The sequence below is a fragment of the Antechinus flavipes genome, chromosome 2, assembly GCF_016432865.1.
Source record: "Antechinus flavipes isolate AdamAnt ecotype Samford, QLD, Australia chromosome 2, AdamAnt_v2, whole genome shotgun sequence".
Lineage (NCBI taxonomy): Eukaryota > Metazoa > Chordata > Mammalia > Dasyuromorphia > Dasyuridae > Antechinus > Antechinus flavipes.
This window is the reverse complement of record NC_067399.1, coordinates 3736792-3806003: the sequence shown is the minus strand read 5'-3', so window position 1 is coordinate 3806003 and position 69212 is coordinate 3736792. Positions and strand designations below refer to the sequence as shown.

Genomic DNA, 69212 nt, shown 5'->3' with positions numbered 1-69212 from the left:
TCTTCCCTCCTGTATTTCTCCAAGTCACAGTCCCTGTCCTTCCCCGACCTTCCTGGGGCACAATCAGCAGCCTGCCTGGACAAGCGTGACCTCCACGAAACTTGAGGAGCTGCTAGTCAGCCCTCTAAGCAGGGGCTCTGAAACTTTTGGTCTCAGGGCCCTTTAAAAAACGAGTGAAGGGCCCTTCTATTCTCTCAGAAAGCTCTTGTGGGTTCTTTCCAGAATGTTAGTGAATGTTTCACAAGCAGTTTTTAAAAACAACGTACTTTTAAGTATAATGTATATTCATTGTTGGTGGAATTGTGAACACATCCAGCCATTCTGGAGAGCAATTTGAAACTATGTTCAAAAAGTTATCAAACTGCATACCGTTTGATCCAGCAGTGTTTCTACTGGGCTTATATCCCAAAGAAATTTTAAAGAGGGGAAAGGGACCTGTATGTGCCAAAATGTTTGTGGCAGCCCTGTTTGTAGTGGCTAGAAGCTGCAAAATGAGTGGATGCCCATCAGTTGGAGAATGGTTGAGTAAATTGTGGTATATGAATGTTATGGAATATTATTGTTCTGTAAGAAATGACCAGCAGGATGAATACAGAGAGGATTGGAGAGACCTACATGGACTGATGCTGAGGGAAATGAGCAGAACCAGGAGATCATTATACACTTCGACAACGATATTGTATGAGGATGTATTCTGACGGAAGTGGATTTCTTTGACAAAGAGACCTAACTGAGTTTCAATGGATAAATGATGGACAGAAGCAGCTACACCCAAAGAAAGAACACTGGGAAACGAATATGAACTATCTGCATCTTTGTTTTTCTTCCCGGTTATTTTTACCTTCTGAATCCAATTCTCCCTGTGCAACAAGAGAACTGTTTGGTTCTGCACACGTATATTGTATCTAGGATATACTGTAACCTATTTAACATGTATAGGACTGCTTGCCATCTGGGGGAGGGGGTGGAGGCAGGGAGGGGAAAAAATTGGAACAGAAGTGAGTGCAAGGGATAATGCTGTAAAAAATTCCCTGGCATGGGTTCTGTCAATAAAAAGTTATTTAAAAAAGAAAAGTATAATGTATATTATGAACGTTTTTTTCTTTACTTTCTTAACTTTGTTGTTATTCATTTATGTCCCCATTTGGGGTTTCCTAGCCAACACATTAGTTATGATCTCTGTGTCCCCCCAACTTTTTAAAAATAATTTTTATTTAAAGTTTGGAGTTCCAAATTGTATCCATCCTCCTCCTCTTCTATCTCCCTTCCCTGAAACAGTAAGCAATCAGATATGGGTTTACATGTGCCATTATGTAAAACATTTCCAGCTTAGTCATTTTGCATAAAAAGACTTGAATAAGAGAAAAAAATGAAAGCATTAAAGTGAAAAATAGCATGTTTTAGTCTGCATTCAGACTCCCTCAATTCCTTCTCTGGAGGTGGAGCGTATACGTCATCATTGGTCCCTCGGATCATTGTGTGGCTGAGAATAGCTGAATGGTTCTCAAACCACTCAAACCTTGAAACAATATCGCTGTTACCGTACACAACATGCTCCTGGTTCTGTTCATGTCACTGCATCAGCTCAAAATCTTTCTAGGTTGTCCTGAAAGCATCCTGCTTGTCATTTCTTACAGCACAATAATATTCCATCACAATCAGATGCCATAGCTTGTTCAGCCATTCCCCGATTCATGGGCGACCCTCAACTTCCAATTCTTAGCCACCACAGAAAGAGTTGTTATAAATATTTTGTACAAACAGCTTTGTGTGTGTATGTGTGTGTTTGGGATATAGACCTAGCAGTGGTATTGCTGTATCAAAGTTTTCAAATCCTTTGGGCATAGTTCCAAATTGCTCTCCATAGAGAAGAACAGTTCACTTCTCCATCAACGATCTAGCTTTCCCTCCTTAAGTCTACACAAGTTGCCAGAAGTCCTGATGGGGAGGTACTGGCTGATTCTTTGGGTGTTAAAACTCGCCCTGAAAATTTAACAGTAGCTTTCTCCAGCCACTGTGAGCTGCCTCCAGCATGCCTCTGGTTATAGTGACCTGGTTAGAAATGGAACCTCCTAGGGTTTTTATGAAGAACGTCTGACCTCACAGACCCTCCTGAAAGGGTCTCCAGCATCCCCTGAGCACTGCTGCTCCAGCCAGAAGATAGGAACCAGCTGGCGGAAGGAGCAGTCATCTCCATCCAAAAGAAAAGCTAAAAGCTAAACATTTACTATAAAAAAGCTTCAGCCAAAGGCACAATGGCATGAGTTCCTTGACCCCATAAAGAGGGATGAGGCTCTGGGTCTTGGGAAATTCTCCCACCTCCATCCTACGGAGTCCCACTAGACTCCTTGTCCACTTACCTATTCAAGGTAAGATATTTCTCTCTGGGAGCCTGTTTCCCCTTTTGTAAGATGAGAACATTCGCTCAGAGCTAGGGCTGGGCCAGGCTGCTGAGGCCCAGGATGCTGCTGGTACAGAAACAACAGAGTTGAATCCCTAAAGAAAACTTCTGGGGGAGGGGAGGGGTTGGAGCAGCCTTCCTGCCCCTCCCAGCCTTGTCACCAACTTCCCCAGCCGGTGTCAGGCTGGCTTGTGCTTGCCCAGGTGCTTGGCCAAGCTTTGGTTCTTAAGGTGCTCCATACTGCTAAAGGGGTTTGGGGAAATGTTCTCTATAACTTCATCCCTCCAAGGGTGCATGATTGGTCCCCATCATTTTCCAATTAGGAAGCCATTCCGGGGAGCTGGCGAACCTCAGACTCATAGGACTTTTGCTCCCTGATTCTGGGAATCATTTTGATTCTGACAAGATGAATTGCCAGGTCAAGGGGGCCACCCAGACCGCTTCCTCCAGTTGTTCCTCACCTCCCCTGCTCTTTCCTGAGAGTCAGAGAGCCTCTATTCTGTTCTTGATTCAGCCACTGACTTTATGGGCACTTAGTACTAGGGACTTTCGTCTCACTGCCAAGGCAGCAGGGACTGGGCACTGATGGCTCAATAAAAAGGCACAGCCACTTTTCATTCAAGAAGACTGCCTAAAAATGGGGACAACTAAAAATGGGGGGCTAAAAGGGTTTCCCTCACGCTTGGGATAAAGCTCCTCCTCCAGGCTTCCTGAGGTTTGCTTGGAGAGCAGATGCCAGCTAATCCCCTCCTCCATGCTCTCCAAGTGGCCAGTGTCCACATGCCTCCTTCTCTCCTCCAGAGCTGATGAAGGGCTCGGCTCATCTGGACAATAACCTGCTGGGAGCTGGCTGGGCTCTGCCTGCCTTGGGTCTTCTCTGGCTCATTCAGGGGCCAAACTGATCTTCCCCAAGGGCAGGCCCCTCACCATTCCCCTGTGCCCCAATTCAGACACCTCCAGGCTGTCATTCAAAGCCCTCAGCACTGTGGCTCCTGCCTTTTCTGGCACCTCCCAGCTACTCTGTGATCCAGTCACAAAGGGCTCCTGGCTCCTTCCGGAGCTCACTCCTGGCATTTTCCCTGTCTGGAATCCTCTTGTTCCTCAGCTTTCTCCAAGCGCCACAATCCTGCCTCAGCCCCTTCCCAGGCTGCCTTCCTTCCCTCTTGGTTTCTCCAGTTTCTCCTCTATCCTGTGAGTATGTTGTCTCCCCCAGACTGACTGGTCCATCAGGAGTTCTGCGATTTCAAGAGGGTGGTCAGGGAGACTGGGCAAAGGCTCTCCAAGGCCCAGAGGGAAGAATGAATATTAATGAATTGAGGGTTAAGGCAAGACTGGGAACAGGGGAAGCTGCTGGCCTTTGCTGTCGGGAAGGCGGATTTGGTCTTCGGACCCTGCCCAGGCTGGACTCTGGGCCTGGCCCAGGCTCTGTGGTGGACACAAGCCCACCGGAGTCCTTGGGAGCTCTAGCTGTTAGGCTTAACTCTGAGCAGAGCCAGGATTTTAACTTCCCCTTTCCCCACTCCAGTTCCACTCTTGTTCTAGCTCCTTGAAAACTCGTGCTGGTCTGGTTACTTGGAGCTTGGGGGGGGGGGGAGGGATGGGCTGTAAGCACTGGGGAGAAAACCTTGGGCTGGACCACAGACCCCCCCTCCTGTCAAAGGGTCTCAGTCCTTAGAAACAAACTAGTCCAACCTTGCCCATCACTCCCAACTCTCATTTTTGACATATGGAGAAACTGAGGAACGGAGAAAGTCCCCTGGGTATTTAGCCTAGCAGATCTCATTTGGAACCCGGGCACTGAATCCAAAGTGGCTGCTGCCTGACCCCTGAGAAGAAGGGCAGGATGCCTTCCAGGAGCTGCTCCAGGCAGTCACTTAGGGTTCTCCAGGGCCGGGAAGGATAAGCACAGCTCCAGCAGCCCCAACAAAAGGAAACCTGGACCCTCGGGACCCACGGGGGGGAGGCCCGGCTCTCACAGCCTCCCTAGGGCGCCAGCCCTGAAGTCGGCGGCCATACCTGTGCCCCAGGAACAGTCCAGGGAAAGTCCCACCGCCTGGAAGCAGCAATCTGAGAGTTGGGCTGGTTGGGAGCCCCACACCAAACTTGGCGGGGGTGGGGGTGGAGTGGGGGATGAGGTGTCGGTGTTTGTGTGTGTGTTGGGGGAGGGGAGGTTCCCCCCACACTAACGTGGCCAGGGGTGGGGTGTTTGTGCTCGTGTGTGTTGGGGGAGGGGCGGTTGCTGCCGCACCCGGCCGGGGATGGATTCGTCCAGGCAATTACTTTCCGCCCAAGGTCTCCCCCCTTCGGCCCGAAGCAGAAGGAGACTCGGAGCCGAGAAGGGGGATGCTTGGAGATCCCCGAGGAGGGAGGAGGCGGAACCCCGGAGCGACTGGCCGAAGGCACAGAGCACGGTTCCCTCGGGGCGCCCCAGCGGAGGACAAGGCGGTGCCCACTCCCTCCCGGCCTTTCTCTCGCATTCGATGTTTGCGTGGACGTGGCTCCTTTCCGTAGACCAGCCCCCACCCTGCGGGAGGGAGGGGGGAGCGCGGACCCGGCGGGAAGTTGGTCTATGCCCCGCCTGTTCCCGGCCCTGAACTGCGCAGGGAGCTGAGGCAGGGCGCTCCACCGCGGCCAGGGCCCCGACGGCTCCCGGGCCCTTCCCTCCGCAGCCGCTCCCGGAGGCCCGGCAGGAGCTGTAGCCCGGGAGGCCCGAGATGCCGAGGCCGAGCTGACCGCAGGACGTGCCCACCGGAGCGCCCGCCGCCCAGCACCCACCCACGCACCCGCGAGCCTCGGCTGGCTCCGTAATCAGCTCGGGTAGAGTCGGACAGCGCGGAGGCACGCCTGCGGCCCTCGGGCCGAGGACCCCCACGCCTTCCAGCTGCCCCCTGCGGCCGGATCGGGTCCCCGCATCTTCGCGGCCCCACGCCCGGGATGCCGTTCTCCGAGGGGGCAAGGCAGTCCGAGTCCCAGACCCCGCGTTGGCTTCGGACTCATATCTGGCGCATCGGTTGGCCGGCTCAGCTGGCAGGCTCCGGAGGGAGGGGGAAGAGTCTAGTCCCCTTCCTCCCGGCCAACGCTTACAGGTGAGAAACGGGGCTGGAACGGACGAGGGAACGGTGACTCCCCCCAAAGAGGGCCGTCCGGGGGCGGCAGCACCGAAGCCAGGACGGCCCCAGCCGCGCCCCGTCATCCTCCACTGCCCCCCGCCGTCCCCGATCCTTCAGGATCTAGCCTTTTTCCACCCTCTCTTCTCTCTCCTGGCCTTGCTTCCTTTCTCTTTGCCCCGGACTCTCCTCGGTTCTGGGTGCGCCCTCTCTGTTCTGTCCCTGTGTGTCCCCAGTTCTCTCCCCCAGCTCCGTCTCCTCACTTATTTCTTCCGCCTTTGTCTGAAGTCGTCTGTCCCCGGCAGGACTTCCTCCCCCTACCCGAGGCTGCGGCCGAACCCGGGTTATGTCCCAGTCCCGGGGCCAGCACCGCTGGAGCCTCACAGACTCGTGCGTAAAAGTGCTTTGGGTTCGACCCAGTGGAGGAGACGAGAGGCGCGGAGGCAGGCGGGGCGCTCCCGGATCTGAGTTTAGGGAGGGGAGGACCGAGTTGGACCGATCCAAGGGTGGGGGTAGGAATGTGGGGACGGGGGTAGGTCCGCCTTTCCCTGGCCGAGGCGGGAGATGAGCAGAGGGCGCCGGGAGAGATGAGGAGGCCGGGGCTTCGATCGTGGCCCTTCCTGGCGACGGCTGCCGTGGCTGAGGCTTCTGTTACTGAGGAATGAGTAGCCCGAATAGGGTTTAGATAAAGGGGGGCTGTGGGGCTGCTGGTGGTGGTGGGGTGGGGGCTGCTGCACCAGGCGAGCTTCAGGCAGGGGGCGCTGTTCCGGGTGAAGAGGCGGGGATGGAGGTGGGGGGGAGGCGGGGGGGCAGCGGTCTCTCCGCAAACTTCCCCGATTATTAAACGCTATGTTCAAAAGGCGACAGGGGAGTTCCCGGAGCCACCAAATCCCCTCCGCCACCGCACGCGCACCGACTGCCTGCCGGGGCCGGGCTGAGCGCAGCGCAGCCGGGGAGGAGAGGAGCGTGAGGAGAAGAGGGCCCGAGGGGAGCGCCGAGGCCACCGGAGCGCAGCTCCTTCCCAGGGGGCGGAGAGGGGCGAGGAGCGCCCAGGGCAGCTGAGCGCAGCGGCGTCGGAGCAGCGCGCAGCCAACACAGGAGAAGCCCCCGATGGACCTGGGCGCTGCTGCGGCGCTCTGCCTCTGGCTCCTGAGCGCCTGCCGCCCCCGGGACGGGCTGGAAGCGGCCGCGGTCCTGAGGGCCCGGGGAGCCGGCCAGGGCGGGGACCCGGGCGGTGGCGGCGGCGGCGGCGCCAGACGGGGCCCAAGCGACTCGGCTAGCACTGCGGACAGCCCCCTTTCGCCTGCTGCCGTAGCCCGAGGGCCGCGTCTCGGCGCGGGCTGGACTGTCGGGAACGGCTCGTCTCCCGCCGTGGTGCCGCACCAGTTCATGCTGTCCCTTTACCGGAGCCTGTCCAAGAGGGCGCTCGCTCCTGGAGGTGCCCCAGCCCCTGCCGCCGCCGCCGCTGCGGGCGGCAACCGACGGGCTCTCGCGGACACCGTCACGGGCTTCGCTGACCAGGCGCCCCCAGGTACCTTCGCCGCCGGCGGCCGCCCCTCTCCCGGTGCTGCTCCTCCCCAGAAGCAGCTCAGTCCTGCCGCCCCGGGGGACTCTGGGCGCGCGCGCGGGTGTGTGTCGGCGTTACTTGTGCGGGTGCGGGGCAGCCTGAGATCAGCGGTGCCCAGGAGCCCCGAGGTCAGCCGGGCTTCGCGCTGCTCCGCTCGGAGGAGGGGGTGGATGAGTGTCCGTGTGCGGGCCCATGGAAGGGGATGGAGAGGAGGGTTCAGGCTTCTCGGGGTGGATGGGCAGTGGGAGATCTCAGGCAGCCCTTCTATTTTGTGTGTGTGTGTGTGTGTGTGTGTGTGTGTGTGTGTGTGTGTGTGTGTGTGTGTGTGTGTGATGGAGCGGGGAGATCGGAGGCAGAGAGGACGCGCTCTTAGCCAGTCTCGGATCCGGCAGCTGCCCTAAGGCGCTTCCTCTGGGCGGGCACCTCTATCCCATCCCATCCTGACACGGCCACCTGTGTGGTGCCGGGAAGCTGGAGATGGGGCTGTGCCGGCTGGCCTCCGTGTGTGTCTGTGAGCCCCTCTGCTTGGGAGTCTTTTTGGAGGGGAGGAGGTTGGAAAGTTTTTGTGTGGGAGGGTCTTCGCGGGGCCCTTCTGGACCTTGGGTCCAAGAGACAGCAGGCGGGAGGGCGGCCGGGGCTGAGCCGGATTGTTCCAGGTACCTGGGCAAGGAGAAACCCCCAGTGGATAGTCCCTGAGCCCCGGGCCAAAGGCTCTCGGCTCAGGACCCGAGGGGCGTGGGGGGGCTGGGGTCAGGCCAGGAGTCCCCCGATTCTCAGGGACGCTGTAGGGCTGTAAAAGCTCGTGGTTCTGTTCTCTATCCGCCTAGAGATTGTCCATATCGGCCCTTCTCTCATCGGCCAGGCCCGCCACTGCTCCACCCGACCTGCGTCCTGAGCCAGAGTCCGGTTGGGGCGAGGCCGCCGCTGGGGCTGTGTCGGGCCATGGGGAGAAGGGGAGAGAGCAGGATGCGTCTCATCTGGACTGTATTAATGTCTGCCGAAGTCATTAAGGCAGACAGATAGGAGCAATGGAACTGATTTCAGACAAACTCCGGTAACTTCGCTTTTAATTCCCTCCAGTCCCGAGCCCCGGGGCGTTGGCCTGGCTTCCCCGGCTGCAGAGCTGGAAATCGGGACTTGGGCTCGACTCCCCCATCGCGAAGGCCCGAGATGCTGCTTCTAGCGCCAGTACGCTGCTCCCGGGGGTTCTTCGAACCCCCTCCCGGGCTGAGCACTGCCAGGCAAGGCTGGTTCTTGACCTCCCTCCCCTGGCACGACGGCCCGAGAGGCCCTAGCCCCTTAGAGAAGGCTGCTAAGTTAAACTGGGCTCCTGGCCATCTAGAGTTGGGAGGGCAGGGAAGCCTGACTAGCAGGAGCCCCCTCGAGCTCTCCTGGGAAGGGGGAGTTATTCATGACCTCATAACTGCACTGCCCCCGATGCAAAGTGCCCCCAGGCAAAGGCGCAGGTGGAGAAACTCCCGCTGGGCCTGTTGGGGGGCCCCACTTTCTGTCTCAGGGTCTTCTCAACTCGGTCTTTGGGTCTCCGCGTCCTCTCCTGGGTCCGGGGGGAGAACGGCGGCTTCGAGGACCCTTCTAGAGCAGGGGTCTAAGCCCTTCCTCTGCCAAGCCCTCTTCTCGCTCCCCCTTTGCTTCCCAGCTCCTCTCGGTCTCCCCTTCCTTCTTCGGCTCTTGCTCTGGGAGCCGGGGTGCGGGAAGGGAGGAGGAGAGGCTGCAGCTTGGGCAGTTTCTCCCGTGATCTTCGCGGCCTCAGGGGCCAGGCCTCCCATAATGGGCTCCGGCTTGGTCCTCCCATCGGCGGTTCCGAAGAAGCCTCCTCCCGAGCCCTGGAACCGAGAGCTCGAGTGGCCGGAGTGGGGGTGCGGAGCCCCGACCGCCACGGTTCCAGGCAATCTTTCCGCACGGTCTCTCTGACTCTGGGGCAAAATGAAACCATATGACCTCTTCAAAGTGTTCCCCTTCGCTGGGCTCGGCGGAGCTTCCCCCGGCTCCTCCCGGGACTCGAGGAGGGAAAAACCATCCCCAACTCCGAATAGCCTCGGTTCCCCAGTCCCTGAAAGAGAAGCGGCCACCGAGGCTGTGGCGGGGGCCTGGCTTTCCCAAGGGCGGGCTGGGTGGGCACCGAGGTAGGGAAGGGGCCCGGCACACGCTCGTCGGCTCCATCCGTGGGCGGGCAGCCCCAGCGCCGCCGACGCCGGTATCTCGCTGCCCCGAGGGAGCAGAGCTCTGGCCTCGGGGTCCTGCCCTGTGGAGCAGGAGCATCGGCTGGGCTTGCGAGGGGAGTGACCGAAGCGCGGCCGACAGGAAGTCCCGGGGGTGTTGTCCCGGGGCTCGAGGCCTAACTGCGCCTCCTTTTCGCCCGAGCCGGGCTGCTGCGCGCCAGGAGCGGAGGCGGCTGAGGAAGGGTGTGGGGGCGGCGGCCCCGACTGGCTTTCGCTGTCCGAAACCGCCTGCACTCCGGAGGCTCTCACGGTTTAGATTCGGACCAGGCTGGAGAGAAGCAGTCTGCAAGCTCCCTTTTTTCCCCCGATGTAGTGAAGGTGCAGGCAACTGAGATGCGGTCAAGAGGCGTCTCAATTTCTTCACTTTCCCTAGCTAGCAAATTAGGGGAGGGGGCTTTTCCACTCTAAGGGAAAGTGGGGGGGGGGGCGACCTGCGCGCAATTCTCCACTAACACACACACACTCCTTTCTTTCTTCCCGCCTCTCTGTTTACCTCTGCCTGGGTCCGTCTCTCTCCGTTTGCCTCTGCGGGTCTGGGTCCATCTGGGGTGTCTCTCTCCGTCTGGGGCTGTCTCTCTCCACTTCCTCCGTCTGGGGCGGTCTCTCCCTCCGTCTGGGGCTGTCTCTCTCCCGCTTGCCACTACTTGGGTGCGTCTCCCATCGCTTGCCTCTGCCTGGGTCCGTCTCTCTCCGCTTGCCTCTGCCGGTCTGGGTCCGTCTGGGGTTGTCTCTCTCCGCTTCCTCCGTCTGGGTCCGTCCCACTTCGCTTGCCTCTCTCTCTTCGTCCCTCTCCCCGTCCCCGTCTCACCTCCCTCTCCCTTACAGATGACGTCTCCGCCGAGACAGGCCAGCGTTTCCTCTTCGACGTGTCCAGCTTGGCCGGCGCTGACGAGGTGGTGGCCGCGGAGCTGCGGGTCCTGCGCCGGGCGCAGGCAGCCCAGGAAGATCCGCGGGTCAAGCCGGAGGAGGCGGCCCCGGGGAAGGTCGACGAGGCCGCAGGAGCCCTGTTCCTGCTTTCCACTTGCCCGGGGGCCGCCCGTGGGCCTCGGCTGCTGACCTCCAGGCCCGCGCGCCCTCTGGATTCGGCGCGCTGGGAAGTTTTTGACCTGACGGACTCTGTGAAGCAGCACCGGCCCGAGCGGCCCCTTTGCCTGGCGCTGCGCGCTGTGAGCGGCTCCTCCGGGAGGCCTCTGGCCCCCCGCTTGCTGGGCTTGGGGTTGCCCGGGAGCCCGAGGCCGCCGCCCCACGAGAGTGCTCTGCTTGTGGTTTTCTCGCGAGCCCACAGGAAAGAGAACCTTTTCCAGGAGCTGCGCGCCAAGGGCCGGGCCCGGGGGCAGCCGGGGGCTGCGCCATCCGCGGGGCGCAGGAAGCGGCGGACTCCGGGGGCCGGGACCGGGGTCGGGGCCCGGGGGGCGGGAGCGGCTGGGAGCCCCGGCGGAGGCAGCGGGGGCCCGAGTCCGGGCCGGGCCCCGGGGCGCAAGGGCCGCAGCCGCTGCAGCCGCAAACCTCTGCACGTGGATTTCAAGGAGCTGGGCTGGGACGACTGGATCATCGCCCCCCTGGACTACGAGGCGTACCACTGCGAGGGCGTGTGCGACTTCCCGCTGCGCTCGCACCTGGAGCCCACGAACCACGCCATCATCCAGACGCTCATGAACTCCATGGCGCCCGAGGCCACGCCGCCCAGCTGCTGCGTGCCCGCCAAGCTCAGCCCCATCAGCATCCTGTACATAGACGCGGGCAACAACGTGGTCTACAAACAGTACGAGGACATGGTGGTGGAGACGTGCGGCTGCAGGTAGCGCGGGGCGCGGGGGAGCCCCTGAGCCCGGAGCCCGGCCGGCCTCCTGGGGTCCTGCGGGCGAGGCCGGCGGTCTGGGGCCCCGGACCTCGGGACAGTGCAGAGGAGGCGAGCCGGCCCCTTAGATCCCATCGGCCCGAAGCCCCCAGCCCCCGGGGGACGCGCCTGCGCGCGCGCGCGCGCGCACACACACACACACACACACACACACACACACACACTCCCTAGCTCACTCCCCGTCTGCCTGCTGGCTCTCAGACCCCCCACCACGGGGACAGCGTCCTGCATGCTACTGAATCTCACCCGCTTTTTGGAAGGGGAGCGGCCACCAGGAGTAGGGAAGATTGGGTGCGATTGGACAAAGCTCGCGTCTCTCCCGGAGGACATGCTGGCTGAGCCCGGCGCCCTCGGGCCGCCGCGGACCTCAGCACTGCAGCTCTGGACGGCGGCGCCCCCGAATGCCAAGGATAACTGGAGGAACCAGGGGCCCAGGTCTCGAGGCTCTAGAGCCGGCGGCGGAGGTTCTCCTCCCTGGGGGTCATTGCCCACAGACAAGCACAGGCTGAAGGCCCTAAGTGGGAGGAGCTGGGCCGAAGTCGGGGCTCATTCGTGAGAGGCCCCAGTCCCAGGCCGCCCTGCTTTTCAGGGGCTTTTGCCGTCGGGAAGTAACTCAGTCCCCAGGCTGCTTCCCTTTTCCTATTTTTGAGGCACTTGCCCCAAAGCAGAATCCCCTCCGGGGCTCCCAGAGCTCTGGCCATTTACTACTTTCTTCAGAGCTTCAGACTTTGGGGGACAGGGCAGTTTAAGGAGCCTCGTCCTTTCTTTCCATTTCCCTGGCCGAGGGGACACGGGTCCGGTTTTGAGGGGCTAAGCTTTTGTCTGACTCGCAGGGCTGGGAGCCGCCGGCCGGATGGAGCTTGGAGGCGGATTGGCCGGGTGGCTAGGGGTGGGGGCGGGGAGGAGGTATGGGCTCCAGTTTAGGAGTGGGAGTAGGAGGGAGGGCTCGGAGGAAGGGGGGCCTGGGCCTCGGCTTTTCGCCGCGCAGTCCTGCTGGCCCCGGGGAGGAGCTGGGCGCTGCTGGCCCAGACTGACGGAGCCACGGCCGGGGGAAAGACCAAGTCTGCTCTCGGGAAGGCCGAGACGGGGAAGCTGGGCAGGGCCGGCTGCGGGGACGCTTCCAGCCCCTTTCCGCGTCCAGCTCCTCCGTCTGCGTCCGGGCCTGGCGGTCCCGAGGTCCCGAAGGACCGGGGCTCGGGGTCGGGGCAACTTCAAGGATGAGGACAAGGGGAAAGAGAGTCAGCGGAGCGCCTCTGGCGTGGCTCCTCCCTTCCCCCCCCCCCCCCCCAGCCGAGCCCACGGAGCCTTCACCCTGGACGTGGCTTCTGCTTTTTCCTCCTCCTCAGCTCACTCGTTCCTCCAGCTTCCTCCTGCCCCCGCAACCCCCCTTTAAGGGCTCTGACTGAGCTTTAGTTAGGCTAGCTCCGAGGAGAACTGCAAAGGCACGAGAGAGGCTGAAATCCAATTTAAAATTGTGAAGAAGGAGGGGGGAGGGAGGGAGGAAGGAAGAGAAGGGAAGGGAAAAGGGAAGGGAAGCCGAACGTGCCCGCTCCAAACCCTAACGACTGAAGACTCATTCCTTTAATTGGGGTTTTGAACTCCAGGGCTCCCAGTCCCCTGGTGTGAGCGGAGAGCGGACTTGTGCTCACCGATGACACTGACCGTTTCTAAGCCCCCAGAGGCTTAGGGTGGGAGGGAGCGGGTGGGAGTGACGCCCACGGGAGGGAGCGGGTGGGAGCTGCCTGGGCGCCGAGCCGCGGGGTCCTACTGGGCCCCTCGCTCCCCCAGGCTAACTTAGTCCAGAGTCGAAGACGAATTCCATTCGCTCTAACGGTCGCATCCGAAGGCTTTAAAATGCCCGTGGGAATGGTTTTTAACAAGATTCGAGAGTGAGGGTGGGGGGTCGGGGCCTAAAAACTAGAGTGAAACTGTCTCTGGGAGTAGATTCCAAGAGTCCAGTTTGTTCACTAGCTAAGGAGCTTTGGGAGGCTTCCTAATGCCGGGGAAGGGGGTTTGTTTCCGGGGAAACCTCCCGATTTAACCCGAGGCTTTTTTTAATGCTAGAACTGGCCCCTGCGGGCTCCGTGGGTGTCTTGAAAGAACAGAAACAGGAGATTTGGAGGTGATACCTCCAAGGCTTCTTTCCTCTGGAGAGCCAGGGAGCCCATGACTGAGCCCACCCTGAGGCCCTCGCCCTCAGATTTTAAGATGAAGACCCCCACGCAGACCCCGCCCCCCTCAGTCCAGAGCCGGCTTCCTGGCTGAGCTGCTCAGAGGGGCAGAGGGGCTCTTCCTCACGTCTGGGCCCTAACCTGCTGCTGGACTTGGCATCCGGCCGGGCAGAGTCTTACCCACTTAACCGGGCTTAGTGCTTGAGGGAGGGGTCAGGGTTCTGGGCAGCCTGGCTATTAATCTTCCAGTTGGACATCAGCCTCTGCTTCTGGTGGGGAAGCCCCAGCTTGTTTGTCTGAGCAGGCGCTCTGTAGCACGATAGAGAGGGGAGGTCAGACAGAAAAGAAAGAAGGGGTGGGGGGAGCTCGAGGGCTCTGGGCTTGCTGGCCCGGTGGAATCCTTCTTCACACTGGGCTGGACAGAGTGGGGGATGGACAAAGAAAGGAAGGGGAGAGGTTGGAGGGGAGCAGGCCCCAACTCCCTTTGCTTCTCTATCCAAAGGGAGCATGTTCATCCTATTTGGGGATCACTCTATAAATTGGGGCTATCTGAGCGGCTGTTGCCCAAGCTCTGGGAGTGACTCCTCTCAGTGGCCTGGCTGAGGCAGGGGCCCTTGTTCAGTACCTGCTGTCCCTCCTCCCACCGCCATCCCTAAGTTTGCCAATCATCAGCCTGTCGTGGCCATTCAGCCTGCAGATAGCAGGCCCCAGCACCAGGCAGCCAGCCCTCCCTGGCCTGGACCTCAGGCCCGAAGGCTGATCCTGGGGGAGACCACCATTGCAGCATTGACTTCCTGCTTCCCTGGCTCAGGGACACCCGATTGCTCCAATTAAACTTGCTAAATTGCTTTCAATATCTCTTTTGTCTGGATCCGTGATTTCTTCTGTGTGGGCACTCGAGTACCAATGTCCTTCTACACTTGCTTGGCCAGAGACCCCAGTCTCATAAAAATGACTCTCCGGGGTCACACAGCCAGGATGAGCCTGAGGCAGGACTGGAGCTGGGGTCTCCAGAGCACATACCCAGTACTCCAAATGGGGGAGCACATACCCAGTGCTCCAAATGGAGGAGCACACAGAGAACAGAGGTGATCTTACTTTGATCCCTCGAATCTTGCCATTCGGGACACGAAGTCTCTTCAGGCTGGAGGCAGAGCTGAGTTCCTGAGGGCCTGGTATCACAGCTAGAGCTGGGGGTGGGGAGCCTCCAGTCCTACCACGAGGCTGAAGGACAGGGGACCAGCCAGGGTCCCCCGGATTCAGCTCCCACTCTTCTCGAGGCTCTCCCTGTCTCCAGAGCTGCCGTCGGTTTTGTTCCGACAGCTGTTCCCCCTCTGCATTGTGGAGTTCTGAGCTGGTCGGGCCCCATTACAAAGTATCCCCTGTTCAGTGAGGGTCTCCACCATGGATTCTAAACAGCTGATTCCCATCTTCTAAAATTCCTCTCTGAGAGCTCTAATTTCCACTCTTAATTTTTTTGAATTAAAAATTCATTTTCCTTGCCTCCCACCTCTGGGGAAAAAAGAAAAACAAAACCCTTATAAAACACATGCCAAACCAAGCAAAACACTTTCCTACACTGGCTGCCCCCCAAATGCATGTTCTTCTCATTCTGCTCTCCGGGTCTATCACCTCTCTGCTGGAAGGCAGGTAGCATATTTCATAATTAGTGCTCTGAAATCATGAGCTTCAGATGTTCAGTTCTCTTTTTGTTATCACTCTATAAATTGTTCTCCCAGTTCTGCTCACTTCTTTTTCTTTTTTCTTTACTTTTCTTCTTTTTTTTTCTTCTGAGGCAATTGGGATTAAGTGACTTGCCCAGGGTCACACAGCTAGGAAGTAGTAAGTGTCTGAGAGCAGATTTGAACTCAGGTCCTCCTGACTGCAGGGCTGGTGCTCTATCCACTGTGCCACCTAGTTGCCCCAGCAGATCTGGGTCTGCTCATTTCACATCATATAAGTCCCCCAGGTTTCTCTAAAATCATGCCCTTCGTCATTTCTAATGTTGCCATTTTTGGGCAAAGATACTGGAGTGCTTTACCATTTCCTTCTCTAGTCCTTTTACGATGAAAAAAACTGAGGCAAAGAGTAGTTTAACTTGACCAGAGTCACACAGCTAGCAAGTGTCACACAGATTGGAACTCATGAAGATGTCTTCCTGACTCTAGCCTCCTGACCTAGCCATTGTACCACCATAACTTAACTTGTTCAGCCATTTCCCAAGAGTGGGCACCCCTTTAGTTTCTATTCTTTGCTAGCACAAAAAGAGCTGCTAGAAATATATGTGTACACATAGGTCTCTTTCCTCTTTAATCTTTTTGAGTAATAGATCTATTATCAATAACACCGGGCCAAAAGCTATATATAGTTCCGTGCCTTTGAGGCAATGCAAATTGTGTGAATTGTTTTCACAGTTCCACCAACAGTGCATGAGTGTACCTGTTTTCCATTAGTCTATCTGTCCTTATCCTTTGGGATCAATTTTGTCGATCTAATGAGTATGAGGCAGACCTTTAGTGTTGTGTAACTGTGCATTGCTCCATTGAGTGATCTCCCACCTGATTCTGAAGGAATGAAGGAAGAGCACTTACTAAAGCACAGTGGAGTGTGTATGTGGATTTCACTTCACTTTTTAAATCATAATTTTAATTGTATTTGCAGCTCTATGTTTTTCCCCATAATTTTTATTCATTCTCTTGGTTTTTTTTTTTCCTTCTGAGTCTTTTTAAGTGATGATTTCGCTCTCCTTCCTTTTGGGTTGCATTATTCTTATTGATTGATTTTATTTCTTGTTATTTTGAAGTGAAAAAGGGATTCTTGGTTTTCTGCAACTTTTTGCTAAAAGCTTTCTTCCTCTCTTAGAACTTCCCAAGTGCTGATAACCATAATCATGGGAACATATGAGATAAAGGGAGAATATGTTGGAGGTAGCCTCATAGGGAAGGAAGGAATTTGGTGAGAGGGGTGGAGGGGAGAGATGGAAAAGGACAAATTTTACGAAAAATTTTTTTGTTTCCCTTCAATAGTAGTTTACTTTTCTTATTACATGTAATCATAGTTTTCAACATTCATTTCTGTAAGATTTTATGTTCCAATTTTTTTCTTAATCCCTCTCGTCCACCTCCCTCCCCAAGATAGCAAGCAATCCAACGTAGGTTAAACATGTGGAAGGAAGGGACAATTCTTACTTTTCAATGGATCCTGAACTCAGCATGGGGACTGACATTTGCTCACATTTACTAGATTCTTATTGACTATCTGAATATTTGTTAAGAAGAGTCTAAGTTGAGTGAACAGTGTACAATTTTAGGCCCAATTCATGGGCATCCACTCAACTTCCAATTCCTTGCCACTACAAAAAAAAGCTGCTATAAACATTTGTGTACATGTAGATCTTTCCCCTCTTTTATAATCTCTTTGGGGTATACACCTAGTAGTCATGCCACTGGATCAAAATATATGCACAGTTTTCAGCCCTTTGGCTATAGTTTCAAATTGCTCTCCAGAAGGGTTGAATCTGTTCACAACTCCACCCACCAAGCAATGTATTAGTGTCCAGTTTTCCCATATCCCTTTAAACATTTATCATCCTTTTTTTCCTGTCATCTTAGCCAATCTGACAGGTGTGAAGTGGTACTTCAGAGTCATTTTAATTTGTATTTCTCTAAGCAATAGTGATTTAGAACATTTTTTTCATATGACTCTAGATGACTTTAATTTCATCATCTGAAAATTGTTCATATCCTTTGACTATTTATCAACTGGGGAATGACTTGTATTCCTATAAATTTGACTCCATTTTCTATATATTTTAGAAATGAGACCTTTATCAGAAACACTGGTTGTAAAAATTGTTTCCCAGCTTTGTACTTCCCTTTTAACCTTGGTTGCATTGATTTTGTTTGTGCAAGACCTTTTTAATTTAATGTAATCAAAATGATCTATTTTGGATTTCATAATGCTCTCTAGTTCCTCTTTGTTCATAAATTCCTCCTTTCTCTAAAGATTTGACAGGCGAACTATCATTTGCTCTTCTAACTCGCTTATGGTATCACTCTTTATGTCTAAATCACGAACCTATTTCGATCTTATATTGGTTTAGGGTTGGTCTACACCCAGTTTCCACCATACTATTTTTCAGTTTTCCCAGCAGTTTTTGTCAAATAGTGAGTTCTTATCCCAGAAACTGGAGTCTTTGAGTTGATCAAACAGTAGATTACTATGGTCATTGACAATTGTATCTTGTAAGTCCAGTCTTAAAGGAAGCCCAGGAGTCCAGGATGAAGAAGCCCCAGGCCCAGGGGACCATCAGTGAAAAGACTTTCATCCAGGAGGCCAAGTGTTGGATTAGGAGCCAAAGAGAAGCAACACTGTTCTGGCTGGAGTGGGCATCTGATTCAGCCCCTCATTTGAAAGAAGAGGGTACTGAGGCTCAGGGACCTGCCCAGGGTTACTCAGGAAGGAAGTCTCAAAGATGGGGCTTGAACCCCAGGTCGGGGGCTCCCTCATCAGTGCCTGCTGTCACAGCCAGAGCGGTTAAACTTCATTTCTTTGCTATGGAAAAGAGGAGGAAGCACAGGTTCCAACCTCTCTTCCCTGCATCATCCCTGAGAATTATAGAGAGGGCCTCCCAGGAACCACAATCACATGAATAACAATAACTGGCATTTCCCGAAGGATCTGGGCTGGCTCCCCCAACTTGCTCTTCCACTGACCACCTGGGTCTCACTGAATGGCATCTCACTGCGACTCTTAGGTACCGAGAGCATAGTACTGCCACAAGCCCTCACCAGTGTGCTTCCCATTGACCAGCAGACAGACTTGATTAACTTAGATAAGGTATTTGTTAATCGTGAAGTAGCTTGGTATAGTAAATGTATAGACAGCTATCTAAGAGTAAACCCAGTTACTTCCCCGATCCCCACTGAGTGTTCTAGGAAACTGCAAGACTATCCATGGCAGAGGGAGTGTCCTTACTTCGGGTCCCATCACTGGGACAGTCTCTTTCTCTACTTATTTTGTTTGTTTTTTAAGTAAAGCATTTTTTTCCCAAAATATATACATGGATCATTTTCAACATTCACCCTTGCAAAAGCTTGTGTTCCAATTTCCCCTCCCTTCCTCTGACTCTCTCTCTTAGATGACAAGTGATCCAATATGTGTTAAACATGAGCAATTCTCCTACATATATTTCCACAATTATCAGGCTACACCAGAAAAATCAGATCAAACAGGGAAAAAGGAAACAGAAAACAAAAAGCAAGCAAGCAAACCACAACAACAAAGGTGGAAATGCTATGTTGTGATCCCCACTCAGTCCCCACAGTCTTCTCTCTGGGTGTAGATGGCTCGCTCCATCACAAGACCATTGGGACCAGCTTGAATCACCTCGCTTTTGAGAAAAGTCACGTCTGTCAGAATTGATCATCATATAATATTGCCATTGTTGTGTCCAATGATCTCCCGGTTCTGCTCATTTCACTCAGCATCAGTTCCTATAAGTCTCTCCAGGTCTCTCTGGTCGTTCCTTGCAGAACAATAATATTCCATAACATTCATATAACCGTAATTTACCCAGCCATTCTCCAACTTATGGGCATCCTCTCAGCTTCCAGTTCCTTGCCGTTACAAACAGGCCTGCCACGAACATTCTTGCACATACAGGTCCCTTTCCCTTCTTTAAGATCTCCTTGGGATACAAGCCCAGTAGAAACACTGCTGGGTCAAAGATACGCACAGTTTGATAACTTTTTGAGCATAGTTTCAAATTGCTCTCCAGAATGGTGGCATTAGTTCACTACTCCCACCAACAATGTATCAGTATCCCAATTTCCCCACATCTCCTCCAACAGTCATTATTATTTTTTCCTGTCATCTTAGCCAATCTGACAGGTGTGTAGTGGTATCTCAGAGTTGTCTGAATTTGCATTTCTCTGATTAATAGTGATTTGAAACACTCTTTCATATGACTAGAGATAGTTTCAATTTCTTCATCTGAAAATTGCCTCGTCATATCCTTTGACCATTTATCAGTTGGAGAATAGCTTGAATTCTTATTAATGTGAGTTCCATCCCGGCTTATTAAGCAGGTAAAGTAGCAATAAAAATCAGACTAATTTATTCAGAGATTTTCAGGCCTGTTCTTGCCAACTCTAAAAGGGGAGAGGGGAATCATGTAGAGGAAAACAAGACCTCACATCTCCTCAAAATTGGGACGACCAAGGGTTAGAAGGACATAGATGCATATTCATAGGATCAGGTAGCAGGCAGCTGACAGTGCAGATAGGATTTTTTTTTTTTTTGGGAGAGGAAAGAGGAAGAGAGTTTAATTAATATTTGTTAAATGAATGAATGACCAGCTGACTGTGGAAAGGAGGTCTCCAGCTCGCTTCCAGATTGGCTCCTTCTTCCTTGGATTTGGGAGGGATGCACTGGGGCACTTCATGGGGGAAAATCCTTCATACAGCAGAGGTCAGAGTTATTAAATGTATGTCAGGGCACCATCTGCAGCCCCAAATGAAGGTTATGGGGGCACACTTTCCAGAGTGGGACCTGGGGCAGGGGCAGGGGTTTGGTGGCTCTGTGGCCTCCCCCCCATCCCAGGATTCTGGGAGCATCTTTTGTGGTATCTGAAGATCTCCAGGAGGCTCAAAGCACTTGTTTAACAAGAACCTCCTAGACTTACAGGAGCTGATGCTGAGTGAAGGAGCAGAACCAGATCATTGTACACGGCAACATCAGTATTATACAATGATCTATTCTGACAGTCATGGCTCTCTTCAACAATGAGATGATTCAGGTAAGTTCCACTGATCTTGTGATGGAGAGAGCCATCTGCGCCCAGAGAGAGGTTGTGGGAACTGAGGGTGGATCACAACAGAGCATTCTCACTCTTTTTGTTGTTGTTGGCTTGCTTTTTGTTTTCCTTCTCAGATTTTTTCCCTGCTTGCTCTGATTTTTCTTGTGCAGCAAGAGAATTGTATCAATCTTTACATATATATTGGATTTAACATATATTTTACCATATTTAACATATATTGGATTGCTCGCCATCTAGGGGAGGGGGTGGAGAAAGGGGGGGGTGGATTGGAACACAAGGTTTTGCAAGGATTGATATTGAAAAATTATCCATGCACATGTTTTGAAAAATAAAGATCTTTAATAAAAAGTTTAAAACAAACAACAACAAATAATGACTTCCTGCAGGGCAGCCTTCCCAGTGATTTGGCATCCATGCTGGGGATGTGGGATGTGGCTGGGGTGGACAGATTTTGGGTCCTTGTACCTCCTGGAAATTAGGGAGTAGGGGAGGGGACAAAGAGGGTAGTTCAAGATCTGGGAGGGAAAAACTGGGAGTGAAGGTGTTGGAATGGGAGTTTGGGAAGCTGGGAGTGGGAGGATCTTGGGGTGGGGAAGCTGGGGGTGGTGATCTGGGAATGGGAGTAAGGGGAGCTAGGCATGGGGGGATCTTGGGGAGCTAGGGCTTAGGGAACTTGGGGCAAGAGATGCTGGGGATGGGGATGCTGGGAGCTCACGTGATTTTCTTGTGAGAGGATCAGTGGCCAGCGGATATGCTCCCCCACCCCCAGCCCAGGAGAGGTGGGCCTTCCTGGCAGCTGACCGTATCTGGTTTCAGCATCCACAGCCAAACAGCTGCCCGGGAAGGCTCCTCTCATTCAGCCGCAGCCCGGCTTCGGAAAGCATTCGGAGTTTGTATTAACCACATCCAGGAAAGGCGGGACAGGACCAGCTCCAGGGCACGAGAAAGGCTTTGGCTGCTTTTCAGCCTCTTGTTTTTGTGGAGGGCTGCAAGAGGGGCCCCCAAAGGCTTTCCACTCCTATGGAGGCCCTGGGATTGGAGATTTGTCCACGTCAAATGTCCTGGGTCATTTGAACCCGGGTCCTTGGATGTCGAAGGCAGCATGCACACAGCACTGTGTATGCCCCTCTGCCTTTTGTCTAGAGAAAACTCAGCTTTGCTTTTTTCCTGATTGGGATTTTCTCTGCATGGGAAACCTTAGGCAAACTCTTAATCAACCACAGCTCAGAAGAAGAGAGGAGAGAGATAGAGAGAGATGGGAGAAAGACAGAGACAGAGAAAGAGACAGACAAAGAAAGAGACAGAGACAGAAAGAGAGGAGAGAAGAGGAGAAAGTGAGAGAAAGAGAGCGAGAGAGACACAGAGAGAGACAGAGAGAGAGAGAGAAAGAGAGAGAGAGAGAGAGAGAGAGAGAGAGAGAGAGAAACAAAAAGTGAGAGAGACAGAGACAGAGAGAGAGAAAGTGAGAGACACACAGAGGGAGATGAAAGAGAGAGTCAGAGAGATGGGATAGAGAGATAGAGGGAGATGGAGGGAGAGAAACAGAGTCAGACAGAGACAGAGATAGATGAGAGGGAAAGAAAGACAGAAGGACAGAGGGGAAAGGATTCCTCTGGAAGGGGAGAGAACGCATTCCCATCACCATCAGCACTTAGAAAGCACCAGCTGTATACAAAGCCCTTGGCTCCAGTCTGGGGAAGAGACAAACTCTTGAAAATTCAGTCTCTGCCTTGGAGAAGCTTCAAATTTTCTGGGGCAGGGGTAGAGAGGGGGTGGAGAGTGAATACTGAAAAGATAAGGAGACCCAATAACATGGGATTGATCAATCAGGGAAGTCTTCCTGGAAGAGGTGCCAGTTGAGCAAGGTCTTACACTACTATGGGGCAGAGGACTCAGGGTCTGGCAGGGGCAGACCGAGGACTTGGTGATGCCGGCCCTAGTTTCTCTCATCCTGGGTGCTGCCCGGGGAGAAGGGGGAGAGGGGACACCCCACACTTCTCCCACTCTCTCCTGATGAGCCTCTGGTCCATCTGGCTCTGGCCAGTTCTGGGGGAGCTCAAAGTCTCTCTGGGCTTTGCAGGACCACGCCCACTAAAGGCCAAGGCAGTCATGACTCTGGGGTCTGAGCCTGGGTCTGTCTGGGACCTTCCCTCTTCCTCCCCGGAAATCCTGGGCAGCAGCATGGGGAGAGGGGCGGTCGCAGAACTTGGGGTCGGGAACACAAGAGCATCATGGCCGGTGAAGTGAGGAGCCTTCCCTTTGGACATGAGGGGCCTTCCCGGGGACACGGGCCAGCGCCGCAGCAGAGATCACGCTCACCTTGCCAGCCTGGTGCCCACCAAAGAGAAAATGCCATTCGAGACCAGCCGCGAACAAGAGCCAACGATCTGAAGGTTGCGAGTGGAGGTTCTTTGCGGGTGGGATTGCCTCCCCCTTGTTGGACTCCCCCAGCGCTGCCCTGGAGTGTTCCCTGCAGATGCCAGGAGGCAGGGAACGCCCCGTGGGCAGCCATCCCAGAGTCCGTGGCCCAGTCATCTCCCCCACTTGTCGGGCGCTCGTGAGGTGTGTCCATATTCTCCCACGGCCTTCCCGGCCACTCAGAAGCCAGGGCAGCCAAAGGGCGTGTGCCTCTGAGTCAGGCACCCACCTCTCCCCTCAGACTCTGGGGGCAGCTCTCTGAGGCCTGAGGTGGGAGAGGGACGGCATCTCCATGGGACGGCGACGGATGGTCCCCCTTTGCTCGTTTTGGCCGAGGGAAGCCGGGCGAGGCTCTCTGTGTGCTGGGTCCGAAGGCGGCCCTCTCCTGCCAGCTTTCTGAGGGGAAGCCCCCACCAGTGGCCAGTGTCCAACCCCCCATGCAGAGGCTGCTGGGGCCAAAGTAGCTGGAGCCCTGGGCCTGGAGTCAGCTCTAGAGGTAGATATTTCCCAGCTGGTGACTCAGTTTCTTCCATTGTAAAATGGCAGCCCCTCCTCCCCAGGGTCACTGTCAGGACCAGATGAGATCATTGGAAAGCACTCGGTGCAATGTGCAGCACACAGCAGGCACTTAATAAATGCTTGTTCCCTTTCTTTGCACCCTGGTTTTGAGGCTGAGATCTGCAAACATATGAGGGTTTGCTTTGGGGGCTGTCCTGTGATGGGGGGGCAGGCTGCCCACAGATCACAAACCTCGGCCTTCCCTCCTCAACCCGGTGGGAGGCCGCTTAGTGTTTCTCTCCCGGCCCCACCAGGGAACCTTCCTCCGCCTCATCCACTCATTTCCCCTTGTTCATGACCCGTATCCACTGCTGGCTATGTGGGAGGGGGACGTGTGTGACATCCCATGTGGGAGGGGAAGAAGGGAGGGAGGAAACAAGGGAAACCAAAATCGTCAAAAATGAAATGTCAAAACTATTAACAAGAAGTACAAGAAAGTGCGGCTCTGCTAGGGAGGGGCCGGCACTGATTCCCCACCAGAGCTTCTTCTGCCCACGGCTGCCACCCGTGGGCTCTGGCCTTCTGGCGGTCCCGCCCTCTGAACTTGGCTCCCTGACCTAGCCGGCTGTGGATGGAGCGGGGACCTGCTGTTTGTGTGTGTGCATGTGTGTGTATGTGGGGGGATTCGTGGGTGGGGGGGTGAGTGTGTAAAGCCTCGGAGTCATAAGCAGAGGGCAGTGAAGGGAGCAAGCGGATATATCGGAAGCCAAGGAGTTGAGCTGTAGGATTTTCCTCAGTCCTGCTGCCGCCCTCCCCCCGGGGTCTCAGTTAAACCCAAGGGGAACCTCCGGAGTGCCGGATCCTCCCGGCAGCTCTGTTGCTCCCAACCGCAATAACGGGCCGAAGCTTTGACTTAACGAGCACCCACACTCGGATGCTACCTCGCGTTTTTAGGAGGCGCCTGATGGCTCGGCCCGGCCCGGCCCTGGCGCGTGAGCTGGGAGGCGCCCCCGCCCCAGCTTGGGGGGCTCTCGGTGCCCCCTCCCCAAGCCAACGTGCCGGGCTTCCGCTCTGCTCGGAGCAGGGGCTCTGGGGAAGCCGGGCGGCTGACGTTCTGAGAGCGGAGCTCCGCCTCCCCGGGGCCGGGACCCAGGTCCTTCAATCCGTCAGAAGAGACCCCGGCTTGAACGCCCTTCCTCCCTGCTCTCACCGCCAGCTTCCGCTGCCCTCGGTGCCCCGCGGAGGGAAGGGTGAAGGCGGGCCCCGGGCTGCAGCGTGCCCTTCTCGGGGCTCTGGGACGTAGGCGCGGCCGCGGGCACAACACGGGCTCCCGGGGGAGGGGCTGGCCGGAGCGCTCTGTGAAAGGCTCCTGCAGAACCCCCCCAGCCCCCCTGAGTTCCGTCCCCTTCGGTCCCCCGGACAGAATCCCCTAGAACGAGGACTTGGGTTCAGAAAGAAACAAGGGAAAGTATTCAATAAAACAGACGGCTCCACTGACCAATCGGATGCCAGACGGCAGCGTCCCCCACCCCTTTCCCCAGCTCTCTGCGCGCAAAGAAGCAACGGCTTGTGCGTCCGGACCCCTTATTCTTGTCCCGATAAACATAGCGAGCGCTGGACTGCTAGAGCGTGGCTGGTCCGTCCCCGGGGGGCTCCGAGGCGCCAGGGACAGGTCCCTTCCCCCACGAGGCGCGGGCCACACTCAGGGCGCTGGTTTTCGCCAGCTTCTTTACCTACGTGGTCTTCTCCGACCCTCGGGTCGGCGTCAATCAAGTCAGACCTGCCTCGTTCCAGGCGCTGTCCTAAGTGCTGGGAACACAAAGAAAGGCAAAAGCAATCCCTGCCGTCGAGGAGCTTTCGGTCCCAAGGGACCCTCGGGGAGCTGGCGGTCCCAAGGGACCCACAGCGGACAGACAGCTGAGTCCACCCGAGGTGGAGATGGCAAGAGCTGGCAATAAGCTTGGAGGGAAGGCGCCAACATTAACTTGGCTCTGTCTTAAAAAAAGACAATTTCGTGTCGCAAAAATCTCAGCGGAGTTTTGAGGTTTAGTTTAAAACTGGGCTAAGAGTTTGAAACATGCGCTAAACTTCACAGTTATTCTAATTTGCATTTCTCTAATGAATAGTGATTTAGATGAATAATTTAGTAGTAAAAGTAAGTAAAAAATAGTAAAATAGTAATTTAGGTTATTGATTTTTCACATGACTACAGGTGGCTTTAATTTTCTCATTGGAGAATTATGTTTATATCCTTTGATCAAATCCAGAGAATAAAGAATATAAACGTCAAATTGTCGCTGCCCTGGCCTTCTCATCTTCCAGGGGCGCCACTCAGAACAAAGGCCAAGACCTGGAGTCAAGAAGACCTGAATTCTAATCTAACCTCAAAACTCTACTGGTTATGAGGCTCTGGGAGAGTCACTTAACATCTCTTTGCTTCAGTTTAATCATCTGTCAAATGGGGACAGTAAGAGCCCCTGCCATGAAGGGTTTTTCATGGATCAAATGATATAATTGTAAAGTGCTTTAGCATAGTATCTGGCACACAGTAGGCGCCTAATAAATGCTTCCTTCCTTCCTTCCTTTTGCCTTCTTTCCTTCCTGCTTCCCTTCCTTCCTTTTTCCCCTCTTTTCCTCCCACTTTTCCTTTCCTTCTTTTCTCCTTTCCCCTTTTTTCTCTACCTCCCTCCTTTCCATATTTTCTTCCCACTCTTCCTCCCTCCATCCCTTTCTCTGTCCCTTCCTTTCTCTCACTGACCTTGTCATTCACATCAGGATGCCCAAGCTCACGAACTTTCCGTACCATCCAATTGCGCCCAAGATGGAAGCCATGTAACCAAATCTAGAGGTTTTTGGGGACAACACTCATGGGAGGTGGGTGTCATTATTTTGTGGATGAGACCAGCAGGAGCATCTGCACCCATAAGGCCTGACCCCAATCGAGGCTGTCTGCCTCCCTCCCAGCAGCCTCTTTCCCCACAAGCATCCATCTGAAGGAAGGGGCCGGGTGTGGCTCCTGATGGGATGTAGGAGAGCAATTTCTGCCCCAGATGATGAGACTGGGGTTCAGTGCCGAATGCTGGGGTTCGCTCAGGTGGACAATTCACAATGGCCTTTCTCTTTGGCAAAAGACAGGTTTATTCAGGAGAAGAGGAGACAGACAAAACAAAGGGGTATAATAGACACCAGAAATGGTAAATACAAAATAGAGTCGGGAGAGCATGTAGTTAGCAAGGAAAGGGGTTTAAACAATTAATGATGGAAACGACAAGTATCCTGGTGGAACTCCCAATTAACCAGGAGAAAGGGAACCCTCCCCCCCCTCCCTCCCCGACTGCCTTGGCTGGCAGTTCTCTGTAAGGAGAAAGCCACTGTGAGGCATGGAGGGATGGGGGAGGGGACAGATGCCCCGAGGCAGTGTTGTGCCAGGCTGGCGCCCCCAAAGAGATTCAGCCAGGATGGTGTGGGCCACAGATTACAGGGGAAATTTAAACTCAGGGTTTGACGGGACTTAGATTTCTAACTGGCCATGGCAAGGTGGGGCTACCCTCAGCCTCCACAGAGGTTGCGACCACGCGTGAACTGACTCCCCCCTTCCCTGCTCGCCTCGGGGAGTAGTTTTATGCACATGTGAAGCTCTCTCTGCCAACCCCACCTGGTTATCAGGACCTCATCAGCCTCCCTCCCCTCCCCCCCTCCCCAGAATGAGCTGTCTCTTCACACTTTCTGCTTCCTCGGCTCCCAAGGCCCATCTACAGGGAACCACCTTCCTTCATCCGGGAGTCCGCCCAGGTCTCTGCTTTTCTCCCACTGTCACTGCCCCCCCCCTCCCCCAGCACTGGCCGGACCCTCTATGCGTCCCAGCCCGGACTTGGGCATTCCCCGCCCCCGGCTTTGCCCGGACCTCCCTCTCCTCCTTCTGGCTGTCTCTGCATCCCCCCAGGCTTTGCCCGGACCCCCCTCTCCTCCTCCCGCTGTCTGGGGATCACCAGCACCTGCGTGCAGCCCTCCCATCTCTACATCCAGTTTCAGTCTCTCTCCTGAGCGCATCTCCCCCCCATCCCCCACCACCTCCCTGGACATTTCAAACTGGACTTTCTGAGAGGCTCCCCCTCCCCCCATCTCAAACTGCACTCATCGTCTTTCCCTTTTTAATGAACTTTTATTTTGTTTTCGGAGATCTGCCTCCCCTCCTTCCCGCCCCGCCCCCACCCAGAAAGCAAGAAAAACAAGTGTCCTTGCTACAAACGTGTCTAGTCAAGCAAAACAAATGGCGACGCTGGCCCGGCCAAAGAAAATAGTTCCCAGTCTCCGCTGAGTCTGTCCCCTCGCTGGGGGAGGGAGGGGGGGCGGAGAAGGGGAGGGAGAGGAGCAGCAGGCTCCGGCAACTCATTTTCCTTCCCCTTTTCCAGAGTCTCGGTTTCTGTCAAAGGTAGCGCCCCTCTCCCCGCCCCCCCCAGCATCAGTGCAGGGGACTCCCCGTCCTCACCAGCCCCCTCCCCAGATCTCCTGTATCCAGCTCTCCTGACTCAGGCCCCCAGCCCTTCCTAGCCTCCTCGTGAGACTCCTGCCTCCAGCCTCTCCCCCTCTCTCCACTAGAGATGGTCCACTCTGAGATCACCCGCGGGTCTGGCCTCATGGCTGCCCCTCGGGACACGTGGGCACTCCCTCTTGCCCTGAGGAAAACTCCAGCTCCAACCTCCCTTTCTAGCCATAGTCACTGGACACGATTTATTCCCAACCCCCCCCCCCCAGTCCCAAGTGTGACCATGACCTGGCCATTCCCTAGAGCCCAGAATCCCTTTCTTCCTTGAAGGCTCCAGGAGAGAAACGCATAGAAAAGTTGCCCATGTTGGACACACATTAGGTTACTTGGGGAGGGGGTGGGGGGAAGGAAGGAAAAATTTGGAGCTCGAGGTTTTGCCAGGGTGAGCATGGAAAATGATCTTTACATGGATTTGGAAAATAAAGAGCTATTAAAAAAAAAAAAAGGCTTGGCTCTAGCACCATCCATGGCGTGAAGCTTCCTCCCTCCAGGAGCGTGGCTGCACTTGCGTTTATTAATTTTATTTTTTACTCTCTGTATCATTTTCATATGAATTTGTTTTCTCCTCTATTAGAATGCAAATTCATGGCAAATGGGGGGAGCACTGCTCATTGTACATGGTGTTCCCCTGGAGCACTAAAGTCAAACCAGCCTCTGTGAGTAGTAGGAGCTGCCCCGGGGACCCCACTGGCCTGCTGGGCCACATCCCTCTTTCCTTTAGTCTCCACCTCCCTTCCCTCTGTCCGCCAGAGGTGTCGGCCCCTGAGATCTCACAAGACATCGGGGTTTATGGGCCGGGGCCAGGCCTCAAAACCAAATCAGTCTTCCTCTGGCTGATTGGCCAACAATGGGTCCCGGGCTGGGCCCCACGGGCTCCCGGTGCCCGCATTTGTTTCTGTTTTGGCCAGAAAGCCTGGGGCTCCCCTCCCAGACGCTGCTTTCCTTTTCTGACTGGGTAAAGGGGACCACTCTGCCTCACTTCTTACCTAGCCTTAATCACGAATGGGGGCCGCCTCAGTCCGGGAGACTCGGGAAGGACCTCAGCTTTAAAAGGCCCAGGCTTCCCATTGCATCGGGCCGCTGGCCCCAGATGGCTCCGGAGGAGAGAGGAGCGGGGGCAGCATGGCCCTCCCTCGCTTAAAGCTGATCCCCTAGTGAGTCCCACGGTCACCTCCCGATGTCAAGGTCCTCACTGAAGGAGCCGGGAACATAACAGCGGCCTGGCCACCACTTGCTGGGCCACAACTGACTCGCTCAGGCCGCCCAGCCTGGTTATGGGTGTGACGGGTGTGTCATGAATAAGATCGGGCTGACCACGCATCTGGCGCTCTGGCTGCTGGGTTGTGACCCTTTCCTTGCTGTGCAGCAGCTGTGCCCCAAGGAGCACCTACTGTGTGTCCGGCAGCTGCACAAAGCTGTGCCCCAAGGAGCACCTACTGTGTGTCCAGCAGCGGCACAAAGCCTGCCTGGAGCCGGCTTGGCATCGGGCAGTTTGCCCTCCCTGAACAGATGCCCTGGGCATCGCCATGGGCCCAGGACCGCACGGGAGCGGACCACTCCCACGCCTGGAGTCCCTCGCGGGCCTGTGTGGGAAAGGAAAGAAGTCCCGCTGGGGCCAGAGCACGAGAGATGAGCCAGGGTGCAAAGGGAAGCCGTGCTCCCTCAGGGACGCAGCCGCCACCTGTCCCGGGCGCTTTGTCTCTCGGACCCGTGGGCGACCCAAAGGGGCGCCTGGCCTCAGACCTGGCTGCTGCAGCGTTGGGCACGGAGGAGGCTCCCCGCAGGGCTGCCGCAGCCCGTCCCGCCCATTTCAGCCCTCGGAACTATCTGTGAGAAACCCGGCCAGTGCCCATTACTGAGCCCCACCCCCTTCTTCCTCCTCCTTCCTGCTCCCTCCCCTTCCTCCTTCCCCATTCTCTCCCCTTCCCTTCCTTTTCTTCTCCTTCTCTTCCTCTTCCCTCCTTTTCTTCCTCTCCCCTTCCCCCTCCTTGCCCTTCCCCCTCCTTCTCCTTCTCTTTTTCTCCTTTCTCCTGCACCTGCTCTTTCTGGCAGCACTGAGGAAGGTCCATCTCCTGCCCCCAGTAAAGTCCAGGTTATCCCTTCTCAAAGCTCTGGGACTGGCTGGAGTCGCCTCTCCCCTCCCCCCTCTCTTCTCCCCCCCCCCCCCCCCCAGCTTTCTAGGAAACATTTGTTTCCTCCCAGATTAAGGGGAATCTGACTCGGTGCCTGCTCCTTAACCTGCTCGGTTCCGTAAACATTTACGGGCCGTTCTTTCCTTTGGACCCGGGGCCGCTGGGGGACACGGGGGGGGGGGGGGAGGAGTATGGAAGGAATGTGGCCTCTTTGTCCGGGCTTCCATTTCTCCAGAGTCTGGGAAGGCCGGGAGAGCCCTGCTCCTGCTTGCTCTTTGCTCCGTCCTCCCTCCCCTTTTCTCCCTCCTCCCTCCTCCCTAAGTTTGGGGCAGCTGGACACTCCCCGGCTCCTGGGGCTCCTCCCATTACGCCGGGCCAGTCTCCGAGGTCCTTTTTCCTTTGAAGTTCCCTTGCCTCCTCCGAACGGGGGCGCAGGTGGGAGGGGGAGCCCCGGGACAGAGCCAGGTGCTGAGCCCCGCCCCTCTGCCGGCCGCCGGGCGGGCTTTGGAGGATTCCGCCCCCCCGGGGGGAGGCTGCGGGGCGCGGGGGTCGGCGGGGCGGGGGGGGGGGGGGGGGAGAGAGACAGCCCCTGGGCTAGGAAGCTGAGCTCCCCAGCGCCGACTAAGGCGCCAGGGACAGCGAGCAGATGCCCGTTTTTGCCTGCCAGCGGAAGGGGCGGCTTCCTCCCCGCCGGGAGGGGACGCAGGGCAGGGCGAGGGAGCTCCCAGGCTGATGAGGGGACACCCGGCTGCCCGAGATCAGTTGGGCACGCTGGGTGGCTCAGGAGGTAGCGCCTCGGGAGCTGCGGGAGGTCGAGAGGAGGCTGTGGTCCAGGTGAGAGCTGAGGTGAAAGCGGCCGGGAGGCCCCCGGGCCCGCGGGACCTGAATCCCCCTCAGATGTCCCATCAGCCCCGCGTTCTCAAAGGAACAAACAGAAGCGGACTCCTCGCGACGGGCTCTTCTCTTTCTTTTTAAATTCAAATGATCGGGTGCTGGGAGGTCGCGAGCCGTCGTTCCGTGCCGACGGAGCCCTGAGCGGGACCCTGGCCTGCACTCGGAGCGGGGGGACGGCCTGTCCCGGGGCCGGGGAGGGCACAAGCCGTAACAGCAACTGGAGATGAGACCCCTGTCAGAAAAACTTGCTGCGAAGACCCCCCCCCCCGCCCCCCAACCTCCCTTTTCATTTCTTCTGCATTGCTTTTGTTTGTGCAAAACCTTTTCAATTCCGTGTAAACCTAGTGGCCGGTTCATCGTCTGGGCGCTCGCTCCCGAGGCACGGATGGGACGAGAGGCCTTCCCGGCGGCTCCCATTTCCGACGCCCCCCCTTACAGGCCCGACACTTGCTCGGCGGCATCCCCGGCCACCCGTCTTCCGCAGCCCTCGCAGAGGCTTCCCGGCCCATTTTGTCCGTCGGGAGCCCCGAGCCCGGTAGCTGGAGCAGTTAACAGCTCACTCCCTTGGGGCCCCGGGGCCCAGAGCTGACCTCTTTGATGCTCCTTGCTGTCCTCCCCCGACCCTCCTCAGAAGCCCCACCCAGGGACCCGACTGCCTGACTGGGCTGGGTGGAGGGCGGCCATTTCGCCTGGGCAGGAGTGCCAGCTCGGCTGCGGGGGGGTGGGGGTGGGGCTTCCCCCTTACCTCTCTGCTCCTCCCCTAAGGGCTGCTTTGCACCTCCAGCGCTTAGTGCAGCCCTAGCATTTAGAAAACCCTCGTAAAGGATTACGAAGTGACTACGGAAGCAGCCGCCCTTTGCTGCGTTTTTCTTTTTTCTTTTTATTTCCCTTCAGCCTCATGACCTTTTGCTCCGCAGGAAGAATTTTATCACTTATTTTCTAGCTTTATAAAGTCAGTTTTCGGTAAGGCTCTGAATAAGACCATTCATTCCAGTGGCGTCATTTTGCTGGTACTGGCTCAGCCTATCCATGAGCACTTCGGGAAGAACTTTACATTCAAACAGCTTCTATCCTGGGCACTGGGCAGGGAGTGACGAGGCCAGCCCGAACCTAATCACTTTGACATCTGGGTGGAAGTGGATCCCAGAGGGAGGGACAGCAGCCAGGGGCTCCTGCAATGGTCTAGGGTGGTGAGGTCTTGTCATGGGGGGAGAGATTGACCGGAAACTAGGATGAGGGAGGGGGAAGGACGGTTCCAAAGCCTGGTGACTGAGAGAATGACGTTCAACAGTGACAGGGAAGGGAATGAGTTCGGTTCCGGCAGGGAACTGGGTTCTGCTCTGGCAGGGAATGGGTTCTCTGCGTTTGAGCTGCCCCAAAACGCACTTACTTGCACATGTCCCAGAGGCAGCTGCAAAACTAGAACTCGAGACTAAGAGACGGGCCAGAAATTGGGAGTCATCTATGATAATGGAGCCCATGGGAGCAAAACCCTTTTACCTTTCCAAGAGGAAAGAAGAAAGGGGGAGAGAGGAGGAAGGAAGGGATGGAAGAAAGAAGGAAAAGGGAAACAAAAAGGGAAGAAGGGAAGAAGGAAAAGAGGGAGGAAAGGAGGAAAGAGAAAGGAGGAAATGAGAGAAAGAGGGAGGAAAGAAAGTAAGGGGAGAAGGAAAGAGGAAAGGGAGAGAAAGGAGGAAAGGAGGAAAGGGAAAGAGGGAGGAAAGAAAGTAAGGGGAGAAGGAAAGAGGAAAGGGAGAGAAAGGGAGAGGAAAGGAGGAAAGGGAAAGAGGGAGGAAAGTAGGAAAGGGAAAGAGAGAAAGGGAGGAAAGGAGGAGGGAAGGAAAGGGTAAGAGAGAAGGAAAGGAGGGGAGAAGGAAAGAAGGGAAAGATGGAGGGGAGAAAACAAGTATTTATGAAGAGCCTACTGTGTGCCTGGCACTCTGGTAAGGCTATTACACCCATTGTATCATCTGATCTTCTTCAGGTCGGGGCTGTTCTGACCCTTTATGATAATGGGTGAGGGGGCTTATCCAGAGTTGCCCGGCCCGCCGGGGTCCGAGGCTCCGGACCGGTGCTCCCGTCCTTTGCAGGTCCTGCATTTCTCAATGCACAGAAGTGCTGGGGACCCTCTAGAACTGTGGAGTCCCCCCTCCCCACCCTGGGAACTTCTCGCTACCCTCCTCCAATGTTTCTTTCAGGGCCAAGGAGTCTGGTCCAAGCCCTATCTCTGGGGAGCCCCTTGGGCGGGCCCGGCTCCAGACAAGCCACACACACAGTCAGATGGGATGGATTTATTAAGTGACCCAGGAGCATTTCTTGGTTTTAATGGAATGAAAACCGCACCCGATCCCACCTTGTGTCATTTAGAGAGCAGTTGTCCCTCCGGCACCTCCGTGGTCCCGGGTGGGCCTGGGCGCCCAGACCACAGGCTGGCTCTGAGACTGGGCCCATGTGCTCCAGGCCCGAGCCTGACCGTGGCCTCCAACCAGAGAGAAAACGGACTTCAGAAGGCAAGGAATTCTCACGGTGCAGATTCAAGGGCGGCCGGGGAGTCACAGGTTAGCCCTCGGCTTGGGGGAACCCCAGGGGCAGCTGGGAGTCACAGGTTAGCCCTCGGCATGGGGGAACCCCAGGGGCAGCTGGGAGTCACAGGTTAGCCCATGGTCTGGAGAAGCCCCAGGTTTTCCGGACAAGGAGTCAAAGCTCAGACAGGAGGGGAGGCAGAAGACCTGCTAGTCTGGGATGCTCTGCCTTCACCAAGGCTCTACCCGCAGGAGCGTCTCTCGGACACCACCTTTGGGTCTCAGTTCCCAGGCACTCTGGGAAGGACCTTGGTGACCCTGGGCTAACCTCGCCTTCCCCCCAGAGCCCCTTGGTCCCGCCTCCCAGGCCAGCACCCGAACCTCTGAGGGGCCGGCGTCTCAAATGGCATCGCCAAGGCCATTGCCGGCCAGGCGCACCGTCGGGGCGTTCTCTGCTCCACGCTCCGAGCCGGGGAGACCGGCCCTCGCGGGCGCCCCTTCCAACACCACCTCCGGGCTCCCCCTTCTCGGGTGCTTTTCTTTTCTAACTGAATTTAAGAAGCCGCGCCGTGATGGCGCGGATGGCCCCGTATCTGCTCCCTGGGTCAGTCCCTGAACATTTCCTTCCCGTCACCAAAAACAATCAAGGCCGATTCCTCGAGGGCAGGTTCCTAAGTGCTCGCCCCATCAGAATCCGGTGTGGCCCGATCCAGCCTCCGGACCCCAGAGCTCCGGCCCGGGCCGGCCTAGAGCTTGCTCAGGTCGTCCCGTAACCAGTCGGCAATCAGGGCGGCCATCTCCTGGTTGGAAGACAGGACGAAGGCGTGCTGGATGCCCTTCTCGCAGAGCTTGATGTCCCCGCCGGGGAAGTCCTTCTTCAGGTCCTCGTAGTACTGGACCGGGCACCACAAGTCCGTCTTGCCGTAGTAAAAGATCAGCTGGAAGACCAAGGGGAGAAGGGGCATCAGAAGCCAGCCTCCCCCCCCCCCCCCCACTCCCGTCCAAACACAAGCCCACGGGAGCCCTCGAAGGGCCTAGAGGGAGGGAAGCACAAAGGGCAAGCCTACATCCTACTGGGGAAGGGCTTAAAGCCGAGGGTCCCCAGCCCAGGGGCCAGGAGGGGAATGATGGGCAGACGGAGGCCCCTCTGGGAGAGCAGCTCAGGGGGTGCTCAAGGGTCGGAGGCTGCTCCTCGGGCTGGCTCCGGGGGCCCGAGGTAAGCGCTGGAGGTCAGGGAGGTTAGGGGAAGGCCGCTGGGGGCCGAGTGGAGGCCGCGTTAGGGCAAGGGGCTGCAGCCCATGGCCTCCCCTGCCTGGACCCCAGTGACCTGACCTGCTCCTCCACCCGCCCTCCCAGATGCCCCCCAGCATTTTCTCTGGCCGGGGCCTGCCTGGCTCCCTTCCAACCTGGGCCCAGATCCCCCTCTCCAGAGGAAGCTTTCCCGGACTCCTGCCAGGCCGGCACCCTGCCTGCTAACCCAGCCCGGGCCCTCATGAGCTCAGAGAGCGGGCACCTCTGTGCGCCCCCTACGGGCACTTAGCCCGCCCGGGGAGCCAAATGAGTGCTTGCTGACGTGCTGTGAGAGATTCAGGAGCCGGGTGCCCCGAGACGATGAGAGGAAGCGGGGGCGAGCAAGGGCGCCAGGCCCGGAGGCCCAGCTGGGCAAGGAGGGAGAGGCCCTGGCCTCCATCGGCCCTGCCCCCGCTGCAGGCTGTGCCTCTGTCGGAGATCACGGAGCTGGCGGAAGGATGGGCGGCCTCAGCGGCGGGCCGTGGGGGGTCCCCAAGAACCCGGCCGAGCTGGACAAGCAGAGGGTCCGGCTGCGGCTCGAGGCTGGGCCAGGGGAGCAGAGCGGGCCTGAGCAGCCGCAGGGGGTCGCCAAGAGAAGGCGGGAGGAGAGAGATGGGTGCTCCGAGGGGTCTCGCTGGGGACGTCAGCGGCGGGAGCCCAGGTGTGGGGGGGGGCGCCGTCCAGCGGCCTGCACCGTCCGACAAGGAGACCCAGCCCCAGGGAACTTTGGGACAGGGGCAGGGGCAGGGGCAGGGCCCGCCCTCTGGGCATCCATTCTGCCACATGAAGATCCGGGGCTCCTCGTTCTCCCAGCAGACGCCCCTTGTGGGTTCTCAAGCTTTTTATCATTTCAGAGAGTTCTGCCCCAAGCACTTGTACACATCGGCCCGAGGTGGGGTTGCTGGGTCAGAGGTCGGTGTAACTCGGAGGATCCTTGCGCAATCCCAAGTCCTTCCCCAGAATGAGCGATTACGTTCTGAGTCTCGGGGACTCCAACAGGTCACAAAGCCGGCCCGAGGGCTGCCCCTGGAGCGGCTCCCAGGCCACCACAGCTCCATGGAGGCTTCTCCCCTCTGGTGCCTGTATTTTCCTCCACAGGAGGGAAAAAGCTCAACCAAGAACCCGGGGGTGTGTCTGCGGGGCGGATTCTGGGAGCCCAGGAAACCGAATGGAATCGGCAGAGCTCGGGGAAGGGTCGCAAGGCTTCCGGGGAAGCGGCCCCTCCTCCCGAGCCGGCGCCGGGCCTCCTTGGGGACCAGGGGCCACCCCTGCCTCCTGGCGGCCACGTGCTGGGCCCGGTGAGGGCCCCGGGGGAGTCCCTCCTAAGCGGCTGCCTTGGGGGGGGAGCCTCAGGGGTCTCTGTGAGCAGCCCCTCTCCCGGCGGCCCCTCCAGTTTTAGCCTGTTTTCCAGGGACAGCCAGCTGGCTTTGGGACACGGCTCCAGAGCCCGCACCTTCCTCCACGTAAGAACCGAAAACGCCGGCTTTGCCCCTAAGGGCTGACGTGACTCACACCTCCCAAGAGCGGGCCCGAGACCCCCCCCCCCACTCCAGGCAGCTGCACCCCGGCTGCAGACCCAGAGGGGGCGCCAAGAGCTCCGCCCACGGAGGGGCTGGGACAATGGGCGGGGCAGGGGGAGGCTCCGTCCTCGGCTCCCTCCCCTCCTGGCACGGCCTGTCCTGTGTCTAGGCTCCCTCCTGGCTCTGACATCCCGCGTTCTAAGGCCCCCCCCCCTGCTCTAAGCTCTGGCTTTGGGGGGGGGCCGCATCTCTGCCTCTGCAAAACACAGGCTGGGGGGGCCCTTCTCATCTGGCTGCCCCGCCCCTCACCTTCTTTAAGTGCTTCTGGATGGTGGCGTTGTCCCTCTCCACGATGACCTTCATCTCCTGGCTCCCCAGGTACATGGCATTGGCTGAAAGAGAAGGAAGCACCAATCCGGTGACGCTTTGGGGGCAGACCCGCTCCCCGGAGCCCCTCTCTCTCCCCTGCCGCTGCTGGGGGAGGGGCTTCTGAATGCGGAGAATAAAGCAGGGGGGGGCTACCGATCACAGGGAAATGCAGAATTCTCAAGGCTCTGGACCATGGGCTGACCCGGCCGGGCCCACACGCAAGCGCCAGACCCGAGGGCCGCCCTCCTGGCTCCGTGTGGAGCACTGCCCTCCTTCCGGCCCGGGGCCGGCCCCCGCAGAAAGCCCCCCTGACCTCCCGAGACCCGGGCCACCTCTGGGCTCCTGAGCACCGATCCAGACCTCCGGGAAGGAAGGACCCAGCGCGGACACTACCTTCCTTCCCTGGGGGCTCATTCCACTGAGAGGAAGAGAGCTGGGATGGAGGACTACAAGAAGGCAGCTTCTTTTTTAATGTGGCAGTTATTGTTATTTGCTGTGGCAATTATGGGGCACCTAAGCCCGTGCCCAGGTCCCCCAGGCAGGAAGTGTTAAGTGTCTGAGGCGGGATTGGAACTCAGGCCCTCCTGACTTCCGGCCGGTGCTCTCTCCACTGCCCCCTGCTGCCCCAGATGCTATTTTTGAGTCCTGGTTCCCCCTGCAAATGAAAACCTCGGGAGGCCATAGTTCCCGCCGCTTTCCTCAGAAATCCCCTTTGCCGGCTCCGGGAAGCGCCTGCCCCCAGTGAGGCTGAAGGAGGCCCCGGCCTTCGCCCGCTGGCCTGGGCTTCCGGGAACTCAGCGAGGCCGAAGCCCCCCGCGCTCCCGGCCCTTGGCGGCCTCCCCACCGGTCCCACCAGAGAAGCCGCCCTGCTGGGCGCGTTAGGCCGCACTGCCACGGTCCGCCTTCCTAAACCGCCAAGGCCCGGCCCAAAGGCCCCTCGGTGACCTCCCCCTGCCCCTGCCCCCCTCTGCAGGGGCTGCCCCGAGGATGGCCTGGAGGCCACGGGGACAGCGGGAATTCTAACGGAGGCTCCCAATGGGGGGGGGGGGCTGCCACTTCCTGGAGCTGGGCTCTCCATCCCTTCCTGGTACGGACCCCTGAGTGCCGTGGGCAGGGGGGACCGGGGAAGGAAGGGCGTGACCCACCTCCGAGAGAGCCGCCTGCTGCCCCCAGGCCGTCTGTCATTGACTGCCCCAGGGGCCTGGGAGGGGGCGGGGCAGCGCACGGGGAGGGGGGGAGCCCCTCCCCCCCTCGGGCTCACGCAGGCGCACTCACCGATGCAGTTCATGTTGAGCGAGTTCATGAAGTGGCGCGACGTGACCTCGTTCTCCAGCTTCAGCCTCTGGAGGACCCAGCCGGCCAGCAGCGCCTGCAGCCGGGCCGGCACCACGCTCAGGCCCAGGAAGAGCGGCACGTACAGGGCGTAGCGCAGCCAGCACAGGACCGGCGTCATCACCTTGCCGTTGGGCGACACGGCCATGCGCTCGATGGTCGGGAACAGCAGCAGGGAGCGGAGCACCTAGGGCGGGAGCGTGGGCACCGTCAGCGGGGGCAGGGGAGGGCTGGGGGGGCGGGGCCGCCCGGCCGGAACAGACCGCCCACAGGAGCCTGGGCCCCGCCACTCCCACGGGGAGACTCCCTTGCAAAGGGCCACGATTAATGAGGGTGCCACCAGAGGGCAGCACACCAAACAGCCCATTCCCCAGGGGGGCTCAGCAGGGCGCCCCCCACCTCGCAGGCCCCTCAGGGCCGGGGGTTGCTCAGGAAACGTCCCCGAGGAAACGGAACACTGCGAAAAGGGTTCCAAGTAAGGCGGGGGAGACGGAGAGCAAGACCCGCCGGGGCGGGGAGAAAGGAGAGGGGAATCCTCCGCAAGCGCCCAAAGGGACTCTCACTCCGCGGCCGGTCCCTGGGAGGCTCTCACCGCTGGGCCGCCAGCATCGGGCAGCGCCCGGTCCGGGGCTACTCGGGGGAGTGCGCGCCCGCAGGCGTGGAAGGGCGTGGGTGTGGGCTGTGTGAGCAGGTGTGTGTGTGTGTGGGGGGGGTACGTGTGAGGGGAGCGCACGTGTGTGCGGTTGCGTGTGTGCGGTTCAGTCACATCCAACTCTCTGTGGCCCCGTCTTCACCTCATTTTACAGATGGGGAAACTGAGGCAAACGGGGTGAAGTGACTTCCCCAGGGTCACGGAGCCAGAGAGAGCCCGAGGCCGGATTTGAATTCGAGTGCTCCTTTTCCAGCCCCCATTTGCCTAGTCACCGCCTCAGCAACACGGGAGCAGCGAATCACGGGAGGAAGCAGACACATATAGGCCCGGATCCCGGGCGGGGCCAGGAGGACCTCGGGCCGGGCAGGTCGGACCCAGACAAGGCCATGAAGCAGCAGTGGGGGTCCCGATGCCCTCCCTTCTGGCTCCCCTCCCCATAAGGCCGTGGGTCTGTTCCTCTGGGTCCTTCTCCTCTCTCCCCGCCCCCACAGACAGAAGGCAGCTTGGGGGTCGCTGCCGGGTCTCCCTACAATGAGCCTGTGATTCTGGAGAGGCTGTGGCTGCGTTCAGGCCCAGTCAGGCCCCCAGCCAGGGGTGGGGGTGGGGGTGGGGTGGACTACGTGGACAGGTGCGGGACTTGGCCTGGGGAAGCCCCGGGGCCAGCCAGGACCGCCCAGCTGTCCCGCCCTTTCCTTGTCTGGCAGGGAATCTCTGCAGGAGAAGTTTGCTGGAGAGGTCGCTTTCTCAGTTGATGGAGGAAAGGGAACCAAAGCTGCTGGTACCCAGCGTAGCACGCCGGGCCTGGAGCCGATTCCCAGGCTGGCCTCCAGTACTTGGAAGCCATATGACTATGGGCCAGTCACGTCACCTCTGGCTGCCTCACTTTCCTCATCTGCAAAATGGGGATACCCTTAGCACCCACCTCGCAGGGTTACCGTGAGGATCAAGGGAGAGGATATGTGTTAAGTGCTTAGCCCAGCACCTGGCCCGTGACAGACCCTCTTGTTCTTCCCCTTCGAATGCTACCGGCCTTGCTTGGGGAAAAGCCATTTCCACGAGACCCAGACTTTCCACATAACCCCCGGGGACTCCCTCCATTTACTGTGGGAACAAGAATTCTTCCCATCAAACACACAGGGCAGAACTGCAACGTTTCACCTCTATCGGATTATGTGCTGTTGAGGGAGGGAGGAAAATCTGGAACCCGGGGTTTTGCAGGGAACCCAAGGCTGGAAACGGTGCACGTGTTTGGAAAAGAAAAAGCTTTTAAAAACCCCGACTCCTGCCATCTTCCTCTCCGTGAGCGGATCCCTCTCCATGCTCGTGGGTCACGGGGAGCGACGAGCAGTGGTTGGTGTGAGAGGCAGGTATCCTGCTCGTTCCTGCCACTGGTCTCCAGCTTCTTCCGAGCTTTCCTCGGCCATCGGTCACCCAAGGTGATGGCACCATGCCAAGCTGCTTCTGTCTCAGCCAATGAGGATGTTCCACTCCCCAGGTTTGGTCTGGATCGGCGGCCCCCAGCTTTGGCGACTGACTGAGATCTGTCGGGCGTTTCCATCCACCTGCCTCCCAACCTTTTCCTGCTTTTCCTTATCTTCCTGGAGCTTCTCGGCCTCTTGTTCCTCCTGAGAAAGTCTGCCGTCATCTTTCCAACTTTTAGAAATGAACTCTGGCAGTTTGGGAAGACGCTTAGTTCTTAATCTAGGAAACACCATCAGTTTTAGTCTATTGGCTCATATTAACCAAGATTTCTCTGATTCTTAGGCCGGGCTTGATTTCCGGGAAGAACACTTACCGGAGGCTCCTCTGACTCCGCTGGTAAATGGCCCGCCAGACACCTTGTACTCTCCGGTTATGCCAGAAAGAACATGCTTTTCTCTCGCTAGCTTTTGTGCGTCACATAGTGTGACGTCACTGAAAATCTGCTGTTGTGCCAAAGGGGACTGTTTGGATTAACTTTTTATCCAGATTTTTAGGATTCTTTCTCTTAGGAAACTCTCATGTCATAATCTTGCTTCCTCCACTCGTTCCCTCCATTTCTTTTTATCTTATTGCTACAGCTCCTCTTTCTGGCTCTAAAATGACAGAGGTGAGGACAGAATCCTGGTTTCCTCCCATCTTCCTGGAAAGGCCACATGGGTTTCTTCCTTACAAATGATACCATTCATTTATTACCCTATCATGGAAGTCTCTTTATTCCCAGTTTTTTAAAACAAAAAAAGATGGCCTTTTCTATCAAATGCTTAAAAAACCCCCCGATATACTGGTCAGTCATAGATTTAAAAAAAGAAATAAAAGCTCTATAGTCAAGAATTGGATCAAAAACAGCAGAAAGAGAGCAAGCATTTATGTAGCACCTACTACATGCCAGACACTGTTCTAAGCTTAAGAAAGTCAAGTCAATAAACATTTAGTAAGCACCCAATATGTGCTAAGCACTGGGCTAAATGCTGAAAGTGGCAAACCTGGCCCCAGAAATGAACCCCATGCAAACAAGAATAGACCGAACAGAAATCAATGCCTTGGTGAGGTAGTGAGAAATAGCAGAGATAAATCTCCTTTCCCTTCCTTTCCTCAACCTCTCTATTCCCTGAGACAAAAAATAATATTGAAATTAGGTCAATTAATAACCTTGCAATGGCCTCTAAGTGGTCAGTGAAAGGAAGAGCATCATTGCCTTAGTTTAAGAATCTGCCATAGCCACCGCAGACTTCAGCAACCGTCACCCAGATCCGCAGCCATGGAAATCGAGGCAGGAAACCCCACCGGCCAAAAGACTCCCTCAAGAGTGAGTTAGCAGCTTTGAAGGGAAGAACTGGACCGATCTAACCTCTATCAGATTAACTGCTGTATATGGGAGGGGATTGGGGGAGAGGGAGGAAAATGGGGAATGCAAGGTTTTGCAAAAGTGAATGTTGAAGGGCAGCCGGGTGGTGCAGTGGATAGCACCAGTCCTGGAGTCAGGAGGACATGAATTCAAATCTGGCTTCACATACTTAATACTTCCTAGCCGTGTGACCCTTGGGCAAATCACTCGATCCCAATTGCCTCAGCAAAAAAAAGTGAATGTTGAAAACTATTTTTGCTGTATTTGGAAAAATAAAAAGCTATTAAAAAAGAGCAATCTGTAGCAATAATGGTTTTTAAAAAAAATTTTTTTTAAAGACATACTACTAGTGCACACTTAGACCACCGTATGGTGACAAGCACTGGGAAACCAAAAATTCCCATTACTTGCTTTACTGAAATAGTCACTTTGGGACAATCTCGAAGCAAACCACCGTGTTTTGGAAGGAGGCCTGCAGTTCCTCGGTAGTCCTGACTGACATGGCATTGAATAGGGAAATTTCTCTAAGTAGCAGGGTCATTTTTTTACTAAGTTGATGGACTCAGCCCCCCTACCCAAGAGCAATTAGTATTTAGGCTATTTCTGTAGGAAACGGTAACGGTTTTCATATAGTTCTCGCTTATTCCTTGTAGGTAGATTTGTAAGTATCTTATTCATAATTACATCTGGACAAAGTAACTAATAATTTTAATTATATTCATTTTAATTTATTAATATATTATTTAGTCAGATTAATTCAATGCAATCTCCCTCTCTTTCTGCTGGGTTTTATTGGTATTATACAGAACTGGGGATGCTTTGTGTGAATTTTCTTTGTATATCCCCAAGTTTGCTGAAATTATTTCAATGACTTTTTAAATTGACTCTTTAGGACGCGAACATCTGCAAAAAGTGATGGCTTTTCTTTTGTCTTTCCCAACCCGGGCTCCTCCTTCCACCGCTCTTTTTGGCTCATCTTTCTTACACAGAATGGCAGCTAGGGGTTTTAGGTATACACTGTTTGTCATTTTACAAAGTTTGTTGATTGCTGTTTTCTAGTGGTCTTAACCAACACGACGGTTGTATTTTGTCAAAAACTTGGTTTTTTTTTACATCTATTAACATAATTCTCTTTTCCTGTTCATTTGGTTATGAATACAGTTAAGTTTGTTTTCCAAATTAAACCAATCTGATCACAGGGTATAACCTTCCCGACATGCTCTTTTAGCCTTTTTGCTAATATCTGATTTCAGATTTCTGAATCATGTTCATTAGCTCTTCTCTCCTCTCTTATCCCGTCTCTTTTTTTTCTTTTCCTCCCTTTCCTTCTCTCTCTCTCTTTTTTATATATTAATCCCACGTCTATGTCACAGAATGAATTGATTATGCTCCTTTTGGCAAAAGTTCACAGAAATGTTAAGATTCACTTGTTCTTGGACCATTTGATGGAATTCACCAGATGAAGGAAGCTGGTTCTAGAGTCCTTTTCTAGACTGTCCAATTTCTTGCTCGGACAATGGGCGAGATTCTTTATTTCCTGTTGTGGGTGTTTCACGTTTGCACGTGTTCACTTACTTCAGGTGTGGGTTTCATTGGCATAGAGCCGGGCAAAGGTTTCCAGTCACAGTCTTGATTTCTTCTTCATCTGTTGCGAATTCTCCTTTTCCATTTTCAACGCTGGCCGCTTGGCGATCCTTTCTTTTTAACCAGACGAGCGAAGGATCCATTGACTTCTCTGCTGTCCTGACGTGTGGCGGCTCTGTTGCGTCCCGGGCTTCATGATCTGCATTGGGACCTGGCGCACGGGCTGCACCCCACCCCCATGGGGGGGCAGGCTCTGTCTGGTCTTGCCCCCGGGGATTCTTCTGGGTGGCCAGGGGAAAGCTGAGGCTGCTGGGCCTGTCTCCGTCTGCTCCTGGCACAACTGCCAAGTGAAAGGTGGGTCCCCTCGATGGGCTTCGTCCGTGATTGGCCCACCACAGGTCCTAGACGGGCTCCTCCAGGGTCCCTGCAAGGTCCTCTGACCGGGGTGCTGATTTCAGAGGCCGGAGAGCTCCCGGCTCTAAATGCAATAAAACGGATCTTTTCATTAAAAAACAAAAGGCAATGATTGCCAAGCAGAAGGGCACCGGGGTCAGACTGATGAGCTTGAAATGAATGCGTCAGGAATTTTCTTGTTTGCAGCCGGCACCGGGCCCGGCTGGGGGAGGACGGCCTGCCCACCCGGGGTCTGAAATTCAGGCCCTGATTTAAAACTGGGAGCGCTGGGCTTGGTCTGAGCCAGGTCATGTACTGGCCTCTGCCCCGGAGGCCGGCGGGGGAGGTGTCGGGCGGGTGTCCGCCTGCCTCGGGCTCTTCCGGAGGCCTGTGAGAGGGCTGGGACGGTCCCCAAGCTGGGGGGGGGGGGGGGGGAGGTGAACACTCCCTCGTCTGCCCCAGACAGCAATGGTTCCTCTGCAGCAGCCAGGCCACACAGGCTGAGGGGAAGACCTCGTGCCTCAGGACTTCCGGGGTCAGTCCTCGGTGGAGCCATTGGGCAGCTCTGTGGGTGAGGGGCACCGGGCTGGACAAGATGGGGCCGATCCAGGAGCCCAAGGGGCCCCGCAAGGTCTGGTAGCCGATCGGCCACGTGGGCCGGGGAGAGTCAAAGGCTGCAGTCAAGAGCCTCGGGGACAGGGGCGGGCGCAGTAGGGGCCCTGGGAGGGCGGGCGCAGTCAGGGCCCCAGGAGGGGCGGGCACAGTCGGGGCCCCAGGAGAGATGGGCGCAGTAGGGGCCCCGGGAGGGCGGGCGCAGTCGGGGCCCCAGGAGAGATGGGCGCAGTAGGGGCCCCGGGAGGGCGGGCGCAGTCGGGGCCCCAGGAGGGGTGGGCACAGTCGGGGCCCCAGGAGAGATGGGTACAGCTGGGGCCCTGGGAGGGTCAGCCCCCCATTACTGAGCCCGGATTTGCTGGCTGCAGAGTTCCAGGGGCAGGGACAACTGCCCGGGAGCGTGTCCTGTGTGGACCCTGCTCCCCTCTGGCCAGTGTAGACGAGGGAGGTTCCTGCTCCTTCGGACAGACTTCTACTCCCCTCCCTCCATGTCCAATCCCAGTTGCTTGATTCTCGATCGACTCTTGGAACGTCTCCAACTCATCTCAGAGATGAGGACGCGGCCCGGAGCCGGGTTCGGGGACTCGCTCAGGGTCGGACCCTCACTCGGCTCCTGACTCCGGGGCTTACGCTGTCCCCGAGCCTTCGGAGGCTTGGATCTGGGGACCCTGGGGGAGGAGGGGAGGAGCCTCTCCACCCCCAGCTGTAGCGCCCAGTCTTGGAGAACGGCCTCGGGTCCGGGAGAGACTCAGACGCAGTGGCCGTGAAATGGAGGCCAGAGCAGAGGGAAGGAGCACAGACCCTGCCCCGACCAGGCTCTCCGCCCTCCCGGCCCGGCTCCTCCTCCCGCTGGCCCATCTCTTTGCCGCCCGCCCTCAGCCCTCGGCTGACTGCCCTGTCCTCCTGATCTGATGGCCGCCCTCCTCTCCAGGAGCCCTCCCGGTGTCCTGTGGCCGGACCGACCATCCCAACCGCGACCCTCCGCAGACCGCGCATCCCCCTCCTGGCACCGCCTGCCTGGGACCCCCCCCTTCCCGAGGCACAAAGCCCAGGGACCCTCTGACCCCGGTCAGCCCCCGTGTCCCGGCCCCTTGGGGCGCGCTACCCACCGGGAGCTGCGGCCCTCGCTTCATCATCTCCAGCAGGATGTAGCTGCCCACCGAGTGGCTGATGATCACCAGGCGCAGGCTGCTGGGCACACACCTCCGCAGGAAGGCCAGCTTGTGCTCCACTTGGCCTTCAAGGCCAAAGGCATCGTCCGGCGTTCTCGAACTCGGGTCTGCGGAGGGAACGCACCGGGAGGGCTTTCGCGGGCTCGCTCCAAACCCCGCCAGGAACTGCCGATCCTGTGCCCCAGAGGGAGCGGAACCGTGTGCCCTCAGTGTGAGAGCCCCCACCTGTGTCTCTGGCGTTCTCCCGGGCACGGCCCGCCACAGTGGTACCCGGGGAGCGACACTCCCTGCCATCTCTGCCCAGGGTCTGCCCCTCCCTCCCTCTGGGACTGGGCACAAATGCTTCTGTTTGGCAAGTCAAGCCCCCGCCAGCCCAGCACCTTCCCGGGCCCCAGCCCCACCACAGGCCCCCACCAGCCCGGTGCCTTCCCGGGCCCCGCCAGCCCGGCCTTCTGCACATGGGAGGCTCCCCGAGTCTTTTTCCGTTTGCTCCCTCTGTGAGCTCCACAATCCAGCCCCAGGGACCCCAGGTCCACCAGGGCCGTGGAGGGACCGGGCCCGGGAGGTGCCCTGTGACCAGAGGCCCCTTCTCTGGCCCCACCAACTCGTGGGATGCCCACCAGGAGCCAAGGATCACACGTGGCAGCCCCAGCCCCAGATGTCAGCGGGGAAACGGGAGAAGGCTCAGCCCTGACCCCGAAGTTGCCCCCTCGGCCAGGCCTTGGCTCCCCCACGCTCCCCCGGCTGTCAGTGATGGGGACGAAGCTCCCGGCCCCCCCCGCTGTCCGATGACCCGGGGAGTCCCCAGACGGGGCGCGGCCGCCTCACCTTCCGGGCTCTCCTCCTGCACCCGGACCCCGCTGGGGGCGGAGATGTGGCCGGCGTGGCTGATGGCCCACACCGGGTATCGCTTCTCCAGGCTCAGGTACAAGGCCTTCACAAACTCCGCGTAGAAGGCGGGAATCCCCGGGTTACCTGCAAACACACAACAGCGTCAGGGATCCGCCGGGGGCCGCCCGCGGGGGGAGAGGGACGCGGAGGACATGGGCCGGGCTTCCCACGGCAGCGATCCCTTCCTGAGGGGGGGAGCAGGTTACCAGTGGCCCCGAGGCACTCTGTGAAAGGCCTGGCCAAACGCGCCCGGGATCCCCTCCCGCTGCCCGCTCCCCTCCCAGAGTTCTCCCTCCCGCTCCCCCCGTGACCGCTCCAAGTCCTGCCTGCTCCCAAGCAGAAGCCTGCTCTCATCTTCCAAAAGCGGGGGCCCCGGTCTTCCCCTCTCGCCCCCAGGGCCCCGGCCCCCTCCTGTCCACGAAGCCCACGGAGACAGCGCCGCCCTGACCCAGGCTACGGGGTCACACAGGGGATCGTGGTCATCCCTGTCCTGCTTCTGCCCCTTCACTCGCCATCAGTCGTGAAGGTCTTCCCAGGTGCCTCCAGAAGCAGCCTTGGACCGTTTCTTAAACAGAACAACATTCCGCGGTGGTCACGGCCCCACTTCCCAAGGGAGAGATCCCTGGTTCCCAGCTCTTTCTTGCTACAAAAAGGTGGTGCCCAGGGCTTCTTTTCTTCTTCACTTCAGCTTTTTGAGGCACACGGCAGGAGCAGGAAGGCTCTACAGCTGCTAACTTGGGGGCTTCCCAACAAAAGCAATCGGACTGGCTAAGATGGCAGGAAAAGATCACGACGAATGTCGAAGGGGCTGTGGGAAAGCTGGGACACTCACGCACTGTTGGGGGAGTTGTGAGCGGATGCAGCCACTCTGGGGAGCCAAAGGGCCATGAAACTGCATATCCTTTGCCCCAGCAGTGTCCCAAAGAGATCACAAAAAAGGGAAGAGGGCCCACAAAATGTTGGGGCAGCCCTAGAGGCAAGGAATTGGAAACTGAGTGGCTGCCCATCAGTGGGAGAATGGCTGAACAAACTGTGGGATGGGAATACTATTGTTCCCTAAGAAATGACCAGCAGGAGGATTTCAGAAAGGCTGGAGAGACTTTCATGAACTGATGCCGAGGGAAGGGAGCAGAACCAGGGGATCCAGGTACACGGCCACAACACGACTATACAACGATCAGTTCTGATGGAGGGCTCTCTTCACCAGTGAGCTGATTCAGACCAGTTCCAACGATCTTGTGATGGAGAGAGCCGTCTACACTGGGGGGCTGAGTGTGGATCACAACACGGATTTCCACCTCTGTGAAAATACTTCTCTTAATTACTTCGTCTTTTGTCCCACAAGTCGTTTGCTTGTGGTTGTCCTGATTGGACAGCGACCTCCTTGAAGGCAGGGCCCGTCTCTGCCTTCTTTTTGTATCCCCGCTGCCCAGTGCTTGGTATACAGCAAAGGCTTAATAGATGTGGACAGACCGACTGACTGACCACAGCAACACAAGTGGAAAGGACAACAAGGAACAAAGTGAGCATCTCATCACTGTGATGGACAAGCTTGTCCCCAGAGAAAAGCGGGGGGCAGCGTACGCCCTGCTCCCCCTGGAGATGTGGCGGACACCGGCATTGTCCGGCGCACACGCCGTCAGGAGAAGTGGCGCGTGAGTTAGTTCGGCCGAACCCTCTGCTCCTTCCTCAGTTTTTGTTCAGTGAAATGGCTTTCCGAGAAAGTGAGGGAAAAACCAAAGGGAACAACAGACGTGGAAAAGTTTTACCTTAATTTCAGAAAAACTTTAACCCACAATCAGTCCCAGCTGCGGGACTGCTGGACATTCTGCATCTACCAAGAAACTTCGCAGCCTCCAAAGTGACCCCTGGTGATCCAGAACTGGTGGTCTGTCACCTCAGCTTATCTGTGACTCGATTATACCAAAATCTTAAAAATGAAATCAATCTCAGTTGTGGGAGCGTGGTTAGAACGGCCCATGTCTGACACGCACTGGATTGCTGCTGTTGAGGGAAGGGGGTTGGGGAAAAGGAACGGAGAAAAAATTTGGAACACAAGGCTTTGCAAGAGTGAATGTGGAACAACACTGCCTTTGTTCGCTTGCATTTTGTTTTCTTACTCATTTTTTTTTTCCTTCTGATTTTTCTTGTGCAGTAAGAAAATTATAGAAATATGTATACACATATTGGATTTAACATATATTTTAACATGTTTAACAGATACTGGATTGCTTGTTATCTGTGGGAAGGAGAAAATCTGAAACATGAGGCTGTGCAAGGATCCATGTTGACAAGTTATCTGGGCAGAGGTTTTAAAAAAAAAAGTGAATGTGGTAAACTATCTGTGCAAGTATTTTGAAAATAAAGAAAAAAAAAAAAAGAAATCAACTTTAAAGTCTGAAAGGCCCACAAAAAGCTGCTTTTGATGTTGGAAGCTACTGATTACTTCACATGCTTCCTGGGGCCTTAAATCCTTAATGCACAGATCTGCAGAAGAAGAAAAAAACCATCACATTTATTCATTTATGAATAAATATAATTATTTATTTGCTGAGGCAATTGGGGTTAAGTGACTTGCCCAGGGTCGCACAGCTAGGAAGTGTTAAGTGTCTGAGGCTAGATTTGAACTCAGACCCTCCTGACTTCAGGGCTGGTGCTCTATCCACTGCACCACCTCGCTGCCCCTCAAACATCAAATTTAAACAGAGTTCAAGTGCAAAATTCAAAGTTTTTGGATGTGTGAAAATGTCTCCGAGGCTCCCTGGGCAGCCAAAATCTGCATTTCTCCGGCACAAAATGCTCACCTGGGATAATGAGGATGAGCAGCTTTGGGGCCTTGGAATCCCCCGTGTTGAAGAGGTCGGACCAGGGCCCACATTTCAGGACGTGGGTTACGATTCCGCCGCAGAGCAGAAACTCGTCATGTAGCGGGACATCTTCTTTTGGTGTCTCGTCCATTTCTAATTAGGAAAAACAAGAACGAAAAGGTCACAGAGAGAGAATGAGCCGAGCTCCAGGGACTTGGGTCTTCCAGCCATCCCAACACTGGGCGGCAAGAATGGGGCTGTCCAGATTAAACAGGAGGGTGAACGCCAGCAGAGCCCTTGGTGAGAGAAGAGCAGCAGAAGGAAAAGGAGGTTTCCATTCCCTTTCCCGGCTCAAATGGCCAAGAATAACCTGCTTCCCGAGCGGAACAGTGAGCCAGAGGAACGGAAGCCCCGGCCTCCCCAGGTGCTGGAAGTGCACCTTCGTCCCCCTTTGTGGCCATTCCCAGGGCACCAAGGGAGATCATGGGCTGCCCACCTTCACCCCTCATTCTGAGCAGCCCATCTTCTCACAGAATCCCAGGACTTTTACCTAGTTCTCCCCCCATCCAATCCATCTTTCCCTCAGTGGCCAAAATGGCCACCCTGAATGAAGCCAGGTGTGACCATGGCCCATAGCCCCTCTTCAGCCAGAGGGGGGGGGGCTTCCCATATTGTTCCCAGCGTCTCCTCTGAGGGCAAAGGTCATCTCAGAACCTGGCTGTGTCAGTGTCCCCAACACTCAAGCCTTGTACACAGTCATCACTTAACAAAGGCTTCATTCTTTCACTCATTTCCATCCTTTAGTGAATTTTTTAGCTGAATGTCCAGCTACGATTTCTATCTTTCTTTTTTTCCTCTCGGGATGCAGAGGACATTTTCCATATAAAGTTTATTGGGACTGTGCTGGATCACTGAACCGCTGAGAAGAACCAGGTCTCTCACAGTTGATCATGGTACAGTCTTGTTGTTGCCGTGTACCACGATCTCCTGGTTCTGCTCCCTTCCCCCAGCACCAGCTCCTGTAAGTCCCCCGGGGCCTCTCTGAAATCCTCCTGCTGCTCGTTCCTTACAGAACAATAATATTCCATCACATTCGCATACTAGAACTTGAGCCATTCCCCAGCTGATGGGCAGCTATGCAGCTTCCAGCTTCTGGCACATGTGGGTCCCCTTCCCTCCTTTAAGATCCCTTTGGGGTACAGGCTGAGTAGAGACCCTGCTGGGTCAAAGGCTGCACAGTTGGGCAGCCCTTTGGGCAGTTCCAAACTGTTCTCCAGAAGGACTGGATCAGTTCACAGCTCCATCAACTCCACCAACAATGCATTAGTCCCAGTTTTCCCACATCCCCTCCAACATCGAATACGATTTCTTTTAACGATTTTATCCTCTACTGCTTCCATAGAACCTCCCTGTCCTCATTTAAGTTCCATTTTTTACTGAAAGCCTTCCCCGACCCCTCTGAATTTTAGACATCACACTAGTGAGAGACGTCCTCTTCTGGGGACACTCAGTCAAGTCTGGATCACCCCATGACAGGAACTCTCAAGAGGTTATTTTTAGATGTGGGGACACTCTCAAGCTATGAGAGTCTCTTTGTCTACGTTAGAAAAAGCTAGATATACTCTCCAGTGTCCATGAAAATGTAGCTACGTTTCAGTCACTACTCAGACAATAAGCACTGATTAAGCACCTACCGTGTACCAGGCATAACTCCGGGGATAAAAAGAAAGATAAACTCTCTCAAGGGGCTCACAGTCAAATGGGGCAGTCAGCACCCATAAGGAAGTCAGGGGAGGGATGATGAGGAGGGCCCAGAAGCTTCTGCCGGGTGGGGCTCCTCCCCCCTGGGTTGTCATTCAGCACCTAAGTATTCTGTTGTTTCTCAAATTTTGAGAGTTAAAATTCAGGAAAAGAGCATACATCTACAGTCTCAACTATAGAGAATTTTCCCCCAATGAAAATGGTGAGAAAACATAAGCTTTAGGAGCAAATAATTCTTAGAAATTCTTTTTTTTTTTTTTAAATGTCTACTTTTCCTGTACAAGGAAAGAAATAAATTGGGTATGAACCTAAAAACATGGGGAAAATCATCAAATTCAGAAGTCCAAAATAAACACAAGAATGAAGAAAAACACAGAAAACAAAGGAACAATACTGAACACAAAAGAAGCACTAAATGAGTAAGTAAAACAAGATGAATTTTTTAAAAAGGCTCACAAAATAGCCAAATCATTATTAATCAAAATAAAGGGAAACCAAATTACCAATGTCTAAAATGAAAAAGAAATCACGACATAGGAAAAGAATAACTTTAAAAAATCACACAAGTGACTGTTGGCGGAGTTGTGAGCTGATCCAGCCATTCTGGAGAGCAATTTGGAACTACATCCAAAGGGCTTTCAAACTGTGCAGATCCTTTGATCCAGCAGTGTCTCTACTGGGTTTGAATCCTAAAGAGATCATAAAAAAGGGAAAGGGACCCACACGTGCATGAATGTTTGTGGCAGCCCTTTTTGTAGTGGCAAGAAACTGGAAACGGAGCGGCTGCCCATCAATTAGAGAATGGCTGAATAAATTGTGGTATATGAATGTTATGGAATATTATTGTTCTGTAAGAAACGACCAGCAGGAGGATTTCAGAGAAGTCTGGAGAGACTGACAGGAACTGATGCTAAGTAAAGTGAGAATCAAGGAAAAAACTGTCTAGCAAGATTGAGTGATGATCAACTATGATCGATTCAGCTCTTCTCAGCAATGTGGTGCTTCAAGGCAATTCCAATAAGTGCTCTCTGCTTCCAGAGAAAGAGTTACAGAGACTGAACTCAAATTAAAGCCCACTATTTTCATCTTTCTTTTCTTTTTTTTCCTTTCTTGAGGATTTTCCCTTTTGTTCTGCTTTTTCTTTCTCGACATGATTCATATGGAAATGCTAAAAACGAAGATACACGTATAAGCTTTATCATATTGCTTGCTGTCTTAGGGAGGGGGAAGGTCATGAAGGGAGGGAGAAAAAAATTGGAACTCAAAATCTCATATAAAGGAAAGTGGAAAACCATCTCTACATGTAATCATGAAACTAATATACCATTAAAATAAAATTTTTTTAAAAAAGACACATTTCCACAAGAGTGGAAAACAAAATCTTACAAAAGTGAATGCTGAAAGATATCTTTACATGGATTTGGAAAAATAAAATACTGGAGAAAAAATAGAAAAAGTCACATGGGGTAGAAGATGATGGCAGAGCAGGAAGCACAGCGAACTCCCCTTCCCCATCCCATCTACCCCCATTACACAGATCTAGCAAAACTACCAGGAAGAATTCTCACCTGGAAATCCAAGAGAGAAAAGAAATGACAGCAGGTTTTTTCTGCAGTCGTGCCCTGAGCTGGAGCTAGACAGAACCCTGTGCACAGCAGTGCAGAGAGGAGGACCTGGGCCCTGGGGGCAGGGTGCCACGTGGAGGGTCTCAGGCAACCCGCCAAGAGTAGAAGGTTCAGAAGGGGCAGAGCAAGGTCTCGGCTCCAACTCCCAACCCTGTGACTCAGCGGGGCCTCCCGGTTGTGGAGGGGTCCAAGCCAGCAGCATCTACTCTTGCTCAGCCCCAAACTCGGGTCAGGAACTGGCAGAGTTCCTCCTCCAACCAGGGAATCGGTGATCCGGTTTTGCCCCGAATCAGACTACTCACTCTCGGAGCGCTGAGCACTGGTGGGACCCGGCGATCCTGGAATAACAGAATACTTAATTTCCAAGAAAGTTAGGACTGGGTCAGACCTTCCCTCCAGAAGGGTCCAGGTTACGGCCCTGAGGTAAACTCAGAAAATACCTGGAAGAATGAGCGAACCAAAAAGGGAATCCCAGCACAAAAACCTTGGAAGCTGAAGCACAAATTCGGAAGAGATGGCTCCAAAACACTTACAGGCAAAACCTCCCAGAAAAACAAAGTCTGGCTACAAACTCAAGTGGAATTCCTGGAAGATGAAGTGAAAGGTCTAAAAAACTAAAGCACGTTTTTATCAATGAAACCAGAGTGCAGCAGACATTGCTGCTAAGGCTGAGGGACCTCAGGCAAGTCACTTAATCCAGTTTGCCTCAGTTTCTATACCTATAAAATGGGTGGGAGAAGTAAACAGCAAACCAATCCAGTATTTTTGCCAAGAAAAGCCCAAATGAGGTCACAAAGTGTCAGACCTGACTGAAATGGCTGGACAACCAGAGCGAAAAAACATCCCAGGCATTTAGCACAGCCAGTCCCTGGCACACCTTAATAATGTTTATTGCCGGCCGGCAGCCGTCACCGCCCCCTCTGCCCCCACCTTCTGCCTCCCAAAGGTCCTCCTCTCCCACAGACCCGGGATTTCTCTCGTTGGACTCTCTCCAGCTCCGCCACGTCCTCCTTACCCCGGGTCCCAGAACAACAGCCATTCCTCAGCCGTGGTAAATGTCTGTCTGGGGCTCACGATCTAATGGGGAAGTCAGGACTGAAGAGGGGCTGGGAAAGGCTTCCTGTACAGCGTGGCCCCGCTGGAGCGCCGACCTGTCCTGGACGGTAAAGGAGCACTGCCTGTGGCTTGGGCCATCTGCAAACGGCCCTATGGCGAGCTAAGTTACTGCCGTTGAGCGCGCAGGGCCCTGGTGCCGCCCCGGAGACGGCTGCCACGCTGGCCCTGAGCTACCAACAAGTCCCACCACGTCCCTTCTCCCCAAGAATCCTTCGTGGGACCACCAAATGCTTCCCAAAGGCGCTGGTGAACTAGGGACCTCTTGTTTACTGAACAATCGTCCACAAGTGTCCAGCGGGGCGCCACGTCCAGCCGCAGGACCGGGCGTGAGGTACCGAGGGCACAGACGTCCACCGAAGCCAGCTCTCCTCTCACACGAGGCGCCGTTCAGTAATCTTGCTGTCTGCCAAGGGAAGAGCACTTCACCGCTTTTCCCCTCTCTAGCTCTTCCTCCCCATTCCCTATTTTTACAGCTGGCGACCTTGTTCTCCTGTCATGTCCTCGGTGGGGACACAGTCCTCCCGGCCCGTGGGCCTGTCTGAATCGTACTGTGGCCGGGGACCCAGCTGAGCTGGCCACCAACATCAGGGCCACAGGGCTGGAACTCACCGGCTCAGCCGAGAGCTCTCACTGGCCCTTTATCTGGCTTGGGCAACAGTTCTGTTCTGTTAATCCCAGCCTAAAGGTCAGTTCTCCTGGGCAGAGAGTTAACCAAAGCAGGTCAGAGTTGAAAAGCTCTGCTGTCACTTCGGGCTTTGTTTTCTGAGTAGGAAAACTGATCCATCTTTTTCCTCAGGGAATTATTTGCTCAGGAGCTAAAGTCTGTGATCCTGGCAATGGAGTCTGGCCATAACTGCTACACAGCCTTCTGCAAAAGGCCCCTGACCCAGTGTGGCAAGTCCCAACCTTGGCAGATGGGCCGGCTGGAGGCTCTTGTGAGGAAATGAGGAGGGAACCTCTGCCTGTCTGGGGCAGGGAGTATATTCAGGTCCTAGGCTGTAAACTGAGTGATGAGGAAGGAGAGAAACCGGCTACAGCCGGCTGGCCTTGAGCCTCTGAGCAGAACAGGGTCTCCCATCTCTCATCCATGCTAGTCTGGAGCCAGGGCAGAAATCCCGACCAACTTGGGGTGGATGGGGGGGGGGGCTGGGAAGAGAGCTGTAGTTATATAACTTTACATCTATAGAACTCTTACCTGAAAAAACATGACCAAAAAATCCCCCAAATTTAACATCATCTTTCAAGAAACAATGCATGAAAACTGTCCAGATTCCCCAGTACCAGAAGGCAAAGTGGGAACTCCTGGTTCTGGAAGAAGCTCCTGAAGGAACGCTCCCCGGCCCACCACAACTAAAATCCAGAGCTGCTAAGTCAGAGGGGAAACACTCAGGCGCAGGAAAGAGCAAGGCCTGAGGGGCTTCAGTCGGATCCCGCAGGATTTAGCAGCCACCGCCTGCAAAGAGCAGCAGGGTTGGAACAGGACAGGACATGCAAAAGGCAAAAGATTATAATCAAGATACGTGAGTGCTTCGAATACCTGGCAAAACTGTGTTTAACCCTTGGGGGGAGAGGAGAGGGGAGAATGAACCTTAACTGAAGGATTTCCAAGAATCCCTGAAGAAGGGAGTTGAGAAATGTTTAAGTTGAAAAAGATACGAGAGAAATAAAAAAAGTCAAGAGGAACAAACAATTAGGAAAACTAAATAAACAAAGATAAATGGTTAACGTTCTAGATGGTGTGATGAGACCTGCAACCCCTGAGGATTCTATCAACATCAGAGATCACAGAGAGAGTCTAGTGAAGGAAGAGAACCCGAAAGTGGTTTTTAAAAGTTGGGATTGGACCCTCCTCACAGAAGAAAGGAAAGAGACAGGTGAAGGAAAAGGAATACACTGTGGGGGAGGGATGTCAAATAATAGGGTGCATAAATAGAAGAATATTGAAATAAGGAGGAGGGAATGGGGAACCTGCTGCACATCTTAATGGGTCAAAGAGTGAGAGTGTGTGAGAGACACAGAACATGAGAGAGAATAAGAGGGAGAGAGAAAGTGAGAGTGAAGGGTGAGAGGAAGTTAGTGAGTGAGAAAGAGAGAGAGAAACAGAGAGAGAGAGAGAAACATTTTACTCAACAGGGAAATAGGAGGAAAGGAGGAGAAAGGAAAAAGTGCATAGGGAAGAAGAGGGGATTAGCAAGACAAACCCTAACAAAGGAGACTGAATGTTAAAGGGGTTTAGAAAGATAAGAACCTGTAGGGAAGGGGGGGGTGCTGTGGGAGGAGACAGAGAAGGAGCAGGAGAAGACCACCTCACACAGTGACCACACTGGGGATGAACATAAAGCCAAGAGCTCCAACTATCCCCCTATTTGACAAAAGTTCTGGGGAAACTGGCAGAAAAGGGGATGATGCGACTACGTTATGGAGGGGTCACACTGCTATCTTACGCCACATATACAATTAACTCCACATAATCATGTGATCTAACAGGAAAGATTGCCCCCCCCCCCTTCTCCCACCCCAATCAAAGCAGGGGTCAAAGGACACAGAGACCTTGCCCAACTCTGGCTAGATGGGAACTCTTGCTTAATAAGAGGAGGAGATGATCGAAGAAGAAGGATAATCTGGCTAACCCCAAGCTGAAAAACAGCAAGAAAACCCCTGGCAGAGACTCAGAAAGAAACATTTCCCATGAGATCTCCATAACAAATTTCTCGGATCGGGGTTTGAGAGACAAGATTCATAACAATATAGACTGGGAATCCTCCTACCAGGCCCTGAGTAGATCCCGACGGGCTGTTCTCACCCGAAGAAGCCCACGTTAGTGTGGGGAAAAGGATCCCGGGCACTAATCGGGGGAACACAAATGGCTCTGAGCCGGGCAGAACTCCGAATTACAAAACCTTTTAGAACCGGGACCAGGATGTACGTGCCCCAGGGCACCTGAGGATCAACTGGCAGAGCCTGTGTCACCACAGTACCTCCAGCACTTTCTGCCACAGCCAAAAACTGAGCAGAAATGGGGCAATCCACCCACTGGGTATGTGACTGAAGGAGAGCGCACTGAACCCTGAGAAATGGGGCGAGATGGCTTCCAAAGAGACCCGAGACTCTCAGAACTGGGTGCACAATGACCTGTCCCGACTCGTCGGCGGAACGCCCTGCTCTGGAGGTTCTAGTACAATACCAGGGCCAATGTGCCAACTGGTGTGGCTTGATCGTCGTTATTTGTTACAAGGGGAGGGCAGGGGAAGGGGAGGAGGATTACTGGGCAGAGACAGACATTTTAACCATTTACAGTAATAATACACATGGTTTCTCCCGCCTTGAGGCAATTGGGGTTAAGTGAGAGGGATGGAGCCGTCTGCTGGAGGAGGGTGGGGGGGGTGGGATCATCCCCTGGGCGGGCGGTCGGGGCAGGGAGACTGTCATGAGGAAGGTGTGTCTGCACCAGGGCTTTTCGACCTTTTCCATCACCTTGTGGTCCCTTGAAGCCAACTACAACATTACCTCAAGTAATGAACTGAACAAATCGCCCGTTAACCTACAGGTGGCAAGGAGGGCTAGAAAGAGAAATTATATCCAAAATGACCCCAGAAGCTAGAAAAATCCTACTTAGAAATCTTACTGGAAAACTCAGAAATAACGAGCAGCCTGAAGTCAGAGAACCATTAATCCAATGGAGCGCTAGTAGCTGCACACGGGTGGGTCCATCCAACGTATGAATTTGCTGAGTGAGTGCTATTCCAGCTCCTCAGCAGCGTTTTGATAAGCACAAAGTTCAGACAGAGGCTCGAGAGGTCGCAATCTCAAAGATGGAAAGAAAGTGGGAAGAAAGGGGACCCCGGGCACCAGCTCTCACCCACAAAAAGTGCCTGGTGGCTGGCTAAGGAGTGCCCAGGGAGGGCGGGGAGAAAGGGGGCAGAGAGAGAGGAGGAGAAACAGTTCATTTCCTACATAGGCTGGCAAGCCCACCGCACGGACGCCCCTCACCTAGCCCGCCCAAGGAGAGCTCCAGACCACGCGCTGCCGCTGTCCTCCGCCTCTGTGCCAGCCTTCCCGGGGAGTCCCAGGACAGCGGCCGCCGGGCAGTCTTTTAGAATCTCGGCTGGACTCCGCCTCCCTGCGCCTCCAGGCCTCCCAATACACAGCCTCCTGTGGGCGAGACCTGTGCCCAAGGGCAGAAGCCGCTGGGGAAGGGCCCACAAACAGGGGAAGCAGAGCCACCCATGGTATGATGTGGGGGCACCTGGGGCGGAGAGAGGGGCTTAAAATGCAGGGCCCCGATGAGACTTTCCTAAGGAAGGGCCGGCACTAGGGCAGCATGCCAGGGGCCACTCGCCCCCCAGGAGCCTAGGCTGGAGAGGCAGCCCCTCCTACCCCACTCCCCCATAAGTCTGTCTGTCTGTCTGTCTCCTCCCCCCTCCCCCCACAGTGAGAGCTCCTAGAAGGCAGGACTTAAGGCCTGGCATAGAGAAAACACTTAGCAAAGGCCCATTCATTCCCCACCCAAATCTCATTTCTCAGCATTATGTAGAAGTCTTATGACGGGCAGCTAGCCAAGCCTTGCCAAGGAAAAGAGCCATGATGCCTCTGCCCCCCCAGCCTGATGCCCTTCAGGCCCCCCTTCCTGGCAGGTCCCAGCTGGGGAGCTCCCCTTCACTGCCCCCCTTCACAGGAATCCTTAAGTTTTCAGGGATCTTGCAGGGAGGTGGTGGGGGGGCCCCATTAAATGTGAGGCTCCTCAGGGGCGGATGCCTTGTCGTGGCTTCCTTTTCATTTCCTGCCTTAACATCCTGCCTGGCACACAGTAGGTGCTTCACCAATGCTTACTGACTTGACAGAGAATCAGGGAAGCACTGAGTTCAGATCCAGCTTCTGACTTTAAGGGCCCTTGAGGCAGCTGAGAGGAGACAGTGGGGCTGCCGGTGGGTGTAGGAGGGGGCGCCTCCACAGGGGAGAGTCTGGGGGGCCTGCGGGGGGCTGGGCTTGCTGGGGGAGACCCGGGCATGGGTGACAGTGCAGGACTTCCAGGCCCAGCTAATCCTAGCCCAAGCTCCCTGGCCAGGACTCCCAGTCTCACTCAGGCTCCCCAGGCCAGGACTTCCAGCCTGGCTAATCTCAGCCCAGGCTTCCCCCAGGCCAGACTCCCCAGCCCAGTTCTCCAGCCTCACTCAGGCTCCCCAGGCCAGGCTCCCCAGGCCAGGACTTCCAGCCTGGCTAATCCCAGTCCAGGCTCCCCAGTCCAGGCCCCCCAGGCCAGACTCCCCAGGCCAGACTCCCCAGCCCAGTTCTCCAGCCTCACTCAGACTCCCCAGGCCAGGCTCCCCAGCCCAGTTCTCCAGCCTCACTCAGGCTCCCCAGCCCAGTTCTCCAGCCTCACTCAGGCTCCCCAGGCCAGGCTCCGGGCCCAGCCGCTCCCAGCCCAGTCCCTCTGCCCCGACAGCTGGAGCTGCCTCTATCTGCCCCTGCCCGGCCCGAGGGCTGCCTGCCCCTGTGTGCCCGGGGATGTTGACTGAATGACGGACAGCTACCGCGGTCTGCCGGGTCCAGAACGCAGTGTGTTGGTGGAGGGGAAGCTGCTCCGCGGCGCTCTTGCCCTGAGGGGGCCAAAGGGTGGGGGGGATAGAGGGAGAAGCCCCTGCTTACCTTGCACCTCGGCATGCAGGAGGTGCTTAATAAATACTTTCTGAGGAGAGCCGGGCCAAATTCGAACCTGGGATCTGGAGGAGATTCTCTGAGGGGCCGGGGGCGCTTAGGGGTCTGACCCCCCCTGTGACCATGGTGGAGAGTCAGGCTCACTGATTACTCCCTCACTGCCTGGCACACAACAGGCGCCTAATCTATGCTGGCTGATGGAGGGTCGAGTGCACAAGCTCCACAAGGGTACGAGGCCGCGCTCTGATCTTTCTCTGGGCCCGCCCCGGTACACAGTAGGTGCTTACTCCGTGCCGCGGCCGCCAACCGCGACTACGGCCTCGGGTCCAAAGAAGGGGGCTCCGAGCCCCTCCCCTCGGCCGCCCCCTCCCCGCTCCGGACTCCCTCACTAGCTCACCTGGGGCACCGCCCGCTACGCCGTCCATAGCGTTTCCCGCTCCGCTCCGCGACCCGCAGGCCCCGCCCACCTCAACGTCAGCGCGCCAGCACGCGCGCGGAACGACGCCGCAGGCGGGAAGGGCGGGGCGGACAGGAGCCAGGGAGGAGCCGCAGCGGAGGCGGAGCCCGAGAACTAGTGTGGGGCCATGAAGGCCGGCCCCTGACGGACAGTGCGCATGCGCCCCCCCGAGTTGGCTCTCTAGGCCGGGAGGAACCTGCCTGTCATTCAGCCTTCGGCCTGCACCAATTGAGTGCTTGCTGTGTACCGGGCACCTAAGGGCCCTCACATACCCGGACCTCTCTGCTTTCTCCCCCAGAAGAAGCGCTATTGGGGTGACCCCCTCATCGCTCCCTCTGCCCCCATGAACCCTAAGTCTTCCTTGAGGAGGGAGCCCCCTTTAGACACCTCTTTCTCCCCGGCGGCGGCGCTTGGCTCTGGCTTCTCCCTCCCAGCATCCTCCTCTCAGCCTCGGCTTCCTCAGGCGGGTGTGCGCCTCCTGCAGGCAGGGCCCCTTCTCTCAGCCTCGTAGCCCCTGAGCTTGACACGTTTCCTGACGGTCCCACCAGAGATCAGTCTTCACGTTAATTCACCAGTCCTGGGGATGCGGAGGCAGAAGCGACGGATCCCGGCCCCCAGGAGCTGCCCTTCTCCAGGAGAGCGCTCACTCCGCTCCGCGTCTGAGACCCCGGGAGGAACAGCCGGGTCCGGCCGCCTCCGCACTCGGGCCACCTCCGCACACGGGCCGCCTCCTCACACGGGCCGTCTCCGCACACGGGCCGCCTCCGCACACGGGCCGCCTCCGCACACGGGCCGCCTCCGCACACGGGCCGTCTCCGCACGCTTGCCGCCACCCCCCACCCCCCAGACCCTTGTAAATCCCCCCGCCTGATCTCTAAACCTTGAGGCTTTTCCCGCCTTCAAATCAAGCTGGTCCGATCAAGGTTTGGCCTTTCAGATTGGGGGAGGGGCCCTCAGGCACCAGGGAGGCAGCGTCTAAGAGAGACGGGGGCACATGGGAGAGGTGCGGGGGAGCTGGAACAGAACCGGCCACTGAGTGAATGGAGAAGTCCCGGCTGCCGGCTGGGAGCCGAGGACGGAGCTGTCCGCCTCCGCAGTCCTGAGAAGTTCAGAACAGGAATCCGTTGGGGGAGGGGAACGACGAGCTCAGTTTTGGGACGTGTTGCCTCTAAGATGTCTGGGAGACGCCCAGGTCGAGGTGCCCATCAGGCAACTGGCCGCCGGAGATGCTGGTGGGGACGGATAAATGGGTCTGAGATCACGGCACAGCCAGCAAGGTTGTGCAGAACAGGGATTCCTTCGAGTCAGGTCTATAGGCTGGCTGTCCTTCCTGCTGGAAGAGGACCCAAGGGACCGCACTATGTTGGGGTGAAGGTGCCGGGGTCTGGCTGTGGCCGATGGTACCCACGTGAGCTCAGAAGGCTCTGCCACAATTAGGCATGGACCCACACTTAACACCATATACCAAGATAAGATCAAAATGGGTCCATGACCTAGGCATAAAGAACGAGATTATAAATAAATTAGAGGAACATAGAATAGTTTATCTCTCAGACTTGTGGAAGAGAAAGAAATTTGTGACCAAAGATGAACTAGAGACCATTACTGATCACAGAATAGAAAATTTCAATTACGTCAAATTAAAAAGCCTTTGTACAAATAAAACTAATGCAAACAAGATTAGAAGGGAAGCAACAAACTGGGAAAACATTTTCACAGTTAAAGGTTCTGATAAAGGCCTCATTTCCAAAATATATAGAGAACTGACTCAAATTTATAAGAAATCAAGCCATTCTCCAATTGATAAATGGTCAAAGGATATGAACAGACAATTTTCAGAGGATGAAATTGAAACTATTACCACTCATATGAAAGAGTGTTCCAAATCATTATTGATCAGAGAAATGCAAATTAAGACAACTCTGAGATACCACTACACACCTGTCAGATTGGCTAAGATGACAGGAAAAAATAATGATGAATGTTGGAGGGGATGCGGGAAAACGGGGACACTGATGCATTGTTGGTGGAGTTGTGAACGAATCCAACCATTCTGGAGAGCAATCTGGAATTATGCCCAAAAATTTATCAAACTGTGCATACCCTTTGATCCAGCAGTGTTTCTATTGGGCTTATACCCCAAAGAAATACTAAAGAAGGGAAAGGGACCTGTATGTGCCAAAATGTTTGTAGCAGCCCTGTTTGTAGTGGCTAGAAACTGGAAAATGAATGGATGCCCATCCATTGGAGAATGGCTGGGTAAATTGTGGTATATGAATGTTATGGAATATTATTGTTCTGTAAGAAATGACCAGCAGGATGAATACAGAGAGGCTTGGAGAGACCTACATGAACTGATGCTAAGTGAAATGAGCAGAACCAGGAGATCATTATACACTTCGACAACGATATTGTATGAGGACATATTTTGATGGAAGTGGATTTGACAAAGAGACCTGAGTTTCAATTGATAAATGACGGACAAAAGCAGCTACACCCAAAGAAAGAACACTGGGAAACGAATGTGAACTATCTGCATTTTTGTTTTTCTTCCAGGGTTATTTCTACCTTCTGAATCCAATTCTCCCTATGCAACAAGAGAACTGTTCGGTTCTGCAAACATATATTGTATCTAGGATATACTGCAACATATCTAACATATATAGGACTGCTTGCCATCTAGGGGAGGGGGTGGAGGGAGGAAGGGAAAAAAAAATCGTAACAGAAACGAGTGTCAATATAAAGTAATTATTAAATAAAAAATTAAAAAAAAAAAAAAAAAAGAAGGCTCTGCCACAAGCCGGACACAAAGAGCCCCTAGGAACACTGGGAATGGAGACGTCTTTTGAGCTACTGCAGCCCGGCTTCACTCAGGGAGCACAGCTCCTTTTCCGATGAGGGGGGGCCACGCTGGGTGGTCCTGTGCCAAGATCTCCCACGTCATACAAGCGATTCTAAAGTTCTTTGGACAGCTTGAAGTCTCCTTCTATCGCTTCACGTCTACCCTGCATGCCGCCTTTCAGGCAAGCATCCATTCAAACAACATCTTCAGCGGAGTTCAAATACTTGGCAGTTCATCTTGAAAAAAGGCCTCAGTCCTGCCGGATGAACTTCAGAATGTCCCTGAGACATCCAGTGGAAGCAGCTGAGTTTTCTGTTATGCTGTGGAGAGTTGGTCCAGGTTCAGACAGTCAAGAGCCAGATCTGCAGGATGGTTCTGGGGACCTTCAGCCTGGCGGGCAGATCAATACCTGTTCTCTCCCACACTTTCCTTCAGAGTCTCCCAAACACAGCTGCTTCTGGCAATGTCTATGTGGGTATCCCTGGAGTACACTGCCAAGGGAACTGAATTTCTCCACAACATTCCGCATTCCCCCTTTGCCGGATCAGTGGCTCTCCCTGTGGCTGGCGTGGTTCTGGCTCGGGGAGGGGGAGCGCATGTATTCTTCCCGATCACCCTGAGGTCAGAATAAGCACAGTCAGCAGAGAATCGCTCCCAACTTTGCAGGCTTTCTGGCCTCAGAGGCCGCATTGAACTCACCACCATCTGTAGACAAAAGTCACCAACCAAATGTCCCTCCATTTGAGTCCTGACTTGTCATCTTTTCTCTTAGAGAGAAAAAGCCACCTTTTTTCTTAGAAGGTGGCTAAGTCTTATGGGAAAATAGAGATTCTAAGAGGTAGAAGTGAGAAGGGAGCACACTGTAGGTGTGGATGGTAGGAAATAAAGTATCACTTATGAGGAACAGTTGCGAACTGGGTCTAACCATTCTGGGGAGCAGTTTGGAATTATAAAACTCTGCATAGAATTTTCAGGTTAAATCGTTCACTGTCTGGATGCTGTTTCTGTTCTCATTGAAGACTTCTGACACCTGGTCTGAAAACATCACACCAAAAAGTATGGGAGCTGGTACACAACCCCCCTCCACTCCAGTGGTGACTAGGAAAGGAAAGAGCATTAGCCCCTATCCAGAACCCAGGCAAGCATGCTGTCACGGAGCTGACAAATGACACAGATGAGCTTCTCCAGGCAACCAAATTTTGCTATGATTTTCCATAAGTCTTCATGACCGGCAGAATCAAAGGCCTTGGTCAGATCACCAACCATTGAGGCCAGACCTCTGTTCTGCTCCTGCGATTTCTTCTGATTTGTTGGACAGCAAGCTCCATATCCACCATTCGTTGGCTCCTTCTGAAGCCACACTGGATCTCAGGTAACTGATCATTTTTCAGATGAAAGATCAGCCTATTAGGGAGCACTCTGGCAAGAATCCTCCCCCCATAGTGTTTTTCCCCCAATTTCATGCAAAAATCGTTTTCAATATTCATTTCCATAAAATTTTGAGTTCCATTTTTTTTCTCCTTTACCCCCTGCCTCCCCAAGACAGCAAGCAGCCTGATATAGGTTATACATGCACAATCATTTTAAAGATATTTCCATATTAGTCATGTTGTCAAAGAAAGATTAGAACAAAAGGGGGAAACCACAAGAAAGGAAAAAAAATCCAAAGTAAAAATGGCCTACTTCAATCTGACTTCAGGCTCCATAGATCTTTCTCTGGATGTGAATGGCATTTTCCATCACAAGTCTATTGGAATTGCCACGGATCATTTTATTGCTGAGAAGAACCAAATCTATCATAGCTGATCATCACACAATTCTGCTATTACTATATACAGTGTTCTTCTGGTTCTGCTCACTTCACTCAGCTTCAGTTCATGTAAGTCTTTCTAGACTTTTCTGAAATCAGCCTGCTCATTTTTTGTAAAATAATAATAGTCCATTATATGCATATACCATAATTTATTCAGCTATTCCCCACCTGATGGGTATCCTCTCAATTTCTAATTCCTGGCCACCATAAAAAGAATTATGATAAATATTTTTGCACACAATAAAAAATATTTTTTATTATTTTTTAATTTGAAAAATATTTCTTTACAACATTATCCCTTGCACTCACTTCTTTCTGTTCCGACTTTTCTCCTCCCTCCCTCCACCCCCTCCCCCAGATGGCAAGTAGTCTTATACATGTTGAATAGGTCACAGTATATCCTAGATACAATATATGTGTGCAGAACTGAACAGTTCTCTTGTTGCACAGGAAGAATTGGATTCAGAAGGTAAAAGTAACCTGGGAAGAAAAACAAAAATGAAAACAGTTTATACTCATTTCCCAGTGTTCCTTCTCTGGGTTCAGCTGCTTCTGTCCATCATTGATCAATTGAAACTAATTAGATTTTCTCTTTGTCGAAGAAATTCCCTTCTATCAGAATACATCCTCATACAGTATCGTTGTTGAAGTATATAATGATCTCCTGGTTCTGCTCATTTCACTCAGCATCAGTTCATGTAAATCTCTCCAAGCCTCTCTGTATTCCTCCTGCTGGTCATTTCTTACAGAACAATAATATTCTATAACATCCATATACTACAATTTATCCAACCATTCTGCAATTGATGGGCATCCATTCATTTTCCAGTTTCTAGCCACTACAAACAGGGCAGCCACAAACATTTTGGCACATACAGGTCCCTTTCCCTTCTTTAGTATCTCTTTGGGGTATAAGCCCAGTAGTAGCACTGCTGGATCTAAGGGTATGCACAATTTGATATCTTTTGGGGCATAATTCCAGATTGCTCTCCAGAATGGTTGGATTCATTCACAACTCCACCAACAATGCATCAGTGTCCCAGTTTTCCCTCATCCCCTCCAACATTCATCATTATTTTGTCCTGTCATCTTAGCCAATCTGAGTGTGAGGTGTGAGTTTTAATTTGCATTTCTCTAATCAATAGTGATTTAGAGCATTTTTTCACATGACTCTAGACAATTGCAGGCTTGTTGATATACATTTTTGTAAGCGATCAGAGATTAGCACATTTTCTCTAGTTCCACTTTGTTCATAAATTCCTCTTTTCTCTAAAGATCTGACAGAGAAACTATCCTTTGCTCTCCTAATTTGCTTATAGTATCATCCATTATGTCTAAATCATGAACCCATTTGACCTTATCTTGGTATATAGGGCGTAGTCTATGCCTAATTTCTGACGTACCATTGTTCAGTTTTCTCAGCAGTTTTTGTTAAATAGTGAATTCTTATCCCCAAAACTGGAATCTTGGGGTTTAGCAAACAATAGATTACAATAGTCATTGACTACTGTGTCTTGTATATCTATCATTCCACTCATCCAGTACTGTATTTCTTAGCCAGTAGCAAATGGTTTTGATGACCACCAGTTTATAATGCAATTTTAAGTCTGGTATGGCTAGGCTACCTTCCTTTGCATTATTTTTCCATTAATTCCCTTGATATTCTTAACCTTTTATTTTTCCAGATGAATTGTGTTATTATTTTTTCAAGTTCTATAAAATATTTTTGGCAGTTTTACTGGCATGGCAATGAATAAGTTGATTAATTTAGGTAGAATTGTCATTCTTATTATATTAGCTCCACCTATCCATGAACAATTGATATTTTCCCAATTATTTAGATCTGAATTTATTTGCATGAAAAATGTTTTGTAATTGTGTTTATATAGTTCCCGGGTTTGTCTTGGCAGTTAGACTATATTATCTATAGTTATTTTAATTGAAGTTTCTTTTTCTATCTCTTACTGCTGGTCTTTGTTGGTAACATACAGAAATGCTAGTGATTTATGTGAGTTGAGTTGATAGCCTTCAACTTTGCTAAAGTTGTTAGTGATTTCAAGTATTTTTTTAGTTGATTCTCTAGAATTCTTTAAGTATACTGTCATATCATCTGCAAAGAGTGATAGCTTTGTCTTCTCATCGCCTACTGTAATTTCTTCCATTTATTTTTCTTCTCCTATTGGTAAAGCTATAATAGTGGTGACAATGGACATTCTTATTTCACCTCTGACTTTACTGGGAATGTTTCTCACTTCTCCCCATTACATATAATGCTTGCTGATGGTTTTAGATAGATGCTGCTTAATATTTTAAGGAAAGTTCATTTATTCATATGCTCTCTAATGTTTTTAATAGGAAAGGGTGCTGCATTTTGTCATAAGTTTTTCCTATATCTATTGAAATAATTATATGATTTCTGTTAGTTTTGTTATGGGTATTGTCAGTTATTCTTGCTGCCATTTTTTAAGAGCTCAAAGCATATGAGCCCTCTGATCTCAGAGGTGAGATGAATGAAGAAGGAGACTCATAGTGTGAAAAGAGCTCCAATTTATTATGCTGTTCAGCCTTGTTGATATACATTTTTGTAAGCGATCAGAGATTAGCACAAGAACAGGAGGCAATCCCCAATCACCATTTGGAGAAATAGCTCGTAGGCTTTGAGTATGCATGATATCTGCCAATGGGAGGAGAGCCAATCTAGCAATTTAACAACTCACTCACAGGCAAGAGGCTCTGTCAAGGCATCCTCGCTTGTGAGCAACTACCTGTGACCCTCCAGCTCAATACTCATTCCCATGATCAAAGATCATTCCTCCTTGCTCAACAAGGGCGTTTCTTCAATGTGGCCGACAACTTATTGTGCACCAAAGGTTGAGGGGCCTGGGCATTCTCTCTCTGCAGAATCCCATAATTTAGCAAGTTATGCAGGTAGTTTTCTTGAGATTGAATCAGCCCTGTATTCCTGATATAAATTTTATCTCATCCTATAGATAAATTTCTGTAATCACTTTGTTAATATTTTATTTAAATTTTTGCATCAATATTCATTAGGGAAATTAGTCTATACTTTTCTTTCTCCATTTTGGCTCTTCCTGGTTCCATTTTCCCGAATAATTTATATAATATTGAAGTTAATTGTTCATTAAATGCTTAGTAGAATTCACTTATAAATCCATCTGTCCCTCAAGATTTTTTTCTTGTTGTTCATTAATGACTAGTTCAATTTCTTTTTCTAATATGGAGTTATGGATGAAGAAGAGTTTATGACCAAACAAGAGATAGAAAGGACCCCAGAAGGCAAAATGGGCAGTTTTGATCACATAAAATTTAAAAGTTTTTGCACAAATAAAATCAAGATAGCTAAAATTAGAAGCAGATAAATGCACGTGCTCAGATTAACCAAGATGTAGGGATACTTCTTGGAGAAGATATTCTGTAATCTCCTATGCAGGTGGAAGTAACCTATTTCCTTTGGCTATGTAATGAACAGATTGCATCTTCAAAACTACCAGACTGGACAACCTTGCTCTCTCCTCCACTGATTCCAAGGAGGTGAAACTTCTATTCTTCCATAGCATGGGAATCATGAACTAATATGGAGATGGGGCTCCCTTCATCCTCTTTTAGGCACTATGGCCCCTGAGAAGGAGCTTTGGGTGCTGGTTTGTTTCATCTGTCTTTTATAGTTCTAGAAGCAGAATTCTAAGAGTCCCGGCCTCAAGCCATGGACACTTTGAAGACGGGATTCTAGGCTAGATGTTGCTGCTAGCCCAACAGGGGAACCAGGATGCCAGGATTTGAGCTCAGAGGGCTTTAAACTTGGAACTTCATGAGACTGTGCTAAATAGGAACTCAGCTAAGCTGTGAATCTAATTCCTTTCCCCTCCCCAGAATTGAGGTGGTGCAGGAATAGGAATTGTGTCTTTCAAGTGTAGAGGGAGTGTTAGTATGTCTGTTCTTGCTATGTTTTTAAAGTATATATTTCTTTGTTGAAGCTAATCCATAGTTAAATGGTTGAATGGAACTGGGATATAAGGGGTTCCTAAAATTATAGCATTTGAGCCTCTTAAAGGCCCTAGAAGAGACTAGATACTCCTTAAAATACCTTCCCCCCCAAAACACCTCTTTTCCACATAAGAATATTAGAGAGCCCTACAAGATAAATGAAAATAACTTACCTGGTCTTTGACAGGGTGACTACATGGGAGTCACATTACACTATAAAAATGTAAAATGTTCAGATTAACAGAATGAGAAATCAAGAGTTTAAACAACTTAATTTCATTGGAAGAAATTGAACAAACTACAAATGAACTTCCAAAAGAAAAAAACAACAACAACAACAACAACACTGGACCCAGTCTATTTACAAATGAATTCTATCAAATATTCAAAGAACAATTAACTTCATTTTTATATAAATCATTTGCAAAAATATCAAAAGAAGGGATCCTTCCTAATTCATTTTATGACGCATATGTGATCTTGACATATAAGCCAAAGACAACAAAATAGAAAATGAAAACCATAGACCAGCATCTCTAAGGAACAGTGATGCAAAAATGTGAAATAAAATTTCAGCAAAGAAGCTAAAAAATATATAAACTGGATCAGGTTGGATTTATGCCAGAAATGCAAGGTTGACTTATTGTTAGGAAAACTATAAACTAAATTAATTAGGCCAATAACAAAATAAACAAAAAGTATGTGATTTTTATAAATATTTGTTGAAAAACTTCTGACAAAATATAGTATTCATTTCTATATAAAAAAAAGAAAATATGGAAATATATGGTCCTTTCTTTAGAATGAGAAATAACATATATCTAAAGCCCAGAGATACCATTAAATGTAATGAAGACAACTTAGAATCCTTTCTAATAAATTCAGGACTAAAACAAAGATGCCCATTGTCACTTCTATTTGGCATCAGCTTGAAATGCTGCCTAGAGCAATGTCAGGAAAAAGGGATTGGAAAAATAAGTCAAGATTTTTGTACATGACATGATGGTGATACTTAGAAAACCCTAGAGTCAAGTAAAAATTAACTGAAACAAATTAATTTCAGCAAACTTTCAATATATAAAACTAATTTACATCAATTATCAGCATTTCTATATGATATCAGTAAAACCTAGCAAAATAAAATAGAGAAATGCATATTCAAAAAGAGCCTTCCAGACAGCACCAAGCTGTATGGCAAACTGAGTGATCAGATGCTATTCTGAATCTATAAGAAAGTTAGAGTTTAAGAAGGGTCTCCCATACAAAAGTTCAAAGGGACTAAGCTTAATGTTCCCCTGAAGTACAATGCAGACTC

The 69212-nt window shown here is 53.7% G+C and overlaps 2 protein-coding genes across 5 annotated transcripts; one reads left to right on the top strand and one right to left on the bottom strand.

Moving 5' to 3' along the window:
* The first annotated feature begins 5389 nt into the window (after nucleotides 1-5389).
* GDF7 (growth differentiation factor 7) lies at nucleotides 5390-14200 on the top strand. Of its 2 annotated transcripts, none has more exons than XR_007950147.1 (2): nucleotides 5390-5487; nucleotides 10141-10228. XR_007950147.1 is itself a non-coding variant. In XM_051974083.1 (2 exons), exons 1-2 carry the CDS (start codon nucleotides 6619-6621, stop codon nucleotides 11115-11117), a joined length of 1398 nt encoding a protein of 465 aa, XP_051830043.1. In that variant the 5' UTR covers nucleotides 6343-6618; the 3' UTR covers nucleotides 11118-14200. The 2 variants fall into 2 exon arrangements, 1 of the variants encoding a protein (XP_051830043.1); XM_051974083.1 differs by lacking the exon at nucleotides 5390-5487 and adding an exon at nucleotides 6343-7039 and having other exon boundaries at nucleotides 10141-14200.
* An 18728-nt stretch (nucleotides 14201-32928) lies between these two features.
* On the bottom strand, nucleotides 32929-59280 carry LDAH (lipid droplet associated hydrolase). 3 transcript variants are annotated; one of them, XM_051974080.1, is made up of 7 exons: nucleotides 59178-59280; nucleotides 48621-48776; nucleotides 45754-45900; nucleotides 44863-45032; nucleotides 37629-37872; nucleotides 36294-36376; nucleotides 32929-34112 (listed from the first exon to the last, which is right to left on the bottom strand). In XM_051974080.1, the coding sequence occupies exons 1-7, from the start codon at nucleotides 59203-59205 to the stop codon at nucleotides 33921-33923; spliced, it is 1020 nt and encodes a 339-aa protein (XP_051830040.1). In that variant the 5' UTR covers nucleotides 59206-59280; the 3' UTR covers nucleotides 32929-33920. The 3 variants fall into 3 exon arrangements, with proteins under 3 accessions (XP_051830040.1, XP_051830041.1, XP_051830042.1); XM_051974081.1 differs by lacking the exon at nucleotides 59178-59280 and adding an exon at nucleotides 58772-59141; XM_051974082.1 differs by lacking the exon at nucleotides 59178-59280 and adding an exon at nucleotides 57116-57139.
* Nucleotides 59281-69212: the final 9932 nt, after the last annotated feature.

Coding starts and splice junctions, on each gene's coding strand:
- GDF7 (XM_051974083.1), top strand. CDS start 6,619: ATGGACCTGGGCGCTGCTGCGGCGCTCTGCCTCTGGCTCCTGAGCGCC. Junction 7,040..10,140: donor CGCTGACCAGGCGCCCCCAG/GTACCTTCGCCG, acceptor TCTCCCTTACAG/ATGACGTCTCCGCCGAGACA.
- LDAH (XM_051974080.1), bottom strand. CDS start 59,205: ATGGACGGCGTAGCGGGCGGTGCCCCAG. Junction 36,377..37,628: donor GCTCAACATGAACTGCATCG/GTGAGTGCGCCT, acceptor CTTCTCTTTCAG/CCAATGCCATGTACCTGGGG. Junction 34,113..36,293: donor TCCAGAAGCACTTAAAGAAG/GTGAGGGGCGGG, acceptor TTGGTCTTCCAG/CTGATCTTTTACTACGGCAA.